The 72,089-nt window shown below is 39.7% G+C and overlaps 2 protein-coding genes across 2 annotated transcripts in view; both read left to right on the top strand.

The window, feature by feature from the left end:
• The first annotated feature begins 12,729 nt into the window (after nt 1-12,729).
• Nucleotides 12,730-63,582, top strand: TMEM131L (transmembrane 131 like). Its single transcript, XM_053460441.1, has 35 exons — nt 12,730-12,912; nt 13,500-13,570; nt 21,033-21,076; nt 28,185-28,247; nt 30,724-30,847; nt 36,218-36,334; nt 36,459-36,569; nt 38,217-38,294; nt 38,464-38,614; nt 38,747-38,805; nt 39,950-40,055; nt 40,286-40,391; nt 40,941-41,094; nt 45,089-45,259; nt 45,719-45,791; nt 46,411-46,531; nt 46,979-47,114; nt 47,680-47,789; nt 48,478-48,550; nt 49,007-49,134; nt 50,281-50,423; nt 51,405-51,591; nt 52,676-52,861; nt 52,985-53,137; nt 53,795-54,399; nt 55,152-55,303; nt 55,987-56,114; nt 57,217-57,374; nt 57,550-57,732; nt 59,425-59,503; nt 59,663-59,745; nt 59,959-60,079; nt 60,644-60,732; nt 62,488-62,657; nt 63,158-63,582. The coding sequence occupies exons 1-35, from the start codon at nt 12,795-12,797 to the stop codon at nt 63,434-63,436; spliced, it is 4,830 nt and encodes a 1,609-aa protein (XP_053316416.1). The 5' UTR covers nt 12,730-12,794; the 3' UTR covers nt 63,437-63,582.
• Nucleotides 63,583-71,904: 8,322 nt separating this feature from the next.
• TLR2 (toll like receptor 2) overlaps nt 71,905-72,089 on the top strand; it is a 4,996-nt gene continuing 4,811 nt past the window's right edge. The window contains exon 1 of the mRNA XM_053455377.1: nt 71,905-72,020. Coding sequence (XP_053311352.1) covers nt 71,986-72,020 — 35 coding nt within the window. The 5' untranslated portion in view covers nt 71,905-71,985. The remainder of the gene's footprint in view (nt 72,021-72,089) is intronic.

The raw sequence follows: 72,089 nt of genomic DNA, 5'->3' as shown, positions 1-72,089 counted from the left end.
GGCTCAGACTTTTTTTCTTTCTTTATGGAATTTGGTTTAAGATCACTTAACTTGCAATGTGACTTTACAGGCAGGCTTTTATACCTGGAATATGTTAGGATTGCAGGTACTCGGCCAATCTGTCCTACCGTTCTTGAAATGATATGTATATATGCTAACACTGTGCTAACACTAAGTGAAAGCTATTGTAGCATGGGTAAACCAAATATCCCTGGGGCTGATTTTATCTATAAATAGGTGAGACGACAAGGTAATAATTACCTAGAGCTTTATGTGCTTTCACCGGTAGTCTCGCAAACACACCTCTGTGTCTCAAGGTGTCTGGAGCTGAAGCGATGTGGGATTTAAACCGCAGTAGTGAGACTTTCTTTGGATAGCTTCTCCCATCCCTAGCGTACATGAGTGTTTGCCCATGATGATAACATTTACACTTGCATTTCCTCTCCTATTAAAATAACAAGGTCATGTTAATTGTCTTATACTTTTGGGATAGAGATAATAATCTTAGCACAATGTAATGCATGTTATTTATAAAAGAAAACATATATTAAAAACAAAATCTCACTATGGCCAAGAGGAAGTGCAGAGTATCAGACAGGAATCCTGTAATATAAGAATAGGTTCCAGTTGCATGGTCAATGCTGATTATATATGAATGGTTACATTTCCCCAAATCATGATAAAACAGGAACATTGCCTCCCATAATACCGCCCATAATAATGTATATGGCTTGCCATGTGTATAATGTTTTTAAGGTTGATATACAGTATTAAGACAAACAGTCTTAAAAAGTTGATTAAATATTACTATTTTATGAATTTGGCATGCTGAATTTATTTTTTCATTAATCTCATACAGATTTGACCGTAATGTGGCTCATTCCTTTCTTACCTTTCTTGTTTAACCTGTAAAAGAAATGTATTTTCTTCATCGACCCGTTGCATTTAAATCAATATGGTAAAAGGGCTTGCATATGACTCATTCCCAAACTGATGAGCATCATTTTTTTCTGATATTCATATTGTTCTCAGACTTTTCTTTATAGCATGTGAAGGTGTTTTTGTAAAATGGCTCACAATGCAGTTTAAAGAAATTTCCTCTGATTTGCACATACATGTGATTTATTGCATTATAGCCCATGTGTAGATTGAATGGAAGCTTTGGGTTAAATTTTATTCATTAAACTAGAAAATCTGTTCTTTTAAAGTGCAGCGTGAAGTCTCCGTGCCAGGAGCTGTTAAGGTTATATAACAAATAGCTCAAGGAACAATTATTGTGGAATTGTTGCCTTGAGCTTATTTGCTCTTTGAGATTAAATTAAGTTTAACTCAAATGCAAAATGCCCCCTTCGCTGAAGGCAGAAGCTTTCATATTTATTACAAATTTGATTTTCCTGTGACATCTGATAGTGTCACGATTTTTTAAAGAGAATTTGTTTTCAGAAATTGCCATTTATAAAGAAAGCAAATATTTACAAAGAATTGATGTATGGCAAACTCAAATTTAAGAGGCAAACAAATACTACAGGTTGATGGTGTCAGGGTAAATGATCTAGAGACCAGATGAACATTTTTTGACCCGATGCGCAACAATGGCATGTTCAGTAATACAAGTGCTTCTTGGGGGTATAAGCAGGCAGAGTGGCATATATGGGGTTAAAAGGCATATCATGGGGCAGAGTGGCATATAGGAGGGTATAAGGCATATCAGGGAGGCAGAGTGGCATAAGGGTTATAATGCATTTCTGAGGGCAGATGTGCATAACTGGGGTGGCAGGTTGGCAAATAAAAGTAAATAAAAACAAATTTTTTTTTCTCAATCATAGCTTTTATTAAATATGAAAAAATAGTTTACATGAATATTTACTAGTGAAACTTTTTTCCTATAGGGTCGTCTTATATTCAGGCTTTTCCTTTTTTTCCCCTAAATATTAATATTCAGATTTTGGGGGGTCGTCTTATAATCGAGCAAACACAGTAATTCATTCCATGCTGTCATTAAAATGATACATGTTTGAACAAGAGTGTTCTTAAATTATAGGTACAAACGTGGTTGTAAAATCAAGTTTACTAATTAAAAGGATGCGCAAGTGCAAACACTTTTAAGAATGGAACACTAGGTACCTGCACACCAGACTTAATGAGGATTACTATCAAGTTACCGCTTTTTGGGGGGGGGGAGAAAGGAAAATAGAGAAAATAGAACTTAGAACTGTGTAATTTTTATATTGAAATTAATATATATGACACATTTTGCTTTTTTAACACTCTATGCACTTGCCACTGTAGTCTTGTGATATATTCAGGTGACTACAGTCATAATTGATTCTTATTACTTTAGAAGGTTGAACAGGCCTACAATATCTGTTAAAACAGTTACCAAACATGTTTATAATGTTTCCTTAGCTGCAAAGAAGAAATATGACAGAGTATGATATGAAAGGATTACTATAGCATTAAAACAGACACAGCAGCTAGGGGTATAACTAGAGCCTACAGGGCCCTGTCTGAAAATTGCCCCGGGGACCCCCAGCTTCACCAAGCAACATGTCACACAGTGCCCCCTTTGCCCCCAGCTTATAAGTGCCATCTTTGTTCTCAAACGGCTTGTCTGTCATATTTGCCCGCAAACAGCTTGTCTGTGACATCTTTGCAATCAAATGCTTGCCAGTGCCCCTAAGAAGACCCAAACTGGTTGCCTGCGCCACCTTTATGCCCAGCTTGTTAGTGCCCCTAAACAGCTTGTCTGTGCTATATTTGCCCCAAAGAGCCTGTCTGTGCCCTTGCTTACTTCAATTATCTGCAGGTGTGGTGTGTCTCTCTTCCTCCGTGCTGTGTTCAGATTGATTCGGCAGGCAGGAAGTGGATGTGATGTCACTTCCTGCCCACTGGATCACGTGCAGCGTGCATCACACTGGATTATCTCTACACTCTCTGTGCCGCTAGCTGCTAGAGTGGCGTACCCACTCAAGGCCATGTTTGTTATGCCTCTGACAACAGCTGTTGTATGCAATTTAATGCATACGATAGGTAAGTAGTCCCTATAAATTCCTGCTAGGCCCCCCTAACAAATGGAGAAAACCTCATATGCATTTGGTCTGGAGCTGCAGCTTCTCCTAAAGGTAAGTCATTATTTGTTTAACATCAGTCAATGCCTGTTAAAGTACTTTAATAGGCATTACTTGGTGTCTGAGACACCCAAAATGTCAACAGCACATTTACAGACAGTTTTCAGGCACTTATGGTATGTGTAAATACTCTTTTGGAGGTTACAGCGCAATAAAAGGTATACCTTTATTGTGATGGGTCTTTAACCTAAATAGAGGCTTTTGTTTAACGCTTCAGAATGTCACACATTTAAAAAAAGACTCCTTCAAACTGTGAAGACACTTTTTTTTTTTTTTTAAATCAAGAATCTATCACACTGCAATATTTTTTTTCTCCTTTTGCTGTTATGAAAGTTCTTAGCTGCCTTCCTCATAAAAAGTCTGTTTGCTACATCTTTTCTGACAACCACAGATTAAATCACTGTTGGAATTATTGTCTAAGGGGGCTACAAAACAATAGTCACAAAAAACATTTATCATAAAAGGAAGAAATCATCTATAAAAAATATTTTATGAGCTGCTCGATGTTCTCTTAAATATAAGGGCATATAGTATTTTACTCTGTTAATTAATTTTATGTCAAGTGTTAAATCAACAGGTTTGTAGGGGAGGAATTTTTTTATGAATTGCCTCTTACAATCAATAAGGAGAATGGAAAGGGCCAGATATTAACTTGGATTCTTGAAGGGAATGTGGAAACACTGTACCATACCATGTCATATCTTACCTGGATAAATCAAGAATAATATTGTTGTAGTGAAATAAATTGATGTCAACAAAATAACAGTGGGAGAGAAGAAGCCAAGCAGACAGTAAATTGGCACTTGGTTTTTACGCCCATTATTAATGCATATACATAAACAATTGAGGTGCTAATGTGTTGCAGGGATACCTGTTTCCATATCTGTGCAATTTTAAGTTTAACCCCTTAGAAACACTGATCTGAAGTTGTGTTGGTGAGTCAACCGATTAAAGCGAGTGCTTACTATGGCGCAATCATATGTACGGTACGTGCAAAATGTTATGCCTTTATATATATATATATATATATATTGCATAGGGGCCACTTTACAGCTTCGAACCCATTTTAACTGTAACTCAGCTTGCTTTATAACACCTATCAGCTCAGCTTATTACAAGCTTCTGATGACTCAAGAGGCTTGTATATAAGAACATAGGCTACTTTTATGCGAAATTGCTAATATTAGAGGGTTGTGAGTACTGTTTTTTTAAGGTTAATTCTATGTAATCTTGTACACATGGGGGACACTAATTTGGAAACATGTATAGGGTCAGATGGAATCGATAGCTCGCTTCTTTGGGAATCTGTGCCTTATAGATATGATTATGTCAATAGCTTACCTGGAACACACAGTAAACACAACAAAAAGAGGATAAAGGGTCAGCTATTCTGGTTGGTGACATGTTAGTGAGTAGATCCAAAGAATGTGGCTTAGTGTTTAATTGCACAGTAAATAGAGCATAGGCAATCATTCTGTGTCAGAGTCCTCCGTCTGGGTGTATGACATTGTGTCTCCATGGTTACATGAAGGTAATTCTTCATAATTCTCAATTCATGGTTAACTTGTAGCCACCAATGTTTGCTTTAAAGTAAAGGGGTTTGTTTCTTTCCCTAACTGGTAAATTCTCTGGTTCCATTATTTTATTTGTATTACTCATTTGTCATCAGTCATTGTTCCTTTTTTTTTATCTAGTGTGCCCTGTTTCCAAGAAACTCATATCTCCACCGTCTAGTCATTATTGGCATTATGCAATGTTTTAAGGATCTGTACACTTGTGGTTACATTTCATATTACTGTTTGTAACCTTCTCACACCGACCTGTGAAAAACCCAGGTGTACTGCTACAAAAAAAAAAAGGTTTGGATGCAAGCATGATGAGTCATAGGAATATGACCCTGTAGTTTAATATGAGGGCTTTAAAATCCTCAATAAGGCATGCCATGGCTCGAATGAGAGTTATTATAGTGCTGTGCTGACCAGTGATAGCACTAAATCAAGCTAAAGCTTCTCCTGTGACGATAAGGCTAACAAAATATGCTTCAGGCAAAAAATCTAAGCCAACAGGCTTTACTGGCAAGCAGCCTTTATCACAAAATGTATCATCATCCAAGCTATTTAAACACATCTTTCTCACCATGGTCACGATCATAATATCTTCTGAGACTATGATCAGAAAGAAGGTCACATTACATCCTGTGATCCACTCTTATTCCTTCTGTCTCAAAGCAGAACATTATCAGCAACTAATGAGGCAATTGAGGTCCTCTTCATTGCATCGAACATTGAGATGGCCTACAAAATAGCTATGTCCTTAAAAAAAGGTAGTTTTACACAAGCTAACATTGATTGCCCTAAGTGTCAATCTCCACGTGTAGTGCCTATGGCAACTTGCTTCTGTTAACCACTGAATGATTACAATTATTTTTTTAATGTTTATTGGCAACTGGTGGCAAAAACCTCCAAAAGTCTCTCTCTGAACCAATCACATTCAAATCTAACTTGAGGGGCAGCAGATTGTTAAAATAATGGATATTCTGAGAACTGGAGGGTCACTTCAGTCATTGGTTGTTTCCCAATGCAGAAAAGCATTGAATTACAATCTGTAAATGCCAGTACATTGGTTCATTAAACATATATATAACTCTGGATACACTGCCGGCCTGACGCATTAAGTTATGCAGTTACAAAATGTAAGAACAGGAGTACAGTTTGCATTGGTTTCTGTGTATTAAAGCTTATGTTTGTTTGTCTGTCTTCAATAGAAGCTCAAGAGGAGGGAGAATAGCAGTTGATGTAACTGATTGGGTTAAAGAAGGTGTTAATATAGTGAAGCACACATGGTTCATCACCTTTCCACATCACACTCCCAAACCTTGGTTGACAATTTTTGCTAAGTATGGCCACATTTCATGAGATTAAATACCTGGTGATAATCATATGCCGCTTGCAGAGTAAACAATTCCCCGCAGGGAGCTATGCATCTTGAGATCTCAAATGGATCTGTTCCCAGTTCTGTAAGCTTAATAAATCTATGTAATGGTATTTACAATTTCTAAGAATTAAATATCCACTTATCACATACACCATGGGGAAGGTATCTTAACTCCATGTTCTCAGGTTGTTAATGGGTATTCCAACACATTGTGTGGTATCCTATTTACTGTTAACTTGCTAATTGTTGATTGATTCAGGCAGCCTTTGTATGGGTGAATGGGAAAGGGAAACAGAATAAGAAAGTGATAATAGGAAACTGAAATAATGCAGGTACAGGCTGCCACTGATCTCAGCTTCTATGCGGTGTATACTTAGAAGGGGAAGTTCCATAAAAAAATGTGGCAGTACTAATAATATCCTGTTTGAAAAAACCCTTTCCACTATAGCATAGCTTCTGAGTTTCCAATTTTCCATTGGACAGTCCTGATTTTCAGGCACTTTCCCGCTGAGCAGCCCCCACTGGTAGTGGTAATCACAGACTGCTTGGGTAGATTTTCTGATATTCCCAGACACCCATTGAGCTGTTAAATGCAGTAAAGCTGTGTGACGGGAAATGACAGCTGAACGTTGGACATAAGCTATCAGTTTTAACTAATGAATTAAGTGATTTTAAAAACTGTGAAAGTTCCCATTTAAGACTTGTGATGCTTTGTTTGCTGCCTTGTCAAAAAGACATCTTGTTCATGCTTTATTCTGTAGAAAGTCTCCTGACCCTGATGTGTGCTTTATATTGTTAACTAAATGAATGTCCTATGGAGTTTCAAGGAGTTACAAATTACTTTGCACTCTGATACACCCAAAGATCTTCTCTTATCAGCTGTCATAAACTAATGTCTTGGATATGTGTTCCTGGATCTCTTTTTTTCTTGTGTTAATGGCTCACTACTCAGTACATTCAATATTCATTCTTTGTGGGAAAAAAACAAAATGTATGTTCTTTCTACTCTGCAGCTTTAGGATAACACCCCTCCTGCAGGCAATCGTTGGGTAGGAAAGCACTCCCATTGAAATCCATGCCCCAAATGCACATGCGTGTGCAGGTGTCTTGTTATGTCATGTGAGCCAGTGCTGGAGCTGGTTGGGTATTTACCTCATAAGTGCATAGTCTCAGCATTTACTTTAAAGCACCTCCTGCAAAGGACACGGGATGAGTGACAAATCCCTCTATGCATCTGTATGCACTAAAACTGCTATTGCTAGGTAACTCTCTGCTTTCATATGCATTAAAGTACATTTTGACGACTAGCATGTACCTTTAAACAGTTTTGATTCTAATGTTTTAAATGTTTTCATCATTAATGAAACATGACCTATAGAGTTCCATTACTTATTTTCCAGTTTTGCCTGCCTAGAAGTCAGACAATATCCTGTATACGGTATATTTATGTGTGCAAAGGCGTCAAGGTGTGAGTGCGCATGATTAGCCGGTGCATAACTGGGAATATGAATAGGACTTAAAACTTTACAGTGAATGTCCCTAACCAAAATGCAGTCTTATTTCATTCTAAAGCCTGAACAGTACTTGCAGTTACCATCTCTATAGGTAGTGCATTCCAGAGCTTTATAGCCCTTACTGTTTAAGATAAAACCATGGTTTCCCATGCAAGGGGTATGTAACCTCTAATGTATTTGTACATTGTAATGAGCCACTCTGTGTAAATAAATCTAGTTTAGCCAAACAGTCTTCATAACTGAAATTCCCCATTCTCTTTATTCATTGTGTGGCTTTTCTTTATACTTTTTCCAATTCAGTGGCAGCTTTTTATGAATTAGTAGCCCAAATTGTTGCGCATATTTCAAATCAGGCCTAACTAATGCTTTGCACAGAGGCATAATTATGTTCTCCGATCCTACATTGATCCCCTTTTCATGTTTGCCTTAGCAGCTGCTATGTGACATATGGGTAGGAAGTTGCAAATAACTAATAACATCGAAAACATCCCAAGTGATGATTCCCCCAATTTGAACCATTGACATATCGTGTTTGCTTACTACCCCATGTATTTACATTATAATAATCAATACTGAATGTTGGTACAGAAACAGTATATGAACAATGTAAAATATAACAACACCAAATCATCTTTTAGTGGTGGTGTTTGCTTTTGCTTTATACGATTACCTATTCTCAGAACAGATTGATGATAGCAGAAAACAACGATTGATCTGGAAAATAAAATATCAATAAACAAAGCCATGCAAAATAAGAATGCAAACCACCTGCAAGAGCCGCCTCAAATAAGACCTCAATAAAATGGGGGACCCCCTAGTAGAGCAACAGCCTCCCAGCGTTAGAGGTTGACATAGTAAGTGAGATATTCATGTAGCTGTCCTGAATCTAAGATGAAACCAAGGTTTAAGTCTTTAAAGTTCATTTAAGTTTCTTACTTAGATGGGGGAAACGTAGTCATTCATAGTCCCGACCTATGCTGCTGCATTTATTGATCTGTTCCATCTAACATTGGTAATTCTTGTTTACACAGCTGCAGGAAGCAGGAAAGTACTAGAAGAGCTATTTTCCCACAATGACAACTAAAAAGAGTCTAAAATGTTATGTTGTGGGAATACTAGCATCGCTTTTAAACGAAGGGCCGAATCAAATCAACAATTGTACACTGTCGCTTTTCCTCAAGCAAATACAGATATAACCATGTGACATACTCAACTACCCAAAACCGGTCAAGTTACATTATCAGTGAGTTCCTGACATAGCACTAGTAGATCCCCTAATAGATGAAGCATAGAGAAAAACAACAAAATAAGAAAATAGAAATGGGAAATGCGGAAACCTGATATGGAAAATGCATCAGTAATTTAATAGGCAAGAAAGTTCCCAGTAAAACACAAGGAAATCTGTTGTCTGCTGGAGCATTTCCTGGCAACTGAGGTCCGGCGAGAGGGCACTCGTTCTGTATGAGTGGGTCTTTACCCAGTGACACATGGAGGAGAAACCAGGAAGGGCTGTTATGGGCAAAAGAAGAGTGTTCTGATGTATGCCTGTTCGTTAACTGACACGACATGAAATATATGAGCTCTAGTACAAAAGCTTGTCCTTATCCGTGTTTTTGTACCATTTGGAAATGATACAAAAGATCAGTTGGCCCACACAAGCCCCTTCCCCTCTGCTTAATATAGGATATAAATACTGAAACTCACAGAAAGCTGTCTGTTATTTTCATAAATCTATATGAAGACTTCATAAATCTAGGTTACAATGATCCTTAAAGATTGCAATACCTTCCAGGTATATTTAATGTGTATATATATATATAGATATATACACATACATACATATTGTGGGGTGTTCCCGGTCTGTAGTGGCCAGTACCTATCCAAAGTTGTCCAAGGACAAAGGACAAAAATAGCTCAAATTGCTGAAAAAGTTAAGACTGGTTCTGGTAGCCGCAGACCAGTCAGGGTGCCAATGCCGACCAGTAGCGTACTAAGTGGGGGGAGGGGGGCAGTTCGCCCCAGACTGCAGAAATGACTTTGTTTGCTGCAGAATTGGTCCTGTTAGTACTGAATTCCAGGGTTTCCGCATAGTGAGTGCTTGTGTGTGACAACATCAAATGGATTAGAAATACACTGTGTATATTGTAAATGTTGTGAAAGACTTTTGTAGCTGGAAATGGCCGATTTTAATGGAATATCTTCATAGGCTTAAAGAGGCCTTTATCAGCAACCATCGCTCCTGTGTCCCAATGGACACCATGAAATCATAGAGGACTGTCCAATTCCAAGAGAGACACCTGAGGGATCTCCAGTGGAAAAAAGTAAAAACAGAAAAAATTGGGGGAGTAAAACCCTGTGTAACGAAGGTGTTAAATAAATTGCAAACTTCAGGCCAAGCACATAAAGCACATATGCTTTGTCTGAGAAACATTTCATTTGTTTATATACTTGGGCGCCTGCTACACTACATTAAACGCAACTTATTGAAGATACATATAATTATAGAGCAATAATCTGCACTAGCGTCTACAAAATGTAATTATTACAGCACTTTGATCGTAAAGGGTTTGTGCTGTGTTTTGTTATTCTTGTGTTTACGCCTTTTATGAAGCATGTGCTAATGGCTGCGGATGGTAGAACCCCATTGTGTTACCTAGTCACAGCTCTTACAGGCTTCATTTACCTTGCAATGTGGCCATGATGACTGTGCTTATTACCATTATCTAAAGTGTTAGATTGTATGGAAATGAATGGATAGCAGGGTTCTGACTGATGAGTCTTAAAAGGGAACTCCGACCAAACGTTTTTATATCTTTTTGTTATTGTCCTATGGCTGTAAGGAATATGTAGGTAATACTTGTCTCAGAAAATAGTAACCTTATTCCTGTGTTTCACCTATCCATGAGCCTCTTTTAATTTCAGAAACTAGTTTTCATGCCCTGGAATATCCTGGAGACTGGAACACAGCAATGTGTAATTGTGTAAACCCCCCCACCCAAACTACTGAAGGCAGCCATCTTATCAGGCTGATACAGAACTTGGACGATTTTTCTTCTCTGTTGATGGAATCTAATGCTGGTCCTTGCACTCTTAGAAGGTGGACAATGGAGAAGGAAGGTAAGTTTAGTATATCCCAGCGTGCTATGTCTTAAAGGAGCGCAGTGCCTTTTAATGCATTGATGGTGGCGACCACGGAGGGGGTGGTGGTGACTGCTGCCCTAGGTAAATACACCACTGGATGTAACCACATATTATACAGGCTCAGCCTAACTCTTCCTGCTGCAGAAGCTCACTGGGGTTGGCTCTTCATAATGTAAGGTGAAGTGAAGAAGCTGAAGCGTCAGCATTCCCTTTAGTGAATAGACCCTGCAGTGTCTGGTGAATCCTTAAAATCAGTTCTTATAAGCAGTTGGGTATGAAATACATGCTATTAACCACTTGATGACAATTGACAGTCCGGGCACGTCACGCAGAAACATTCAGTTAGTGACAATTGACGTGACAGTACTATCATGGCTTTAAACGGGTGTTCTTCTAAAAAATGTATGATTTGATGGGGTAAATTGAATTGGCCGGGTCAACAATTTCCGAATTAAAACAGGGGAAAGGATGACCACATATAACCTAACAAACCCATCACTGTACTCAGGAGATGTTGCCCAACACATATTGGTGTTGTGTGACAGAGGCAAATCCCAGGAGCTGTAAATTCATACGTAAATTACGACGTGTGTGGGGTAAAATACACACAAAAAAATACTACTGCAAACTTTGACAAAGGCTGATGGTAAAATGTGTGCATGCAAAGAGTTAAAATACCAGCATTTCAAATACCCTGGGGTTTCTAGTTTTCAAAAAACATTTTGTCGGCCAGGCTCAAAGGTGAACTAAATAGGGCATGGGCACAGGATCACCAAATGTCAAAGTTCAACATTGAAAAACGTGCATGCCCCAAACAGGGGTATCACTCTAAACAGGAGATGTCGTTAAACACATATAGGGGTGTTGTGTGATGGCGCCATATACCAGGAGCTGTTAGCGCATACATGAAGTAAAATGTGTGTGAAAAAAACCCGCAATAAATGACTACCACAAAGTTTGAAAAAAGACTGGTGTTAGAATTAGTGCACGAAAGGGGTTAAAATACTTGCATTTGAAATACCCTGGCGTGTCTAGTCTTAAAAAATATATGGTGTGATAATGCTACTTGTACTTATTGCCCCATAACGTGCAGGAAAAAAAGCAAAAAAAACATTGGGGATTTCTAAACTCAGAAGTATTATTAAACACTCATCTACAGACACCAGACAAGCGAGAAGGCTAGTTTTTGCCTCAGAAATCTCATGGTGCTGCCACAACCACAAGGGATTCTGGGTAGGTGCATGGAAATAACCTTAACAATAATCACCTTTTGCCTCTATATCCACTTAATACATAAAACTCAGAAAAAATAGAATCTATTTAGCAGGTGTTTCATTAGTTTTTATAGATGAGTAAAATATTTTTCAAGTAAAATTAAGAAAAAAGCCCATAGTTTTATACTTTATTTATAGTAAATGATAGGATACAATCAAATAATAAGTCAAATAATGACATCTAAAGAAAGCCCTTCTTATCCTAAAAAAAACAAACAATACATAACTTGTGTGGGTTCAGTAAACGGGAAAGAAGAAAATGACAGTTAAACACGAGCACCGCAGAAATATTAAAACATCAGCCAATGTCACGAAGGGGTTAAAGTACAATACATCCTGCTTTTAAGGCCCAAATCAGTCCTAAAGACCTTGCACCTGTACTTTAGTGTACACACAATTCACTGGTCATCATCACAGACAACACTATTACACTGACAATATAACACCTACACGTATTGTGTCATATCCAACGAATTTTTAACGTCCTCCTGGAGCACACTGCGATGTTACCAAGGAAACGTAATCAAGTTTACCCTCCGCTCACTAGGGGTGGGGTTAAAGCAGCCTTAGCTTTGTCCCTGGGAGGACTAGCACCGCCCTGTGGTGTCTGCATACAGCGACCCAGCAGCTGCTAGCGCGCGGGGACTCTGCGCGTTCACAAGCACAAGTCCCGCGCGGCAGATGCTAGCGCGCGGTGACTCGGGTCGCGTTCACGTTCACAGACCCACGTGTGCACGCCCCGCGCGGCAGCTGCTGCTGCTGACACCCAGGCGAGAGCACAGAGCTCGAGCGAGAGCTGCAGCATGGCCGGGCTGCTTCACCCTTACAGGGGCAGCCCCCGCTGCACCGCCACGGCCGTCAATCTCATGCTGGGGGTCTTCCATGTCCTGTTGCCCTGCTTTCGTCAAGGAGGGGGGCAAGGTGAGGGAGAAATGGGCTTGGCAGTGAAATGTGGAAGAGCGGATACACAATAGAGGAGATGGCAGCACGCCTCTCTGCTGTCTAACTAACCTCTGCTGGAGGGGCCCAGCTGCAGCTGCTGCTCCACGGGTGGAAGAGAGGAAACCCGGGCCTGCTATGCGCTGCGTGGATCTGGTTTCTTTTTTGGCGATGTGTGGATTCCACGTCGGGGAGGCTTGTGTTTTGTGCATGTGATTGTGCTGCTTGAGGAGGTGGTGACAGGACACTTGGGCAAGTGGACACTCAGGGCATCCATGCAGTTACTAAGCGTGGAAAGCCAGGTCATGGCTTATGGCATGCAAACTTTTCACGTCATTTCATCCGTGCAGACAACTCAATATCTCTTAACCTGGTTCCTCCTCTGGGACATGCTGTGTACTAACAATAGATTGGGATATCTCGATCGGGTTGTTGTAAGATAGTAGAGTGTGTATGTATGTATGTATGTATGTATGTGTGATGTGTGTGTACACGTCAAGCCTGTGTCTCACTTTTGTCCAGGTGACTACAATAAAATGGGCTCTTTTGTCTTTTCTTGCTATCCCCAGTGATTGAGCCGGTCCCCAGCATGGTGGAGCTATGGCAAGCTGAAGATGCTGAGCTGATGCTTCCCCCACAGGTGAGATATGGTGATTGTAGAAAAGCTGTCCCGAAGAGCTTGCAATTAGGTTTTGCCACCTGCCAGAATGTAGTACATCTGCTAGCGATTGCCTTGGTCTGTGGCTGTTGTTTGAGATGCACTTATTGTTGGCCTTCTGACATCTCCGTCAGATCGTTAGCTCCATGGAGACAAAGGGACGATTCGCTCGATGAGTTCAGGGTTCATACTATGTGTTTTTATTCTTACCCCTTCACCGTGGTTCTTCCTAATCTAACAATAATGTTTCTGATACAACTGCTTTGTCTGGGGTCTGTGAAATGTTGGGTAGGTTTACTTATTAATTGGCATTCATTTGTGTTCTGTTGTCATATATCCACTTATACAGTCTTAATAACTGTAACATACTTTCATCTTTTATATAACGGGGCCATACAGCTACCCCCGATCCAAAGTTAGAGGCCTCGTCTAAAAAGGGATTCATGTTTTCGCTTTCTCCGACGCCCCGAAATCTGCTTGAATCATAAAACCTTTAATATCCCTCTGTAGTCTTTCACGTACCTGGATGCGTCTGCAGGTATACACACTGCTCGTTTAAGGAAGAACATTTATCTTCTTCCTCTTTTTTTTTTGTCTTCAAGTGAACCTCTGAAGTGTCATTCCGCGTGGTAACGGCTGGTTTGTTGGTGTAACGCATGGTTGTGAACTTGTATTTGATGTAGTGCAGGCCTCATGGTCAAGTGTTTTTATTGTTTCCCATCGGCCAGCTGTGAGATAAGTGCTAGTGCTCAGCCCCTATTGCAAGAGACGCTGGCTGGGATCGGCTTACCGAATACACTTAGAATCACACATAGAATTTCTGATCTGCCGGTGACCAAGAAAAGCTGGACATTGGGCAGAGCTGCCATGTTATTCTGGAATTAATGTTACCTTCGGGGGGTCTAGGTCAAAGTCGCTATATTTCCGCCCTTCTATTGTTACCGTGTAATGTTATGTGGTTATCGATTTGCACCGACCACCACGACTCGTTCTGCTTAGCTTCTATCCTCCAGGAATCGTGGTCCTCCACACAGTCTGCCTGTTTAAGTGAGTTCTCCATGGTAGCTCTTGGGACAGCACAATGCATCAACATTGTAAATGCAAGTTAAAAATAATCGTGAAAATGAAGCTGAAGTGAACGTTACAGAAGAACATCCTCTCTACACCAGGGATGTCATTGTGCCAGACGTCATGTATAACAAACAGACCTTCTTGCCAGAATTCTGCACCTAGCAGCCAAACTGGGAGGGGGGGGGCATGTGACTGCGGCCCAACCCAGTCAGCCTGCAGCACCCATACCGTGCCAGATAAGATTAAGGCAGGGTGGAGGAGACCTGTTCTAGTCAGACATCACTTTATGCCTGTTTTATGTCTTGTTTTTGCACGGCAGCCTTGTATTTTGCACAACACTTTGTAAAGTATAGTCGTGATCGCTCTGTCCCGGTGTCAGAATTCTAGACCGCAGTCTCCCTGGAGCAGATGTCCCTTTGTACGTCTGCTGACATTGTGTACAGCAGCGTTCGTACTGCGTGGTGATTTATAAAAGGAAAAAGAGAGTCTCTTCCTAGTTCTATTCTCAGCGCCTCGGTGGCGTGTGCTTGTGCAAGAAATATGTAGCATGTTAACTTTTCAAAACATTTCATACAGAGGCTTCCTGACCTTGCCTTGTAAACGTGCGTCAGATGGACACAACAGAACTTCTCGGTGCTCGAGTGTTGAGCAATTTCTACGTTGCAGCGTACGTTTGCCTAATTCCAGTAGCCGATTTGTTTCATATCTTTTAATCCTAGATTTGTTCTACACGATCCCAATTAGCTAACCTTTCGGTTAATAACGTTTTAATTGCCGCTGGCAGGGATAACTGTGCAGATCTTATTTTTGCTTAACTGAGTTTTCTGGTTGCATTGTTCCTATCTGCAGTTTTTGGCCCCGACTGTCTCCTAAGGGTCTGTCTAACCGAGCGAGGGGAGCACTAAGATGGCTTTTTTCGTAGCGTTGGCTCATTAGGATGATGATACCCTTTGTGTGAGCAGATTACCAGGGAGATGCTTGTATGAGAGTGTCTGCTACCGATAGGAAGCTGCCACCCCCGTTGCCATCTTCATGTAATTGTGAGCGAGCTGTCACACAAAGGGAGCAGCACGCTTATTGTACTATCCTTTCCTCAGCAGGAGGGCTGGGGGTGCCGCGCACAGGCTGAATCCTTAATGTACTCTCTAAATACCAGCACAAGGAGTGAAGCCTGGATTCCTGATCGCTCTACATAGCTACAGTGAAGGGGCGGAAAAGAATGAATGCATCCTAGGCGGTTTAATATCTCAGATAAAATCTTCCTACACCGTAGGAATAAGAGTATAATAGGGACGACTGTACTTTGCTATAACATTTTTTTTTGTTTTGCATTTGCATTTACCAGAACCAGAACTAGAACCAGTATTTAGTGTGAAAATAGGTGTTATTTAAACCTGTACCACATGCATCCCCTGGAAGTAGCATTGCTTCATTGTGGGTAATGGGGATTTTAACCCTTTTATATTTAAAAAAAAATAAGACAAGGATCAGGAACTGCCAAGGAAAACCATTAGCTACAGCTGCCTTGAGAAATTCTCTCACTATACATTTTAATTGAGTTGCAAGCAGACATCCTCGGTGGAGTACGTGCTTGCCGTGTATCCTGTCTTAGAGCCACGTTCAGTGTGCGCGCACGCTTACCTCATTGTGTGGTGAACAAAAGAATGCATGATTTACGTCTACTAATGTGAAGCCACTGCGCTGGCCAGACAATGGGGAGAGGTGTGTTATCTGTGTGTATGAAGAATGTTTCTTATGAGGACGCTGTGTTGTGGAGTTTATATTCAGATTTATAGATTGTCTACTCTGTTAATAGAAAATGACCGTAATCTTAAATAAAAAAAAATGCATTTTTCTACATCTGTGCAGGTTGTGTTTGGTTGTTTTTGCGCAGAATATATGAGTTCTTATGTGCATTTTTAATTCTCTTTTTTTCTTGCATCGTGATGAAAGATTATTGTAGTATGAGGTCATCAGTATTTATTATTGTCGTATCTGAGGGGTGTGTGCCTATTACCTGCAAAGTAGCTTTCAAGACCGTAATGCTTAGAAAGGAAAACATTTGGAGCTGGCCGTACCTGTGTTTAAAACGATTTGCATATTAGAGGGCTGCCGTTAGAAATACATGTGTGTGTAATATATATATATATATATATATACCCATACATACATACAAATATTATGGCAAACCTTGTAGCGTGAAATGTCACAGCTGAGGATCTTGAGCATAGGCCTCTAGGGCAATAAGGCTCAGGAACACAGACTTGTAGCAAACAGTGATTTATTGTCTGCCACTCAAACAAAACAAAACAACAAAAAAAACACCCCAGAACAAAATCGTAAAAGAAACAAACCTAGCTCCCAATTGGAGCCTCTCTATACTATGCTGACCCAGACTGACTACCCTAAACACCCACTAACTAGACCCAGAAAACCTCCCCCCAGACAGCACACACAGGTCCAGGCAGGTATTGCCTCAATTGGACTTCTTCAGGGCCTCTCCTTGCCCTGGGAGCTCAGGGAAACGTCCTCTTCCCCCAACAGTCTCCCTGATGATCAAGCTCCAGGGGTTTTGAATGCCCAGCACCTGTGCCTGATGCTGGCCCCATAGGAATCCTGGACCGGATCCTGCAAGTTCTCTAGCCTCTTGTAATAGCCGCCATGGATTTTCCACAGAATGGGGGAACGGAGCATTGGCCCACCCTACTCTCCAATTGCTCCACCCCAGTGACCCATATGTATGACTTGTGTAGCACCTGCGCCCAAATGCCAAACAAATCATCTCCCTGGGGTTTACAGCCTCGCAATATATATGTATAATATGTCTGTGAGCTTGTACACTTCTGGTTATAGAACCATAGTTTTGATTCTGTCTGTAGTTGGGTTCAGATATAAAGTAAAATGTGATAAGCCCCCTGCTTTTAAAAATTTCATTTTGCAGTAGTAAAGAAACTAATCAGCAATGGACTTACTTTAGCGTCTGTGACACCTCCACTGTAGAAGAATGTTTATTAAAGCACTCTGTAGGTACTTTAACCTGCATCCTCACAAAATGAGAACCTCTAGCTCGATGATCCAATGTTTCTTGCTGCATCCAATCAGTGGCAGGAAAGAGCTCTCAGCGAATTTAATAGGAGTGTGTGGAAAGGGCCAAATGCATACGGGGGCGGGGGGGTTCTGTACAATTCCTGCCCGCGCATTGCAAAACGGATAACATAAGATTTTGCATATGATGGCTGGAGAGTCCCTTTAAGTTTTACATGCATATTGCTTCTTCTGTTTCTGTACTTTGCGTATATATATATCTAGATATAGATAAAATGTGATGTCAAACTTTAAATGTAACTCAGATGCAGGCATCTTATGTGGTTACATTAATGTTAAACTTAAACTACATAGCAAAGAGGAAACATTTTTCTGTGTAGCGCCTTGCAGCGTTCAAACGTAGATATTGAATGTCTTGTATACTCTTCTTGCCGCACATAACTTCTTGCCGCACAAATGTGTCGTCATTGTAATGTAACAATAATTTTTTTGTGATGTTATAAAAATGTACAGTTTGACAGATTTGCCAAATCATAACAGTTGTTTTTATTTCATAATATGTGTATGTATATTGAAGGTCCACAAGCTCTTATGAATGTATCAATTACATCAAAATACAGCATTAGGAATATCATTCTTAGTACTGTTGAATGCCAAGACCTTACGCATACATTTTTTAATTCAGTCTAATTTCGTCCCATTCACAATTTTTCCTGGGAGCACTGAATTGTCACGTGGCACAAAAGCAGGCAATGATATATTGTTGCCATAGAAACCAAGACGACTTGAGTTTCAATTGTTTTTATGTATTTAAACCTTCAGAGGAAGGAATACGATGGCCGATCTACTAAGGCTCGTTTGCTTCACATAATAGAGATTATTTGGAACAGCACCTACTAAAATGTCATTATGTGTATATATTTAACATATACAATCACAAACAAGTGTTTGTGTGTGTAACTCTCGATGTATTCTTGCCTTTGCACAAGAAACTGCATTGTAATCCTTTCACTATTAGTATTCCAGTAATCAGTCTAACCCAATCTAATTTTAATATAGTAGCTATAAATTTCACCGTCCCAGACAACATGCTGCATTTATAGAGACAGAGGGAGTAAACTCGTACGGCTTGGCTGGAAAGTGTCTTATCTCTTCTTGCCTTAAACACGCTGTTAGGTTTCTTGGAGTGCTCAGTCTTCTTAAATCCAGAGTACATATAATAAATGTGAATGAATGTTTGGTCTAATGTGCAGGAATGTGTGAGAGATTGTGCTGTCGTTTGGTCTCTAGAGGTTGCTACTTTTTCTCGAGGTGTACTTGGCGTGGGACGACAGGGAACGGAGTATGAATTACTGTGTTACCAAAGTACTACTGTGTACTTTATTCCATAAACAACGTCTCCTGTAGGCCTGCACTTTTTATTGGTGGCATGGCATTTAAGGCAGTATTATATGAGAACCACCTGGAGTTGATAGCGCGGGTGTATTTCAGTTCACGTCTGGTTTTTATTTTACCTTTGCGTTTTTTTTTCATCATAGTAGCTCTTAAACTATTTTATGGTATCCAGACAGGCATTTCTTGGAACCTAAACATTTTCTTCATGTGTAATGCCTTCTAAGCTTCTATTAACAATATATATGTATACAATATATTCTGTGCACCTTTTTTTTGTTTTCTTTATATTTACTATTTGTGTTCTTTTAGATGCATTCTTATTTAAGTCATTTGTAGCCTAGAGTGTTTATACAAATTACTTATTTTTATAGTATTGCTTGGTTGCTAATCCTCATTACCACAAAATTTAATTTAATATATATATATATATATATATATATATATATATATATATACCTTATTAAAATATATATATATATATTTTACATGTTCTGTTCCTTGGGGCACGGTTTGCCTTGATGGCCCATTAGCTTCCTTAGCAGGCCGTTGGCACTGAACCCCTAGTGTGTATGCTTGGAAGCAGACAACAGCTGCCTGGGAAGTACAAGTTAAACATCACTTGGTAGGTGGAAAGGGCATATAAGTGAAGCTTTATTTTTATCATTGATCTCTTAAGAGAAACCTGCTTTGCTGCATGTTGAACAGTAAGCAGGAAACTGGGTCAATATCTCATGGCAAGGTCACAGTTTCTATTCGCTCTCAGAACTTGTGATAAAACCTATCTTAAGATGTATATTAAAAAGTGCATAGGATAAGATTAAGCGAAGATATCAAAGTAGCAAAAGAACAGCTGGGAATATTCAATCTTTTGAGCAGTAATACCAGTTTTGACCTGTTGCATACAAACAGTTCATTATATGAGCTCCAGGTCACCCTTCAGTTTCTGGTATGTGCAGTGATGTTTTTATTGAGGTCACTGGTCATGGCCTCACCTACTGTAGTGTTAGAGCTTACTCCTAGTTAATGTGGTGGCCCTTTTCTACCAGTGCCAGGATAAGACATCATATCACCAGAGCTCCTCCTTAAGTTGTAGGTAAAAGTTAATACGGTGTTCTCGCAGTCCTCCATAGTGTAAATGGTCTGGGTTCAAGGAAAATCTCTGCCTCTGCTCAACTGGCTAATTGAGCACCATAGACAGACCAATCTCCTAATAGGGTGGTCGGCTGCTCGTAAAGCTGTCCTTCCTAGGCCTTATGGACCCAGGCCAGGATACCTTACTGGAAACGTCGAGAAAAAACAAAAGAAAGCAAAAAGTCCATATGTTTGTTTGTGTGGAGGCTAAGCAATGTTTCAAGTTTTCTGAAGGCCAACCTGTTCATGTTTATTTCAACCAGTCTTTATTATGATCAGCCTAAGCAATTAGTCTGTCACCTGTACTGTTACCATCATAACTATTTAGGATAGTCGCAGTCTCGAGGTCCGATTTGGACGTTGGCTCGTTATTGTCCTTTTAAAAGCTCTGCTACTGCCTGTTTTAATGGAAGTCCCTGCGCACATAATGCAAATAATCCTTAGATTCTAATACCTTGCAAAAGCTATATTTGTAATTACATATTATCCCGTTTTACATTCTGGATCTGTATATGTCGGGTATTATGAACTTATGAAGAAAGTCACATCTGCTGTTGACGGTTTTTCAGTCCCAATGAATTGCAGTCATTTTTAAAGATGTCAATGGCAATGAAAGCAAACAATCACAATTAAACGTCTGGTTAGTTTTGTATACAAGTGAACCTTTTTGTCAACCCATGTATTATGTGATTTGTGGCTGCCGATTGAAACATCAGAATACATTTTCGAAAACCTTTTCTCTGAGCGCTGAGAATGCTCTACTAATGTTCTCTTAAACGTTTCTTTTATGTCTTATTTGTAGGCTGATTCTGATCAGACCACGGGGGAACATTCGCAGGAACAATCGTAAGTGCATATATTTGATGCTTGTGGTTGTGCCAACAAATCAAACGTATTGTATTTTCTCTTGGGAGGCAGGGGGTATAATTTTCTTTCACATTTTTTTGGTTTTATACTATTATCCTTTAGGTGAATGAAACACAAAGTGATCTCAACAGATCACTTTGAGTGTGGATATACCTATAAGAAACATTAAATAATGAAATTGTTAGTCGTACCCAAGAGAAGGGCTAATTCTAGTTTCAAATCTTCTTGAGTATAACATAAAAATGAATGGCCAGCTAAACATTTGATAACAAAGTTGTCTGTTTTATCATTGGTATAAAGGTACAGCTGGCAATGTGTTTGTGTTTGTTGTGTGAGAGGCAGTCTCCTCTCGTGTTTATTACATTAAAACACCAAAATGTTCTACTCTACATATAGAAAGTTATATCCTGTTATGACATAAGAGTACAGTTGAGGAACAGCATATTACTTATAGAAATTGAGGTTACAGGTTTCAATTGACACACTTTCACACATAAATTTAGATGAAAACTAATATAAGCACTCTGTGGTTGTGACTAACTATTAAGAATGCATGCATAGTGGCGGGCTGTGCTTATATTGCCAGTTTGTGCAACCAAATGTGGGGTTATGTTACGACACACACTAGACTATATAAAGCTGTCTCCGATACTCAGAAGGCAGTGTTTTCCTGTCTTCCTTCAGGTAGGCAGAACCTTCTTGTTTTCTTCTTTGTGATGATCCCTTGGCTTAGTGGCTATGGGGATGACAGCAGACAGACACAGTCCTAGGTTGGACTCTTAGACCAATGCCAGGGAGAGACATGTTGATACTCCCAGGTTGGACTCTTAGGTGCCTGGCCGGACCTGTCTGGGTTTCTCTTCCATCCTCTCTTTAATGCTCTGTTGTTTCATAATCGAAAGCCAGCATAGTAAAGTCTCCATCACAGGCCGACTGGTCTGCTGTTAATACTAGTTGTTAGATTGTAGCTGATAGCTCAACTCCTGTCCTCAAAACAGAATGTTAGTAACTCTTCTTCCACAAGAAAATATATTAACCCAATTGGTGTTGAGCTAGACCATAGAGTTTACCCTCTTATCAGTTGTGCCAAATCACGGCTCGTGCAGTTGTAGTTCTTTGGGAGTCTGATCAACTTCGCTAGGGAAAGGGCCGTTTTACCTGCTCAGAAGGAGGACTTTATGAAACAGATCTGTGATGAGAGACAAGAGACTATCTGTCGTAAGAAGCATTTAGTTATTGGGTGTAATGGGCATAATTCCAACTGTACGTTTGAGCCCTGGAAGCTCTAGTTTTCATTGTAAGCGGTCAACTAAACATTCTTCTTTCGGAGGATACGGAATTACAATTTGACGGTGAGTGTGTTCCAGAATATGGATTACAGTAGAAGGAACTGGGCACCTCACTTGAACACACTTTATTTTAGGGACTTTGTTCCAGGCTTTCTTTCGATGACAGCGATGGATACTTTGCTGTATGGAGAACACTGAGACCTTGGTCATTTCTTTTTGGACTTAGAGCTGTATGGATCCAAATGGACAACAGCACAATTGTTGCTTATATGAATTTTCAGGTGCACACAAAGTGCCACCAACAAGAAGCGATGGCTCAGGAGGTAGATATCTGAGTGGAAGAAAAATCAACTGGTGCAAGATTGGCAATTAGACAAACATTCAGGGTTACTAAAAATCTGGGCAGACGTTAAGGCTAGATTTTGAGCTAAGCAGACAGATGGTTTTCCCAAGAAGATCAGCAAGGCTGCTACGTGATCATTGTTTCATGTGTTTTGTAAACACCACCACATTGACACTTCAGCTTCCAGTAATGCATCTTTTGGGAGAAATGTGTTAGGTACCGCACCTTTTCTTCTTACCTCTGAATTCTTGTCCCTTACTGATCCCATGCCAGCACAACAATGTTCCTCCTTTAATATATTCTATTTGCATTACTCTGTCCTGCAAGTTTTATTTTTAATGGCACTTCCTTCTGGGTATTGGAGGAGGGATTTCTATTTAAGTATTGGTGTGTAGTTTTTGACCTAGCGGAGGCGGGAGATGTCTCATAGCGTGAAGAGAATTCCCAGGTAAGAATGAGTGTCTTCTATTGGAGCTGCAAATGCACGAATGGTTAGCATACATTCACAAAGACTAACTGACAGATTGTCTAATGGTTTCTAGGTCATATTCCTTGATATAAAGGGATGTCTAATTAAAAACACTTTCACGTGTGCCCCTGGATCATCTATCTACAACGTAAAGGGGCCAGGGCACATAAATGGGGAAAATAATCATTCAGACGGCAATTGTCAATATGTGACAGTTTTCATCATATGTTAGTCAACCCCAAAAAGGAGGTGGAAAGGAGTGTAATTATCGCATGAAACAGCCTGTATGTAAATATTTGTCATGTTTTGCACCAATAAATTGACACAATTAGTTACCACAGTAAATTGCATTTATGCATATTATACTGCAGTGCTTTATGCTTATGTCACACATGTTATATGTAACCCTGGCAGTATAACATTTGAACAATAAATCTCATTCCTCTTTTACTGTCTTAGTATGGATATGGTCATGCCATCGCCATGTTTATCAAATTGCCCTGAAATCTAAACACAAGGTCTATACCAAAGCAGCTATCCCCAGAATAGGACTTAGTCAGCTTTAGCACAGCGCTGACAGTCTAGCTTCCATCTGTACAAGATTTATTTTACTTTGGGTCAGATCAGGATAGAAATGTTTATATCCTTAAGGTGAGTGAAGTTATGTAACAAAATGCTATGCTTAAAACATAACATTGGAATTTCATGGTCCCTTTCGTTTACCTAGTTCAAATTACTTGGGCTCAGTAAGATTTATGGCTTTACAATCCAGAGCGGACTTAGACATGGCTCAGAATTCGCATTTGAATGTCTTTTATATTTCATTGACAGAAGTTATGGTGGGTAAAGGTGATGGGAAACCCTTCCACTTAAAATTAAGGGGTAGTAGAAGCATTATTAAACACTCATCTACAGACACCAGACAAGCCAGAAGGCTTGTTTTTCCCTCAGAAATCTCATGGTGCTTCCACAACCACAAGGGATTCTGGGTAGGCGCATGCAAACAAGGTCAACAATGATCCCCTTTTGCCTCTATATCCACTTTATACATGGATCCCTTGAAAGTAATTGCCCGCTGTACAAGACAGCCTTTAGACAAAACTTGGATAACAGGTGCAGTAGCCAGATCACCAGTCATGGACAGCTGTTTCATCCTTAATGGGACTCGTCAGCATGAGGTTGTGATACTGGCTTAATACTTGGGGAGCACAAGAAATACCAAAATAACAACAGTATTAAGTGGATATAGAGGCAAAAGGTGATCATCGTTGACCTTGTTTGCATGCGCCTACCCAGAATCCCATGTGGTTTAAACAGCACATTAGGAGCGTTTGTTGGCAGTATACATGGTGCTCAAAGGGAGTGACAGTTCCCATCATTCTCTTTATTACACTTGTGGCTGTGTTCCTCTGCATAAACGCTCAAGGTTTACATTTACTGCTTTACATTTACCAACTGAAGCTGTTCTACGTGTTTAAACAAGACTGACCCACCTCTTGAAATCTGCAGGTATCTGAATTCCTTGAAGAACAGAGATAGAATTAGCGCGTCTTACATGACACTTACTATGTGGAACTCGGAATGCACACCTTGGTTTAAAATATTGAGCCCAGAATGGATATAGCCATTTAATGCGACATAAAATAATGCAGAAAATGCTATACTGTCTGTTATGTTCTCAGGTCTCTAACTCTGGGTTCTAGTATTTTGTTCCGCCTTGCATTTAAGAAGTCATGCAGTCACCTTAAATAGGTTGTCACTGAATTAAAGAATCTGGAAGTTATGACGGGAAGGAATCTAATGTAATGGAGAATGCACGTTTTCTCACACACCCTGAGTAATCTTAATAATTCAACATTAATATCCACAGTTGTGCTGAAGTAGGTCGCATTACTTATTTAGTTGCTTGGCTTACCTGCCCTATACATTGTGGTTTAGTATCCTATGTTTCTGTAGGTTTAATGACATATATTTTGCTTTGAGGGACGTTTAGACGTCCCTGGTTACCTCCTTATTTTGGGGAGTAATCAATCCTATACTGCTGTGGCCTAAAATACTCTGTTGCACTTGAGAGAAGATGCCCCCCCCGTCACCAGCCCCGTCCCTTACTCACTTGGTTGATCATGCTGCTCATGTGCTTTGGGTTCCATTGGGAAAAGAAAATTTTACCCAGTCATCGACACACCAATTTGGCATGTTAGCAAAGTTTCATACTAAAATGATGTCTTCTGTTTGGTGCTTCGAAAGCATTTGATAATACACATTTTTTCCCCCACAATGTTTAAAAAGAAAATTACTTAATTCTGTGTATATTCTGTGCAGGTCATGGATAACCGGAAACTTAAAGGGAGACACAAGTGTAACAGACAGTACACTTATCACTTAAATGCATAGAGGAGTACTTTGTACATAGTGTAATATGCATTCATCAAGCATAGGGGAAAAAATAAGTAGAAGCTGCAGTAGAACGCCTACTCTTTGTCCAAACGTTTCACGCTCAACTAATTGGTTGCTTATCTGCTTGGAAGAGAAAAGAAAAGTTGCTTATCTACTTGGAAGAGAGTGATGCACAAAGTCCCAATATGCTGAACCAAGCCCAGGAGAATTTAGTATTTCCCAGGTTTTTTTTTGTTATGAACACTCCATGGGGTTCACCAGAGAGTGTTTGACAAGACAATTTTGTAGGACATGTATTTGTTGTTCAGAGCGCTGGTTCTTGTCCAGCATGAAACCATGCACATGAACCAACATTGATCACGTGCAGGTTTTACTCCATTGCCTGCACCACTTTTGCTTTTCTATTATAGAAATGTTGACCCTTGGTAGCTTTTCCTACTTTGTGAATACTCGAAAATAAATAGAGCATAGACTTTTGGTATCTACGTCCTCCTTGACCTGTTTCATAACCGCTTCGTTTCTAGTGGACCCTCCGCCTCTGCCCCATGTGTAATTAAGTTGTGAGCACTTAAGTGACACAAAAATAATACAATGTTGACGTAGGAACACAATAAGCTTAGCATTGCCTTCCGGTTGGTTAGTTTTCATGGCATACACAGATATTTGCTTAGACTGTTACTATGGCTGCTGTGAAGGAAACATTCAGAGTGTTACTTCACAGATTCATAGAAAGCTATTCATAGCTTCAGCACACAATACAGGGAATATTGATATTTATGATGATGAACACATAATGGAACCTTTTATGGTTTTAACGAGGCAAAGAAAACAGCGGAGGTCAAATAAGATGCTAAACTGTAACGGTTTCTATGTAAATAAAATATTCTAGAACATTGAGAGGAAATAGAATAAAGTTAAAAGACAGAGGACAAGATGGGGGAAGCTGTATAAAGTGTGCAAGTTCACAATAGTGTTGCTACAGATGACATTTACTATTATAGTAGCGACTGACCCCAGTGTCGAAAGGCATAGTCATATATGAGTGAATTTTAACCCCTTCCCAGCCGACATGTCCAGAAAAAATAAAGGAACATGATACTCCGATTTATGGAGGAAATGAGGATTCGCTTATGCAGGACTTTCAAATCTGAGCCAACTTGATAATAATTGAACTATAATAATAATATTTATAATACTATTTTGTTTTACGTATTAAAAAGAGTAGAAGCCTTTTGTGTGTGGTTTTGAGTGCTTTGGCTGGCACAAGGAAATCTTTTTGTGTAGTGGGAGGATGGCAAGCATTCCTTTTTGTTTGGTTGCCATTGTTGTATTGCTAGCAGAGCGGCCACGGCTTGGCAGCTGTATTTTTCCTTATTGCATATTGCGTGACAAATAATGGCTGCATCTCTTATTTAACGTTATGATTATTAACACGAACAACACGGTGAGAGACGCTAATGACTGTGCTGGCTGTAGAAGGAATAGTTTTTAATTGTGGTGTAAGAAAATATGCGGTTTCGTGGCAGGTGTATTTATGGGAGCTAATAAAAGCTGCAGAGCTTCTGCTTTTATAAGGACAAAGACAGATGAAGACCGCAGCGTCACATGACCCTACTGTGCTTTATTTCAGTGTTCTAGTGTGTGACTTTCTTCAGCTCCTTTAGTTGTAATATTTTCCTTTTTAATGAAATTGGGTGCATGGGATACCAGCGGTAAGGTGTGGAACTGCCACCCTCCAAAGAAAAATAGTGTTGGCTTAGGCTTTTTGAAATATACAGGACTGTACAAAGAGCTATAATGCAAGAGCAGCGCCCTATTCTTTTTCAGTACCAATATGTCTTAGAGTGTATTGATGTTTTGGCCATTTTGAAATTGTTAAATCATTTCACTATTACCTATTTGGGATGCTTAAATTATCTAAAGATACATTTCAGCCCTTATATACACTTTAATACATATGTAGCTGCATATTACATCATAATTGCCTTTTTCCTTTATCTGATGTATTGAGTGGATCCTCTTTATACGGTTGGCATGTTTCTTTTGCAGATGTGTTCGTCCAAATACATCACAGGGTAGAGGTTCTTGCCCTTATCCCTCTCTACCGCTCACTTGCACACAATTTCTAAGCCTGTGCGCATTTATATTTATATTCATATTTATATTTATATATATATATATATAATATGTATGTGTGTGTGATTTGTACTGTAGTGAGGATGAGGCAAACAGATGTGGGGAATATGCTAGGATAACGGTATAAGGGAATAACACTTTTTTTGGAACACTTTTCAGAGTATGCTGACTGTTGAGACTTTAACCCCTTAAGGGCAATGGGCGGTCGCTAAACCCATTGAAAACAATGCATTTTGAGCCCGTACACACTCTAGGCATCGCTGTTCTCATTATCTAGATAAAAATAGTCTGTTTAGTATTTTTGCATTCCTTCTGAGCTTAATCCACAGAGGTGAGCACTGTGCAGGCTTAGCCATCTGGCACCCAGGGAGTTAATTAGACAGACCACTTAAATGTTCTGTGTCAAAAAATATATATAAACAGGCCTTTTTTATTGTTTTCTTTTTCTTGTAGTTACCCAAGGCCTAGTGGGAGGGCCTTACACCTTCAACCGTCCGTTCTGGATTTTGGGTCTCAGTAAGTATGAGCTTCTTGTATTTCATGTGGAATTCAATGGATTTTGTTCTAGAAGTGTCCTAAAGACATCCTCTTTACAACTGCAGGTTGAATGATGACTCTGTGGTCCGTGAATAAAAACAAATTGTGGTGTAAAATGTAATAAGTTATATGCGGTTTGAAATGGCGCTATTTAGGCTCTTAATAGGCAGTGGTATAGTTCAGTATGGAAGATTCAAAACACGCAAGGCTATTTGAATCCCACCATTCTGAGGAACATTTTGAAACCGAAACTATGCAATACTGCTAAATGCCTTCAGTAAGTCAAACAGAAAATTCTTCTCCTTGCTAAATCTGAGCAAGCCTGGTGCATGGCAGGTCTTTGATGGACAACCGCTTAGACCACTGTTGGTCAGCATTTGTCCCTATCTCCCCATTATACTTTTCCCTCGTTATAGAAAGTACTTAGTTGATCAATGCGCTAGTCTGTATTTTGTATTGATTATATAATGTGCTTTTCCTGGTTCCTTTACTGGATAGATTAGTAGTTCTCACTCCATTACACATGGATAAGTCAGCAGCAGGCCTTTTGTACACATGAGGTTGAGCAGGTAATGATAAACCTAATGAGATGCATGGTTGTCCACCATTACAGTCAGCTGGAATGGTGTTGTAAAGAGGTAATAACAAGTGCTCATTCACATTCAGGTGGCAGCATGAAAACGGATTGAGACCTTATTATTATTTTTTTTTTCATTACTTATATATCGCCAACTGTTTACACAGCGCTTATATTGAGACTAGCTCTCCCACACAATTATGCTGTTGCAGGCATGTCATACGCACAACTCTCTATACTGATGTGCATTAAAAGAGTGATGATTTAACCTCAGCTCTTGTTTCCAACATTTCAAATAGCTAGTGAAGAACATTTTCAGGAGGTATGGTTAGAAGAATTGGCATATAGGTGTGGCCGTCCCTAGTGGGCCCCAAGGGCCAGGACAACTTGATGTTTGCTTGGTGACAACTTAATGCAACGCTGAGAACATCAGAGTGTGTGGTTTTCTCATGGTGCCTTCCCAACAATCAGGGGTATTGCCTCGGACTAAGGATATGGGATGAATTACAGATAAATTGGTAATAGATAATTTTATTATATTTGAATGAGAAAAAAAAAAACTGAACTTGGATACCTACCTATGAGAGCCACAAAAATGTAAAATAAGATTGGTATAACTACCAGAGCCTAATTTAGAGGCAAGGAAGTCACCTTTAGGTTGTAGAATGTGATGGCAGATCAGAGCTGTTTGGCCAATCTAGTCTTATGTTCAGGATATCCATATACCTACCCTATATAGATTTCCCTTACTTTAACACCCACCACTTCTTCTGTTTTAAACTCCATGAGACTTGGGACCAAGCGACTTCTGGAACAGTAGCACCTAGAAAATTATTTTCTTTTTCAGTTAAACAGGTTACATCCATCATGTTCTTCTCAGACTTAATTCTTGGATGGTTGTACAGAGTGCAGCATGTGCCACCATGTTACACAAGCATGACAAGTTATGTGCTCAGTTTGATCCCTAGATGAAGACATCTCAAGAAAAGGCTTGAGGCAAAAAATGTTGTACTGTATGGAGCTTTGCTAGAACAATATGCCAGGCTTTAGGATTTTATCCTACCCCCACTTCATAAGGTGAAAACATTTCCACACCCCACTTGATAACAAATGGAGTGCTGATCTTGACAAGCTTGGTATCTAATTATCAGCAGTTGTCTTTACCCGTTAATCCATGTTTTATACCATTTTCCTGTGCAAAGTCATTAAAGGCCATGTTAATTTGCCTGTTGGCTGATATGGGGTTTGCTACAGGACATGTGGCATCAATCTGGAAGAGGAACTTCACAAATAACCTTCTATGTCTGGAATTCTATTATATATGTGGAATTGTAATCTTATCTGATATATGTTGATATGATTAAATAAAGAAAATAGCACAGAACTCTATGAAAGCTCTAAACTGTTTAAATGTGTTTTGATTAAGAGGCTGCCAATCTTCATGTATACTTCTAAAAACTCACGGTCTAAAATGAGTGTTGATAGCATAATAATACTGTTCTGCAATTTAGAGCTCACTCAAACCATGCTATATACCTATTATATATGCTATATTAAACTCTGTGTATATAACTATTACTGTACACTGTACAATAATACACAGTGTATGTATACACAGCCACAATTTAAGTACCACTAGCAAATGTTTTAGGAGAGCCTTGGTTTCTTGCTATCCAACATTAATTAAATGACAATAACGTTAACATATTAAATACTGGTACTGAATAACAGACCTCGCCAGGAGCTCCTGGCGGCTTAAAAACTAAAGTGTACAATTTCATAGATATCCCTTAAACTTAACTGGTTTCATGTTAACTGGCAAAAAAAAAATGATTTATATTGGGGAAGAAAAAGTATTGTTTTATATTTCTATTTCAGGCCTGTGGGGCTCCCCAAAGCACAGTCCTTCTGCGCATTCAACCCTAGTTGGGACACAAATGTTGAAGTGAAGTCGGTGTTTACAAATGGTAGACATTTCCATGTGTCTCCCATACAGAGCAGGGTGAGTGTTGATATCCTTTTGGAAAGTATGTGCTGGGTTCATGCCAAAGTCCTTTGCTTTTCTTGGCACGGCTGTTCGTTGTAGCAGCTAACAGCAAGGCCCCTTTCCCAACATGCAGATACATATTTCCATTCTGAGCTTTTTAGGCTTCTATTAAGTTTCGAAAACATACAAGCGAAGTATATGAGGCTGTTTGGTAAATGGTGCAATAAATATGTTTATGGGAACTGATCGAACTATCTCTTCTCTGATTATTTTTTTAATTCTTATTTTTAGCCCTGCTCTACCATACGTATTTAAAGTACCGTATTTGCTCGATTATAAGACAAGGTTTTTTTCAGAGCAAATGCTCTGAAAAATACCCCTCGTCTTATAATCGGGGTCGTCTTCTAATCAGACCTCAAATAGAGGTCTGATTAGGAGACTAAGATCCAGATCCCCCGCACCGCTGCAGGGGACCTGGATCCTCCTGTCGTCGCCCCCCCCCACACACACACACACTTACCGGTGCTTCCGGAGGTGAAGTTGGCAGCGGGGGTTTGTATGCGTCCGTCGCAAATACCTTCCCCGACTGTCAGAGGTCAGAGTTCAAGAGTTCCTGATCTCTGACAGCCGGGGAAGGTATTTGCGACGGACGCATACAAACCCCCGCTGCCAACTCCACCTCCTTCCGGCTGCCGCGGAATGAGACGTTAACCCGCTGCCCCGGCAATACAGCAGGAAATTGGAAGCACCGGTAAGTAAGTGTGTGTGTGTGTGTGTGTGTGTGTGTGTAGGGCATTTCTGGAATGCCTTACACCCCTATATGCCACTCTGGCACTTAGGGGGTTAAAAGGCATATTATGGGGCAGAGTGGCATATAGGGAGGTATAAGGCATTTCAGGAGGCAGAGTGGCGTTAAGGGGGCATTTAATAGTGCACTCTGCCTCCTGAAATGCCTTATACCTCCCTATATGCCACTCTGCCCCATAATATGCCTTTTAACCCCCTAAATGCCAGAGTGGCATATAGGGGTATAAGGCATTTCTGGAGGCAGAGTGCTCTATATAATGCCTTTTAACTCCCTTAATGCCACTCTGCCTCCTGGAATGCCTTATACCTCCCTATATGCCACTCTGCCCCATAATATGCCTTTTAACCCCCTAAATGGCAGAGTGGCATATAGGGGTATAAGGCATTTCTGGAGGCAGAGTGCTCTATACAATGCCTTTTAACTCCCTTAATGCCACTCTGCCTCCTGAAATGCCTTATACCTCCCTATATGCCACTCTGCCCCATAATATGCATTTTAACCCCCTAAATGCCAGAATGGGATATAGGGGTATAAGGCATTTCTGGAGGCAGAGTGGCACATAGGGGGTCAAAAGGCATACCATGGGGCACAGTGGCATATAGAGGGTTAAAAGGCATATCATGGGCCACAGTGCCATATTGGTGTGGCAAGCCTGGGGGCAGATGTGCGTAACTGGGGGACAGGTTGGAAAATACAAGAAATAAAAACAAAAAAAATATATTTTTCTCAATCATAGCTTTTATTAAAAAAAATTGTTTACATGAATTAACATTTACTGCTAAAACTTTTTTCCTTTAGGGTCGTCTTATATTCAGGCTTTTTCTTTTTTTCCTAAGTTAATATTCAGATTTTGGGGGGTCGTCTTATAATCAGGGTCGTCTTATAATCGAGCAAATACGGTATAATGTATCCGTCTACTAGCCTGGTTATGCTTAAATGTCTACAAATAAATCCATTCACACCTACTAAAAGTAAAATTAAATCTACCTGTTCTAGAATACCTACCTTTATACTTTCTTCTTCATTACCCAGAGTAGCAAATTGTGTAAACAAGGTGGAGTTTCTAGATCTTGCGTGACCAACTTCTGACTCTTGGGAATTGGCCAGAAGTCAATGTCAGATGGGGTGCATGTTAAGTGTTCAAAGGCTTGCAAGCTTTGTGTGACCCTGCCTTCTGACTGTTGGCAGTCAGGGATCAGAAATCAGAGTCCGATGTCCAAATCAGGACCGGAATAACGGTGAAGCACACAGAGCAATTGTACCAGGACCCTGGCTTCTTCCAATCGGTCCATACCTTTCACCTGTGACGTGGAGCAATCATCCTCTGTAGCTGACACTGCACACCTGAAGTTAAGCCATCTGTCCCCCGCATGCAAACTCCTCCTTTAATGAATAGACCCAAAGTCTGCCCTGTACAACAGGATCGTTAGATAACTGTTAAGATTCGATAACATTTTTTTGAGCAATAAAAGGGCATTTACAGCTATTCTACTGCAGAGACATGTGCATGGGTATTTTAGGGCTTTTGCAGCAAAAGGACCATTTTGGGTATTTCATCACTTACTGATGAAATCTGTTTTATTGTGTAAACATAGAAACAAAACTTCTAGCCAAATGACACACCCTTCTTGGTCAGTAGGTTGTCTGCCATTATTTTGTATAATCTAGTTGTGCCAAATAGAAGCTTAATTGTGGCCAAACGGTCTAACTAGAGAGCTCCATATAGACATGTTTTCAACATCTATGTACTTCTTGGAGGAATGTTTTAGGAAAGATATTGAGAAACAGTGTTTATGGAAATGGCTGGCCTGTAATAATCAGAGCTAAGCAACTGTTTATAGATTTTGGCAAAGCATGACTTTGGAAATATTGAGGCCCCCGAGGAAAGTAGAATGTTATTCCTATTATATGATATAAAAAGTAACATATTGTTATTGTGTTTATGTATCTTTTTAAATATAGTACAAACCTTAGATACAAGTCCCTGATCTGGCCTTGTACACGAGTGAAAACCTTTACAAAACAACTTTTTCTGTGTTACTCTGAACGGCTGTGATATTATTCCTCAAACCCATCCCATGCTGCTTTCCTGGTATCTTCATGATTGGCCATTTGTTTTGCATCATTTTGTGACAATTTGTCAGGCCAGGTAGAAAAAGCAGGATATAATTTCTCAGGTGACTATTATTGGTTAAATAGATATGCAATTGTATGCCACCCATGTAGGTTGAAATTTAGAAGCCGTTTTAACAGTTTAATGTCTGTCCCGTGTTAATGAAGAATACTGAATTGTAAGCACTGTAGCCTGAGATGCCTCCATGGTAAAGCCAAACATGAAGAGCTGGAGAATCACATGTGGTGCCATTGAACTGACTGGCTAGGTTAAAGCTGCAGGCAATGGGGCAGGAAGGCAGCCCCAGTAATGGCACGAAAGTATTGCTTACGGGATATAAAGGTGAAAAACAAATGGCACACATTTAAACACCGAAGAAGGTTTGCTATACTGTGTTCATACAATGTTTCACCAAACAACTGTGACTGTTGGCCTACCATGGATAAGAAACTGGGGGTACGTTGGAGTCACTAAAGAAGGCATTTGCGGGGGAGTTGGGACATTTGAAGTCAATATAAACTAGTGAGCCAACACTACATGATGCATAACTAAATCAGTGAGGAGAGAATTACATTTCAATATAAGGGTGTGGAGTTATAATTTACTATTTAAATAGATCTAAATTAATTTTAGGAAATAACCTCAAACTAGCAGTTTTATCCCCAAATTATTTACAAGGGCAATTTTTATGTAACTGTGGAAACACCAAGTGTCTTCAGCCAGAACCCCGTAAAATGGAGTGTCCAGGGAAAATCTTGGGACAAGGGTTCCTGGGTCAGGTTTCTAAATTCAGCTTCCAAGATGAGCCTTGTAGAGTATGCATATTACACATTAATGGATCTATTCTGATTGCTCCATAATCGGTTTAGTTAGGGGCATGTATATTAGGAAACCATTGTAACACTATGCCACTTTCTAACTTAATGTTCATTGGAATACTAGAACCATTATTTCCCTTTTGTAGTTGATATGCTAGTTCTGCAATTAGTTGCCGCAACTTCCATAAAATGAAGTAATCCCTTACTTAATAAACTTCAAAACAGTTACACTGATTGACAAACAGATCACCCATAATTGTGTTATTAAATGACTTTAGTTTTGTTGAAAGCAATGAAGGTGATGGTTCCTCTTTAAACAGTTATAATCTCATAAATGATTAACCTTTCAAATGTATTTGTTTTTCCGACGTACACGTACCAAGTGCCCTGTAACGCTGAGGATTTTGCCATGTTTGCCGTCCACTTTTGATATATGTCTGCGTCAAGCATGGCAAATGAGGTCAGTAACCAGAACGCACTCGCAATGTGCTTATAATCCAGGGGTAGAACATTGCCTCACTTGTTTTGTAATCTGTAATTCACTGCAGATGTGCTTCTAAGGGGTATGAAGAATTGGAAGCTTAAAGTGAAACCTAAGCTGCGTGAATATTTTCTAGCTAAGTCATTGCATTGCTGTCATAATATGTAGATTTGTACATGGATGACAGGATCAGAGGGGAAAGTACATTTTATTTAAATAAGCAAAACCGATTTTGTTTTTCCATAATAGATTTAAAAAAAAAAAAAAGGTTCTGAAAGTAGACTTTGTGATCATGGTATCCAAGTGAAATACTTAATTCCCAACATATGACCTGTATTCGCCATAAAATCTGATAAAATGCACATTATATGCAACGCAGCCTCATGCTTTCCGGGGATCAGCCTCCAAAGAATGTAAGAAACTACACCTTGTGCTTTTTTGTAATCCACTGATTTCGAACTATTCTACTAAAACGTGGGTAGTATTTTACCTCTGTAGAGCTGAGAAAGGTTTCATTAATAACTGCTGAAACGTTGGCTTTTATCGAGGTGGTCACGCTTGCGGAGGATCAATTAATCTAAACCTGCTAAGGAACAGATTGTTATTAAATCCGAAATGTAAAACCATAGAATTCAAAGAGGGTGTACTTCTTTTTTCACGTGTGTGTGTGAAATATATATATATATATATATATATATATGTATATGTGTATATATATATATATGTGTGTGTGTGTGTGTTTTATTTAAAAAACATTAGTTTACATGATCTATAAATCATAAAACCATGTTCACTCCTGTTATGATTTTGTTGCATAGAACAACTTCCTGAGTAGAATCCCTTGGCATTCTTTCAAATAACGTCTTCCACTACAAATGTTAGGCTTAATGGTCCATAACTTCAGGACTCGGAAGGATTCTGCTGATCTTTTGTTCTTTTAATCAACATTATTTAACAATTATAAACGGCAAAGCTGTAACCGTTATCATTGGTGAAATCTAATTAATCATGGTGTATATTTGAAATCATACGTAGTATATAGTTATTTTTTTCCATGGAAGTGTGGTGGTAAATTGACTTAAGTGGCTAAACTAATATAAGGTGGAAAGGGGAAGCAAAATACACTCCGTATTTTGAGTTTATTTTCACTTTCTTATATGTTTAGGTCATTCCAGCCCGTGGCCGATCTTCTTTCACAGTGGTGTTCTTTCCAGAGCTGGAGGGAAGTTTTGAAGGAACTTTATTTCTAAATACTACTTCACATGGGATCCTGTCCTACCAGGTAAGGAGGTGGGGTGACTTCCATACCAGCGATATCCCAATCGCTTTAGTAATATGCGACGCTGTAATTATTGTTTGGTGTCTAGTTGCTCAGCCTTTATAAATCACAATACGTCTCATTTCAGGTGTTTGGACTGGGAACCTCTATGTTTGTCTCTAATGATTCCAGGAATCCACTTCAGAATATAGATGTCATATTCCCACACCTTGAAAATATTCACCTTTCACAGTCACAGGTAAGTAATTTTGTAAAACAATAACAAAAGGTTGTATATAATGACAGGAACTACCTCAATACGTGTTCTGTTTTATGTCCATTAAGTGCTTATCGGTTGAAATCCCGTGCACCCTGGTCTGTTTGCTAAGGTGCAAAGTGCTCCGGTGTAGAATACTTTTGCTTGTCAGAAAACCTGGCAGTATTTTGACAGCTCTTCTACTCTTTTAAGGTTAAACTCTAAAGGTGATAAATCTGCTGTTTGAAACTGAAATTGTTAGAAATTTTAATCAAGTGTTCCAAAGATTACCTTCAGATTACAATGTCTGTCGGAGTGATATTTTTCATAAATCTAGCTCCCTGCTAGGGTCATGATCTCCACTTGCCACAGACATCGACCTAGAATGGCCAGGCCTTGTGATCGTCTGACAACTTCAACGAAAGTCTCCTTGGTGGACTGGGGCGGGGGGGGATGCTTCACCAAGGTTGTCTGTTGTATAATTGCATTCTGACAAAGTTTAAACATTTTTTTATTAAACTTCTAAATAGGCTTAATTACTGAAGATAGTTGTGATTTCAACTCTGTTTGCTATTATGAAAACAATATTCAGAACAATGAATACTAATAATGAAAGGCTTAGCTGGCCCTGTATAATGCATAGCTCAGTAGACGAGACTTGATAAAACTATACATCGTGCATGGCCAGCCAAGATCTTACTGCAGCAGAAGCTCACTGGGGTTGGCCCTTCATAATGTATGGTGAAGTCAAGGAGCTGAAAGCACAACCCTCCAGCAGGCTCTCCTGCCGACTCTTCTTTAATGAATAGACCCCAATGCCGGCCCTGCATTCACTGTTGTGTTGGATATGACGGAGAGGTCGTTGGCATACAAAATCTACAGCCTTTTCCATTAGACAATTAGAAAATGAAACTGCTTATAGAGTATCTCTGAAGAGGAAACCATAGAATTGTGCGTATTGCAAAAAGTACAAACACATTTCCTCTGTTCCTCTGTTACATATACGTTATGTAAATGTCGTAGCATTTTGAGATATTTCTGTGCTTCATATGCAAGTACCTGGTATGTCCTTTTTAACCATTTGATTGTCATTTTTAATGTCAGAGGATCCCTCAATTATTGAAAGCATATCTTTTCCCAAATCCTGCATTTTACAGACCTGAATGCTTAGTCAGGCTATGTAATATTGTTTACATGATAAAATCAGCAATAGATATGTATTTGATTCCTGCCTTATATGAATGCTATAGAGCCAAGCATCTTATGTTCCTCAGGATTTGCGTCATTGTTCCTCCTCATTAAGTTAGGTCTCCTCTATTAAGTTGCTGATTGATGCTGATCGGGTCAAGAGAAGTGAGTCAGAAAATTGATAGGATTATGATGGCTCTTCCTGATCAATGGCTTACTGTAAGCTAAAGATTTCCAAAAGTATTATATTTATTGGCAAACAAAAGCACAAGCTTTAGTTGTTTTTCCAATAAATTATTTTATTTCTGCTGGAAGCTGTGATGGTGAATATCAATCGTAGCGGGTACCTTACAGACGTTGTGCCGTAAGCGGTCCTGCCGTGAAATAGACGTGATAGATCATTCGTGCTGTTCCTTATGGATAGAGGTTTTAATGCCATTTCATCTCTGTTTTTGTATACAGACAGAAGCCATTAATTCCAGTGTGTGGCAAGTCCGCCTGAAGTGCAGCGTACCTTTTAAAAAGCAGCAGCAGTGTAGGGTATGTGACAACCGCTTTGGGGACTGAGTGAGAGAAAGGTGGGACAGGGTGGTGGTGGTAGGGGGGCAGGGTGGTGGTGGTAGGTGGTTTGGGTGCATGACAACATAAAGATGATGTAAAGGCCTGGCTGGGATTTCTGTCCTAACGTTCAGCTGTCTCTCGGGTACAGAGCTGCTTTTTGTCAGGACACTCACTTCTGCTGCAGATCTACTTTGCCGTCCGGCTGGATGGCGGCCAGCAGGACTTGGAGACTCTCCGGAAGTACATACTGGAGAATATTTTTATGATCTTTGTTACAGCTGACCCACAAGAAAACCTCGGTAAGCAAGAAAGAGGGGAATGAAGGGGGTTAATCGTTCTTGTCACAGTGCAAACCACTGCAACTGACTGTTTACACATTTGTGATCTTCTTTTTTTCTTTTTTTTTTTGTACTTTACATTATCTCGGACAGATGACCCGACAATGCACGTGTATGTATTAAATTCCGGGAACGGTCTTGTCCACATGCAGGTAATTGATGGCTAAGCTTTAACGCATGTAAAATCTTTCAACTGTTACCACTGTTATGTGGTATGTTATATCCTTGTGGTGTTTTTCATATATATCCATTTTCAGGAGCTTTTTTTCCTGTGTGATTTGTATATGACTTTTCCCAGGTCTTGTTCTCCAAGTGATATACCAAGAGATTGTAATCTGTAATGTACAGGAAATGCTCACATTTGCTTTATATCTGTTTTATAACGCTGGAGCAGTGGTTAGTTATATCGGCTGACCTCCAGAATGTTCACATAGAAGCTTTGATCTTTACATTGTGTTTTTTCTGATGGGACTGATTTAAATGCTGATGACCATCAGGAACCCATAGGCAGCCTATCACATAGCGTTAGCATACAGATCGTTAGTACGAAGACATATTCCTGAAAAGCTGAACCGCCCGTATCCTGAAAACAGTACATTGTTCAAGCAAAGTAGGAAATGGGATATTCAGCTGTCTAAAACAGCTCGGTGCTGTAATTAAGTGGAGGCCACGCCGTCATTTCACAGGCTTCCCTTGGAAACCGCTGACTGGTGACTAACGTGCCTAGGGCCTTGAAGCCGGCCCGCGTAGCTTATAATGTTAGGTGATGGGTGGGAATTGCATCGGCTATTATGAGAATTCGTATTAAGCAGTCCACGGAGGAAAGCTGGCTGTTTTTCGGTACTTGTGCCTCTGAAAGCGGCTCTACAGCATGTTTTGTCTCAGTACGGCTCAGGTTTCACAGAACGCAGAAAAATTCTCTTATGGCACAGAGTAGGAAATTCTCTGCCAAAGAGAAGGACAAAGCAGATCCATGCTCCCTCCCCTTACACAATATCTGAAAGAAAAATGTAGTATATATTCTGTTTGTCGTTGTAAGGCTTACCTTGTTTTATAGCTGCAACATATACATAATATGTATAACATATTACATAACATATACATATATAAAACACTAGCACTGGCTATTGGCTGATTAGTAAATGCCAAAAATGGAGAATCGTTTGTGTTTAGAATCCGTTGCATACGTTCACGCTATCATTTTACAATCCGGATGTGTATGACGTTCAGCTCTGAGATTGTCCAGTCCCCTCGTTTTCTTCTTCTCATTTCTTCTTGTTTTGTGTACGTTTTCAGGATATTCATCATTTTCTGGGAGATAGTTTATCTGTCCAGTTCGAGCCTGTGATGCTTCTGAGTTCTTCCATAAACTTCACGAAAGCTGCCAGCGTTTCTTGCACAGGTCGGTCTGTATGTGAGCGCCGTATACGTTCTATTTGTATAGCTGGGAACCCGAAACCCGTTGCTGCATAATCTCAACATCAGTGCTGGCATTTTAGCCTACGATAAACAATATAATCAAAAAGTACAAAAGAAGTGTGCGTGAGTGATAACAGGAAGAGTATCATGACTTTTAAATAGTTTTAACAGATTTTTAAATGATTCTTCCCCCCCCCTTTTTTCATGTTCCAGTTGCCGCCAGTGATCCAGAGTTTGATTGCAGCGGGAAAAAAAAGCTGACCGTCTTAGAAGCTGCTTCACCTCCTTACTTGTGTTTTTCTCGCAACGTGACAGAGGGGTATGACACTAGCTTTTTCATTCAATTACTGTATATAGATATAGGGGCAAGTGGCCACTCGTTAAGACTCGGATGGAAAAGTGGGTCTGTTTACTGTGTTGTGTAGTATAGGCAGATGATCTCTGGAGAAGGCTAGCCACAGTTCCTAAACTTAAAAAAAACCAAACAAACAAAAAAAACATTTAAGTTAGTGGCCCGCCCATTGTCTAGATTGTAATGCAACGTTAGGATGAAAATAGTTTGGACTACTTATTTTCAGCACATCTCTCCGATTAATGAAGATTGAAGCTGGTGATTTTCTTTTGAGGATATGTGCCAGGGAACCCTGCCCAGTTTGCTTGCCCAACCTGGGGCACAGGGACTTGAATCCCGGCTCGGGCCAACACGTTGCAGGGATTGTTTGTTACGATATGATCTTTTCCTTTAGTCTGTATTTGATAGGTATTGTTAATGGCATTCACAGTGTAGTTTGCTTGTTGATACTCTGCCTGAATCTGTCATCGTTCCACGGTTACATTTTATCTAAGAGTGTGTTATTTCTCTTTGCAGGTATATAAAATTTGACACTTCAAAAATATCATTCTACATGCAACCATTTCAGGACCCTGTTGGTTTATGGTCAGTTTGGTTGGAAAATAACCTAAACTTTCGTATTTCCCTTTTTGAAGTGGTGCTAGCAGACGAAGCCAAGAGTATATTTAAGGTAGGCTGCTGTTTGATAAAACACTAAAGTGGAAAAGGGAGTGAAGGGGGGATTTTCTTTGCTTCGTTTAACCCCTTAATGACAATTGCCGGTCCTGGCACGGCACGGAAAAGCATGTGCTTTACGACAATTGACGTGCCAGGACCGGCACGTCTTTAAACGGGTGCAGAAAGCGATCTACTATCGCTTTCTGCACCCAAAAGGCGTTGCTGAATGCCTCGACCTCGAGGCATTCAGCAACGCCGCGATCGGCACGAAGGGGCCATCTCTGGCCCCTCCACGGGGCGTCAACATCCGCCATACTTTGTATGGCGGCGGACGCCCGTTTTAAAAGCGTTTAGGAGGCGATCGACGATCGCCTCCTAAACTTAAATGGTGTCGCTGGAATGCCTCGATCAGGAGGCATCCAGCGACACCAAACACTAACCTTTTGATAGGCTGTGACCGCTCCGGAGAGCGGTCACAGCCGCAGCTGCCGGCAATCTTCGCCATCAAGGAAGATGGCTGCCGTCCTGTAACAGGAACCACAAATTTTAAAAGTTCGCTAGATGGTCCAGACCATCTAGAGAACTTTGGCTCCACTTGCAGGTTGAATACAGGTACTGCATTCACCATGCAAGTCAATGGAGCCCAGCTTTCTAATCACAGTGTGATTAGTAAAAATAAAATAAAATTAATAATAATTAGAAAAAAATAGTAAAAAAACAGTAAAATGTAAAAATCATTTCCCACTGATGTCACTATCAGGGGAACCTCCAAGTTGAAAAAAAATGTTAAAATTTAAAAAAAAAAAAAAAAAAAAATATATATATATATATATATATATATAAAAAATATATTTTTGTGAGCAAGTCCTAAAATTAGCATATTAGCTTAAAACAATTCTCGCATGGAAAGAGTTAAAATTACCATTTGATGGGGTAAATTGAATGGGCCAGGTTCAACAACGTCCCAATTAACACGGGGGGAAGGATGGCCACACATCTAATTTCCAATTAGAAAAATGCACACGTACCAAATGTGGCCTTTTAGTTCCCCCCAAAAATGACACACCCATGCATGTGGGGTATCACTGCACTCAGGAGATGTTGCTGAACACATTATGGGGTGTCGTGTGACAGCGGCATATACCAGGAGCTGTAAATTCATACATAAAGTAGGTGTGTGTGGGAAAAATACACACACAAAAATATTACTGCAAACTTTGAAAAAATGCTGGTGGTAAAATGTGTGCATGCAAAGAGTTAAAATACCAGCATTTAAAATACCCTGTGGTGTCTAGTTTTGAAAAATATATGGTTTTGTTGGGCACACTGAAATGGCCTGGCTCAAAGATGTACCAAATAGGGCATGGGCAGTGGATCCCAAATGCCAAAGTTCAACATTGAAAAAAGCGCATGCCCCAAATGTGGCCCTTTTGCCCCCAAACAGCCAGGCAAAATCATTCATGTGAGGTATCGCTGTACTCAGGAGATGTTGCTGAACACATATTGGGGTGTTTTGTAATAGTGACATATACGAGAACATTTTAATTCATACCTGAATTAAAATGTGTGTGGAAAACCAAATGCAAAATAATGACTACCACAAAGTTTGACAAAGACTGGTGGTAGATATGGTGCATGGAAAGAGTTAAAATACTAGCATTTGAAATACCCTGGGGTGTCTAGTTTTCAAAAATATATGGGTTTATTGGGCACACTGAAATGGCCCGGCTCAAAGATGTACCAAATAGGGCATGGGCAGTGGATCCCCAAATGCCAAAGTTCAACATTGAAAAATGCGCATGCCCCAAATGTGGCCCTTTTGCCCCCAAACAGCCAGGCAAAATCATTCATGTGGGGTATCGCTGCGCTCAGGAGATGTTGCTGAACACATATTGGGGTGTTTTGTGATAGTGACATATACGAGAACATTTTAATTCATACCTGAAGTAAAATGTGTATGACAAAACAAATGCAAAAAAATGACTACCATAAAGTTTGACAAAGACTGGTGGTAGATATGGTGCATGGAAAGAGTTAAAATACTAGCATTTGGAATACCCTGGGCTGTCTAGTTTTCAAAAATATATGACTTGATGGGGTAAATTGCATTGGCCGGGTTCAAAGATACCCGAAATGGCACAAGGGGGGAAGAATTACCAGATTTGGAAAAAATGGCTTTGAAATAGCAAAACGCTACCTGTACTTATTGCCCCATAATGGGTAGAAAAAAGCAAAAAAACATAAAAACATTGGGTATTTCTAAACTCAGGACAAATAGTACAATCTATTTAGCAGGTTTTTTCATTACCTTTTATAGATGAGTAAAAGATTTTTCAACTAAAAGTTAGAAACAGTCATTTTTTTCTAAATTTTTCACCATATTTTATAATTTTTTTAATAGTAAATAATATGATACAATCAAAACAATGTCATCTAAAGAAAGCCCTTCTTGTCCTGAAAAAAACAATATCTAATGTGTGTGGGTTCAGTAAACGGGAAAGAAGAAAATTACAGCTAAACACGAGCAGCGCAGAAATGTTAAAAAGGCCATTGTCACGACGGGTACAAAAAGTAAAATCAGCCTTTGTCTCGAAGGGGTTAAAGAAAACATTTGAAATGTTTTAAAGCATAGCATATTACTAAAATCTAAGCCTGTATAAGCCCTGGATAATTCTTTTAATGGGAAAACTTTACTATTTGTACGTTTTTGCGGTATAACATAAAAGCAGGCACTGATAGTTGCCATGGACGTAGGAGGTGCTTCTTAAGTGCCTTTTTGTGTCACTGAACCTTCAGATGAAATAATATAACTTTGAACATTTCACTCCAGTTTATTTGCTCTCACTGCTGGTTAAGTGTAAGGGGGACCCTGGCCGGGGGGTGATTAACCCCTTCAAGATCAGGGCATACCTGGTACTTCCTGGTCATGTGTCATCAGCAGACCGGGACGTACCAGGTACGTCATTGATGATGCGCGATCTAGCGTCGCTCTGAACGCTGGGATCGCGAGGGGATGGCTGCTACTGACCACTGGGTCACCCCAGCGATCCGTGGCAGCCAATCCCCCTCAGTTCCGTGCACATGATCGTTTCTGAAGCTAATCACGTGTACGGAACTAGAAAATTTAAATGGGTACGCGGTCTTTATTATTATTTATTGTTTTGTATAGCGCCATCAATTTCCGTAGCGCTGTACAACGGGTAGACGGGACATAACAAGTAGCATGTAATATAACAAATTGACTAACAGAGACAACAGGGGAGGAGGGTGAAGACGCAGTACCCAAATGTCAGTCTTGAAGGGGTTACATGTTCCATTACATGCTCGTTAACAATTTTGTTCCGAACATGTTCCAGAAGATGGCTGCACTTGGTTTAATAGACTATCAAACCGAGTGTGACATATCTGGCCATGAAGTTAAGTTTCCATAGCAAATACAAATCATGCGCATGTGCAGTGTTTGTTTATCTTCACTGAAGTCAGCTGACATAAGGGGGCTCTATTTTTTGGCTATTTTTTTGAGTTCACAGTAGTGCAATGGTGACATCTGCTGGTGAATCGGGATATTGCAGCTTAGACATTACTTGTGATGTCAGTGCATGTAATGATCAATTTATTTGTGAATGTGCAATGTGTCCTGGGGAGTAGTGCGCATGCTCATCTATAGTACCCATGTTCTTTAGAACCAAAGTTTGTTCATTCAAAGTTCTTTGTATTTCGTGCTTGGGTATATTGCTCCCCTCTTTATAAGTTTCCCTAAAAAAGGGGGGGGGGCAAGTATTATATATGCGATAATAGCTTTTCAGTTTAGACCATCTTGTAAATGGGAAATAGTGTAAATTACTGACTATGGTGATATCACGTCTGGATTCCCTTGAGCTAGAACTCACTACACTGGATATGTTACCATGCATTAAAGCCATGCTAGTTTGTGGTTTGGAACAGCTATGTTTTAGTGTGGAAATGAATGTCGTAGTAAATGTAACAAAATATTCTCGTTTATCTAGATCCGTAACTTCACCCACATGTCAGCATTGCCTCCAGGCTGCTGGGATGTGTTTACGTTGAAGATCCAAGCCAAAGACACGCAGTTAGATCACCTGACAAAAATGCGGATCACTACTTCCACAGGAGTCGCGTATGAAGTCCCAATTCACATTCACTCTGTGTTTTCTAAGGTACCGTTGGAAATCTGCATTACTAACAAGCTACTGTAAACTATTTTAGCAGTTATTCCGAGACATTTCACTTGGCAGCCTTTGTACTATAGTTGGGTGTTCTGTGCTTATGAGATGTTTAAACTTATTCTATGCTGGCTAAGCGTCGGAAGAGTTCTCATCCAACTGCAGCGGTTGTCTAATTCTTTGTAATATTCCAAAGCCTCAGACCTAATTTAAATTTCACCCATACGTTGACTGGCGGAGTACACATTGATCCTTTGATCGTCAAGCAGGTGTCTGAGGATAGATTATTTGCAGGGCTGCAGTTGGACAGACTAGGTTTAGGATGCTAGACTGGTGTAATTCTTGACGTTTTGAGCAGTAGTGTAACTCAGATTAATCAAATCGCATACCGCTAGTAACTGGTTTGCCATGTGATGCTTAATGTTCTGCTTTTTTGTGTTTCCTTTCTTTCAGCCAGGGAACCCACAGTTTAAGAAGCTTCATGCGCAGTGTGGATTGCACCCGATTATCAGAAGCCTTGATCATGGTAAATGTGCTTGTATTTTGCTTTTCTTCCAATTCCACGAACATATCAGTGATGTTTATAAATGAGGCATATATATATTGGAGCTTCCGGTTGTATATTTATGCAAGCAATAATTTTCTTAACAAAATGTATACAAAATAAGACTAGTGTCAAATTATAACTATTTTCAAATAAAATATTTCTGAATTTGTAATAAAGGTGTGTGTGTAATATATATACACACCTTTATTACAAATTCAGAAATATTTTATTTGAAAATAATTAGTTATAATAGTTATAATTTGACACTAGCGTTATTTTGTATACATTTTTAATGTGTGTGTGTGAATGTACACATACACACACACAATGGGAAGATTTCATTTAGAATTGATATGGTTATGAAATGTTAATGTGCTGTCTCTCAACCCTGACTTATTTTTTTTGTATTCGTAATATGTGTCATTATGATTATTATGACATCATTAGGTGTTTTACATACTGAATGTGCTTTCATTTAAGAATATTTTTTATAGACTGGTTTGATGTACTATTCTCGATATTAGGAAGCATACATGAATCGGTAAACTATTAAAAATGCAGAGTTAATGATTTGTGAATGTAACTTTGCGTTCTCCAGAACAAATGCATCGATGGCAGAAGACTTTTTCCTTGGGGTTGTCTGCTTGGAGTGTAGATTATGAGCTGGGAACAGAGTTGTATGAAAAATATCAGAAGTTGCAAGATGGGGCAGCCTGCAGGTAAGTGCTTGTTTTCTCAACATTCTTGTGTAACACCTTGTTAATAAAACTTTCTTTTGAAGACGCAGTAACGTCATAATTTTTTAGCTTTAGGACCATTTCTGTTGCCTTAACACTCGGCTATACAATCCGGGCCTGTACTAGCTAATTCATATATGCCAACTGTCCTTCTTTAGAAAGGCCTGTCAGTTTTCCTCCCCCTGATGTCCCCCTTTTTAAGCTGCTTTAAATGTAGCTAATGATGTCATGGGGAAATGTGTTTTAAGGTGCTGTCATAACCTAAGCAGAATTCAGTCTCTAATGCTATTCGAAATTCTGCTTGATTTCTTCCATCATTCTTGATTAATTAAGGAGAAAACAGATAATGTCTTATATACTTTGATTGCAATCAATTTGTTTCTCAGCATGGTATAAGTATGTGAAATATTTTATATCTTTATGTTAAAGAAAGAAAACATCGGAAGCTACCGGTTCCGTACAGCAGAACAGAGATGCCGAGAAACCCATTTCCCGACTGCTGCAATTGATCGCTGAGCCGGGGCTCGTTGTAAACTTTGCCGCGACTGCGCTGAGTAACAGTTCGGTAATAGCAGATACCTTTATCATCTACAAGTGGATATTTCTAATGTGGTTAGGCTGCGCGGCTACTTCGCTTTAAAAACCCAGAAAAAAAAAAAAGATTCAGTCAAAAGTATATGTGCAGAAAATATATTTTTCATGACTTTCTATTGCAGCTGTGAATATCGTCATCATCCTCTAGTATTCTGTTTTCCCTATATAACGAGGCGTGTGCACTCTCTGCTCCACTCCAGCTTTGACCTTGTAAATGATGTCACATCTGTTATGTAATGTTATAGTATGGCCAATACCCCAGAGGTCTGTGCTTCCTGAAGGGCTGTTCGTATTTAAGAAAGGTGTTCTCTAATCACTGAGCTTTATACGAATAATTGCATTTGAGTCCGTGTATTAAAACAGCAGTTATGTCAGGTAAGCAAAAATCCTGACATGCCTGCTGTGTGACCTTGCTGTTATTTAGGCCTTTTATACTGTGTACGAGTAGCGTGTCCGATCACATGTTATGTAGGGCCAGCCTTGCCGCTCATGTACAGAACATGTAAATATCTGATATTTTCTCTTTTGTTTTGCAGGTGAATTATGTCACCCTAAAGAACCCTTCCCCCTTCCCTGTGACGCTTCAGCTTCTACCTCTGTCCCTTTATCCTAATCCACAGGCTCTTCTGGCTCTGCTCAGCAAATGGTATGGATGTTACGTTATGCTTTAATACTCTGCTAGTTTAATTGACGTTTTAAAAACCATTCTGCTTTGCAAGCATGTTCAAATTAACAAAGTTTAAGAACGTTTTGCTTTCCTCTGACATTCCTAATCAAACTCTCTGTGGAACTGATTGGATATAGCTGCCGATTGATGCTCAGCCACATCATTTCATTTTGTAAATATGGGGCCGGATACAGCATCTCCAAAAATCAGAGCTCAGCATCAGTGTCTTCTCTCATGGAATGATATCGCGGCTTCATTGTGCGACCTTAGGCCATAATAAAAGATGAGCTCACCATGCGTCATACTGTTCACTTGTGTGTATACACGAGATGTTTGCTGGGTTTTATTTGAAAAGTCTAGACGTGACTACACAAACAGTCTATCCCCTTTTAATGTGAGGTTGCAGTGATTACGAAATGTCCTCGCATTGTTTTCATGGCTTGTCTTTACTGGAAGATGATATAAATGACAGAAGAAGACGCAGTAGGTAGTACCAGTTGCTGTTTTCTTCAGTGGTAACAAATATGGAAAAGAAAGGAAATAAAAAATGGTCAGATTTAGTGTAGAACTTTCCTGGCCGAACTTGTTGATCTAAGTTTATTTAGTGGTAAATTAAGAGGTTTTGCTGTGTTTGATTCTATTAGATGAAACTTCTTTAATGCTGTAGGTACGGAGTCAGCGAAGAGGGAATTGACTTCACAACAGCTGAATTCAGACTTCAGAAGGAACGCAGACATCCGGTAAGATTCACTTGCTTGTGTGTTTCTCACCAGTTTGATAACATATTTTGTTCTCATCCTTTAAAGCAGTTCATAGTATTTGCAAAAGATTTCAGTGGCAGTGGTGATCACATTTTCTCTAGTGACTATTATTGCTTTTTAATGCTAGCACACATCAACAGCCTCGACGGTACATCGATGAAGGCAGCAGGTCCACCCCATGTAACAGGGAACATCTCTATCTGTTATTACGCACCTTTATGCTAATCTCTAGGCGGTGTTATAAAAACTCCAATTGTAAAGGAAAAGAGTGGCACAAAAAGGTTTGGATGTTGATGTAGTGTGCAGGACCAACCGATCCACACATCTTAGAACTTTGTAATGAAGTCCAACCAGCATCAGTTTAGCGTGAATGACCGGTGCTGTGTGTTCTGACTGCATGGTGCAAACTATATGTTACATCATTTGCCTTTCCAGCTCGAGGAACAGGATGATCGCAGCCTTGAAATACTTGAATTAACGTTGCTGCCTTGGGAAAGTCGCCAGGTTGGGGTAGTCTTTACACCGACGGACTATAGGAAAGTCACTTCGCTCATCGTAATCAGGTAAGTCCACTTTGCGGCTGGCAACCTTTTATATTTAAAGGGAATAGTAAAGCCTTGTCATATATACTCGCCCTAACATGCGGTGTCTGTAATATAGCTCACCTTTTTTGATTTAACAGCTTTACAAGGTTACCCGTTACTTGTCAACTGGTTTTTGCTATGCGGTTAAAAAAATAGCAACACACAAGAGCCCTTGGTATAATATATCTTTATTGTGTTGCTTTTAGTTTTTGTAATAGCAAAAGTAAAAATAGTCAGCAATACATCCTGCCATTTACATCCTGTAAAGATTGATGAAGAGTGAGAGAAAAGAGACATATAGAATGAGGGCACATATGTATCAACTTTATCAATGTTAATACAGCGACACAAAATTCCAATAACTGGTTCTGATATAGAGTCTTAACACAAAATTCCAATTCTTTTTCTAACGCAAATTTTCACTACGAGGTTCCATCACTCTCAATGTCACAGTTGTCATATATTGGGAATTGCTATTTTAAACACTAATGTTATATTTACAATTTCAAATGCTGACTTGAGCGATACGGTTACAGGGGGCGATACACTCCTGTTCCCTGGAAGGCACTGAACCAACTGAGAACGTAGCGATGTGTATCTGCATGCTTCTCTTAATCTATTCCCATTCTAAAGCATTTATTAAATAAACCCAACCGCACTGTATGCCCATAGGTTTGCTGTTTGTTCAATAGCAGAGGAACTAGCAGTGGAACTCACTTGAATAGAATAACACGACACAGTTTTATTATCATTATTACTACTAATAATAAAATATTTGTTGTTGTTATTATTATTATCTTTATTCCAACAGTTTTTAGAAATCTTTAAAGATGTGGGTATTACAAGGGGTGGATTTGGTACGATTGGCATCCGATCCATATAACTTATTATCCATCACTTTCTATAGTAATACTGTGTTGCTTTATAGCATATTTAATTTTATTGAAGCGTGGTTTGTTCTGAACAAGTTGAAGCTCGCACAGAGCTAAATTCAAATTATTTGTAGATGTTGTAGAGGTCTTGTTATGTAACAAGTCTTGATTTATGAGTTTCATGTGTCAGGATTAAACAATGTTTTGGTTGTTGATGTTCTTAATTCACTTTTTTTTTATTCTTCCTTCATAGGAATAATTTGACTATATTAGACATGATCACCGTGGAAGGTGTTGGCGCTAGAGAAATGTTGCGTGTTGGTGGGAGGCTGCCCGGAATAGGGGGATCCCTAAGATTCAAGGTACCGGAGTCCACGCTAATGGACTGCAGGCAACGTGAGTACTATACCCTGCCAACCTGCATTTAAATAAGTGGCAAAACATACGTGTATATTATATCCGTAAGCATAAGATGAACAGCTCCTTCCAAAAGCCCCTTCAGGACCTTATTGGCATCTTGATCACAGAGAAAATCAGCAAGGAAAGGACTTACGGAGAACCGTGTTTTTTGTATTTGATTACAGAAAACGTTTGCGCCATTAGAGCACCCTATATTCTAACTAATATTTCTGTGATCATTTTAGAAGTTATTTTAACAATGCTTAATTACCAAAAAGGAATCATTATCTGTAGAAGTGCAGTGTGGGGGCCGCTTTAATACAGCCCTGACTTGGCAATTGAGCACCATCCAGTCCTCTGCATAGTCCCGCAGACACATTCTCAATGGGGCAGCAAAAAGGATCTAGTCAGGGAGTGGGGATGATTTCCTTTTAAAAAGTGGGTTCTAAAAGTTTTGATGTAAACCTGTCAGTTAAAATTGTCATCTAACATTTTCCCACAGGGCAATTTTGAAGGAACATTAAAGATTTTGCTCAAAAAAATCAAAGAATATTGTGTTTACAGTATTATTTTACAGCTTTATTGCCAAGCATAGAAAATACAAAATTAGAAAATGTTCAAATTAATGCATGCAAGATATGCTGGTGAAGAAGAAGGCCGCCTTGATCTTGTGACCTTACAGTCTATTAGATGGATTAGAGAGGGAATGTAGTAGCCCACATTGTATTATCCGCTTCACAGTAGAATGAATCTTTGGGGCAAGCACATTTTGTTTAACCCCTTAATGACAAAGCCCGTAGATGTACGGGCTCAAAATGCATTGTTTTCAATGGGTTTAGGGACCGCCCATTGTCCTTAAGGGGTTAACATGTATTTTCAGTTAAGTAACGTGGAGATCATACTGTATACTAGAATGCTGTTGTAACGATGGTACTAGAATGCGGTTGTAACGATGGTGCCCTCTCTGTTTTGCTACAGAACTGAAAGAAAGCAAACAAGTGTTGTCAATAACAAAAGTCTTCAAAGTGGAAAATATTGGCTCTCTGCCTATAACCGTTCTATCCATGAAGATAAATGGATACAACTGCCAAGGGTTTGGCTTCGAGGTTTTAGATTGCAACACATTCTCTCTCGGCCAAAATAGTTCCCGTGAATTGAGTATTGTGTAAGTAGCCTGGCTTGTTGACCTATACCGCGTAAATCTGATACAGAGCTTAATGTTAATGTTTACCTCTGAATGTTGATTTGTGTGATATTTAATCCTTTCGACACTCTGAAAGTCTTTCAATATTTACACTTAATATTCTTACCTGGATAAAGCATCAAACGCTATGCGGTGCAGAACGTTGGGGTAATATCAGCACAGATCTCTGTTCCCTCACACCTTGTGGGAGTCCTTCTTGCCCCCTTCATGGTTCCCAAATAGATCTAAACAGTTGCGTCATGGAAATGTTCAGTAATTGAATATCTGAGCATCATGTGGGGTTTCCTTCACCACATTCTATACAGATTGAATTGCATCCAAGCCTTTCCGGTCAGCGCCCTCGTTCAATGGTAGGCATATCTGTTATTGAACACGGCTCCTTCTGTCATGGATAGCATCATCCTTTTATCCCAGAAATCTCTAGTCTCACATACTGTATGCTGGTACAACGGATGACACTTTTTGTCACTTATCGCAGCACCTTACTAACTTTGTGTTCTGTCACTAAACATATTTGTAGGTAACTGATTCACATTTTTATAGGTGTAAACTGACCCCATAATCAGCTATTTTGATGTAATGGATTTTCACTCCACTGTACAAATTACAGATATCTCCTACAGAGGGCGCTCTTTCACTTTTCCAGTATGGTTTGCATAGGGAAAGCACAACTTGTGCGCTGCAGTGTTAAAAGCTATTTTTAGGTCTTAACTTTCTTTTTATTGTTATTTTACAGAAGTTGTTTTAATTAGTTAAGTATAGGATTGAAGAGAGATTTGGCTATGTACAGAATGTTTCACTTAATTAAAATAACTGTAAAACTAAAAAGTGTGCAGTTAAAAGCAAACCATTTGCCATAAAATATTGGGTGTACTTGACAGACTTGATTTAGACCAAAAGCTGTAGACAAAAGGGCATAAATCACATGTGTATAATATGTATCAATACTTTGAGTTCCCTAAAATAGGGGGAAATGTATAATATGTAATATTTTAAGCTTTTTCTATGAGGTATCATGCTAGCGTATGTTTCCTCGGCTGCATAGGTTCATTCCGGACTTCACGTCGTCGTGGGTAATCCGTGAGTTGACCCTCGTGACTGCATCCAGTCTGGAGTTCCGCTTTACTCTCAATGTTACCCTTCCCCATCACCTGTTACCCCTGTGCGCGGATGGCGTGCCGGGACCAAGCTGGGAAGAGTCATTTTGGAGACTAACTGTGGTTTTTGTAAGGTAAGGGTTAAAGTCAGAGTGGCTGTTTGTGCTTTTTTTTGATTATAATATGTTTATAATATTTTAAAGTTAACACTAGTATGTAAATGTAATTAATTTTAATCGATTGTTTTCTGTCGCCAGTTTTTCTCTCCTTAGTGTAGTTTTAATAGCCTTCCAGCAAGCACAGTATATTTTGACTGAATTTCTAAAGCTGAGACATCGAAGCGGCGGCGTCAGTTCTAACTGTCAGCAAAATCCCAGCACGGTGGATACAATCTCATCGGAATCCTACAGGTATATTATTTATTTGATAGTCCGTCGCCATATATTATTTTCTCCTCACGCTGCGGATCGTTATTAAGAGGATTTGTTTCTTCTATCGGAGCTCTGAAAGTTTCCCTGCAAAGGGATTTCTTTAATAGCAAATAAGATTAACGTAAAGCCTCAAGATAAATGAGTTTCACCTTAAAAGTGGGGCCGTAAACTTTGCAGATGGTTCAGTGTTGCAGTGGTGAGCGCTGTATCCATAGTGTCTTCCGTATTATATTTGTCAATTTGCACATTTGAGATAAATTATAACTAAATTCATTGCTCAAAAACAATATTTTCAGCTCTCTGCCATAGACCAAGTTCATAACCAGGGGGGCTTTTCCATCTTTCCTCATAGTTTTTCAGTAGAAACGGTAGAAAGATATCAATGCTTTGTTAATGAATTTTAATACAGAAAGATTGCTGTGATCCAAAAACTGAAGAAGCAGTGGTTTTGTACCGCTACACATTATTTCTTACGTTCTTGCCTTTTAAATTCCATCGATTTACTTGTGCTATGTACTTATGGGTGCGAAACTCCTACAGCATTTCACTTTACAGCACAACCATCTTGATTTGTGAAGCTCCCAATTTGATGATGTTAGGTGCATTTTGAATGATTTGTGGTTTTCTGTGATACAGGAGCAGTTGTAAGAGCTTTTCTGACTCGTGCAGCCCTCCGGATAAAGGGAAAGGAAAAGGCTTCCTTGCTGTTACTGCTCCGCCGAGCAGGAGCCAAAATGCTTCCAAAAGAGGACCCGCTTCCTACAGCCACTCTCAGAAGAAGCACAAGTGTTCTGTGTATTACAGCATTAAGCAGAAATCCAACAGTTCGACGGGCAGCGCGGCCGCGGCATGCGATGCAGGTCAGCAGCATACCTCAGACACGCGGCCACCCTCGCCGAGGGACTCGCCGTGCAGCGAGGCTCCGCGCGAAAATTGGCCAGACTGTAAACCTAGCGATGCTTCAGATACGGGTAACCAAAAGCACTTAACCAGCCCAGCAGCCGCTCTGGGCAAAGAGGAACCTTCACCGCAAAACACACTTCTCCCGCAAAGAACTGCTGGCGAAAGCACTTCCAAGGAGGAGCCCATTAAATGTATGTTTCCAATGGAAACGAGCCTAAAAATCTCAGAGAGCGTATCTGAGCCCAAACAGCAGGACTCCTGCGTGACCGTGTCTAGCAAAGTGCCGGAAAATCACTCGTCAAGGAGTCTGCAGCAGACCGCCTCCAAGAAGATGGAGGGTAAATTACACCAGCTCTTATAGTTACATTTGAGCTACAAATGTACAAAAATGTTTTCAGGGGTACAATGTGACTATACTCTTGGGGACTGTCTGAGGTTTAGTATGTATGTGAAATGAATACACAGAATTTGACAGAACGGATTGGGCCCATCTTATTCATCCATTTTCCTCCCTGTATAGACTCAAAGCTTAGTTAGTCCTTGGCCTTGTCTTAGATCCAGGATAGCCATATACCTATCCCATGCATGCTTATATGCACTATAGCTAGCAACGTGTGTGATTTCTGCCTTTTTATGGGTAAATATGAGGCTGCTGGGCTTTTTGGATGGACCGTTGTGTTCCAGCTTTTCAGAGGATTTAGCAACCGGCAGATTTACTTAAGCTTTGGTCATATTGGATTAATACTTTCCAGCAAAGATCCTTTAATATCCGTGAAGTAATTTCCCTGCAGAGACCAGATATTGGGAACGGTCCCTGGTTGGTATCTATCTTGAGATAGTTATACTGCTTGTGTAATAAAAGATCTGCTGGACACGACATAAATGCGAAAAGGATAGACACAACATCTGTAATAAATTGTATTTCTGAGAGCAGCCATGCTTTATTCCCCACGACAATTTGGGTTAAGGGCCATCTCTGTCCAGGGGAACAGAACAGTGATTATTGGTTGCTACGAGAAAACCATAGTATAGTTTGTGAGATGCTGAGACTGCTTCAAGTTTTAATTATTGCAAATTTTGCTACCTTTAGGAAATGGACGCAGGGTGTCCCTTGGCTTAAACCGTGAAGGCTCTGATACTGCAAAAAAGCATATTGTCAGAGAAGGAACCTCAGAAAGGAGCGTTCAGAGTGTACCCAGAGAAGAGAGAACTTGTGGCAGATCAAATATTTCCCCAGTAAAGGTATTGAAAATAGAACTTTTTTTTTCTTTCCCCCAACTTGGAGTATCTTCAGTTCCTTGAGGAGCAGCGCTAGTCTCTATCAGATTAACCAAGGCATATTATCACTTAAGTGAACCCTTGGTGTCGGTAATGTGCATTTATGTTCAGCTCACCAAGGAAGAGCAAATACAATAACAATCTACACACAGTTATTCTCATGTCGATGAAAAGGACTTGTACTTGAGTGAGCATCGCTAGACTGGAGTTGAGTTAATTTCCATGTGTTATCTGTGTTCTCTGAGGCCAGCAATATAAGTGCTGTGAGCCTGCAAATCCTGGTGCTAGCATACTCAGCACATACAAAATCAATATAGGCTATTCCTGAACACAAGGTTATAACAAAGGTTACGCAAACAAATTTATTGAATATGTTCATACACAACCACACTAAGTTGCTTCTTCATGTGTGAGCATGTTGGGTCCAAGACACACACAGTAGAAGCAGCATGCTGAAATAAACTTTGTCGCACTTGCCAGAGAGCAAAATTGTTTCAAGGGTGCTTTGAGGTTTCTACGCAGGAGGGCATTGGGGGTATTGCTTTGATATTACAGGGAAATAAACGCACATTGTTGCTCCAATTTTCATTAAAAAGTGAAATGCTTTCATAATATTTTTGTTCAATTATTATTTTTTCTTAATTTAGCAAGAAGATTCACTTAGAAAAAAAAGCCCTGTGGAGAAAAGAGATGGAATATTTCCAAATTTAAATTGGAATAAAAATAGAACGCAAGCCAGAAAAAGCAAAAAGAAGAACAGTGTCTTTACCGCAAGGTGGGTCTGTCGCCACTCCCTTTGAAACTATCCAAGTCGGTTTTCAGTTCCTAGTTTATGGGGCGTATCGGATTAAGCCACGGTCAGCCATTTAATCGCTTTAATAGTTTTGGGCATCAGAGTAGTTTTGAGTTTTGCCAATGGAAACATTTTATACTGTCTGTAATTAAATTAATAAGTACTGTGCAGGGCAAGCCTTGTGAACCTAATGTGGAGTTTCCAGTATTCCATAAATACAAATGGATTGGTATAATTCACATTTAAGAAATAGTGTAGTGCACATGTTTTTAGGAAGAAAGCATCTTACTGGCTTACTTCCAACCAAGAGACAGTCTTGCAGAAGTAAGCTAGCTGTGAGAGCTCATGAGCTATGATGGAACAAAGTTTTCAAGCTGAGCAAAACCCTCCCTTGGTGGATATCAGGACCCCCAAGAAATAAGGGGAGACATCATTTTCTCCCCGCTGATAATGATGAATTTTGCTGGTTGTTGGCCTCAAGCCCAGAAAGACTGACTTTTGGGACTGAATCATTCTCAGAGCGACGGGGAGCTTGAGGGAATTGTTCCTTTTTAAATATGCTTAAGATGTTTTCTTTGAATATTTTACTTACATAGAGGAAGTTGGTCTCTCTCCAACTCTCATACAGGAAAACGGAGAAATTTAGCAAATTTATGTTTCTAAGAAGCATCACACAATTAACACCAGGCAAACATTGTGGGATGAGTTGCTGGAGACTGCCAGTCTGATCACACTCGGCCATTCTGTTCGGTTTATTACTTTGAAACAAACACTGTCACTTTTCTACGTGTCTCACATTTATGTTCACGCGATCACAAAGAGGGATATGCTATTTGTTACAGCATTAAGAACTGCACTTACTTTGCCATCCAGCTGGTATTTTTCTTGGTTATTCCAAATCAAGAAATTATGTAAACAGAAATTAAGAGATTACTTATTTTCGATGCTTATATATTTTTAATTTCAGAAAGAAGGTATCCCAGAATATGTTGGTGGTCTACTAAATTTACTGTTGGTTGATATGTGGCTTAGACAAAGTGGCCTGAGTAGCAGCACGCTGTATGTAATGTGTTTGCTTTTTCAGGGGTACGGATCAGTATGAAATGAAAATTAAGTCTCAAGAGCCGGAAAGGCCAGAAGTAAGAATCCAAAACAGGGTGAAAAATTGGAGTTCATTTGCAAATGGAGATGTGTGTAAAGTGGAGCAAAAAAGTGCAAGATTACCAGCCCGTGGGGAAACAGGTACCCGAACACCGTTCTTCTTACAATGATCAATGTTTTAATGTATTAAGCTAGTGTGGAAGTTATACAGTTGTATTTTTCCAGAAGTGGTTAGTTCAGGAATCCAATGGTGGATTCTCATGGTGGAACCCATTTATTTGCAGAATATTTACACACTCTGCTCTTTGTATCCTAGAATGCTACCAGATTCTCAAAAGGAAATGCATGGATAAGTTTTCTTCGGACTCTAGCTCTGACTGTGGTAGCTCCCGTGGTAGCGTGAGAGCCAGCCGTGGCAGCTGGGGAAGCTGGAGTAGCACTAGCAGTTCTGATGGCGATAAGAAGAATGCTCTTCCTAAACAGCACTATTTCCCAACAAGTACGTACAAATTATTGGTACAAAATAAAAAGTATTTAATGAGAAATATATAAATGACTTTGCTGATCAGATGAACCCTAATATTGCCACATTTGCTAGCGAGGGGCGTGCTCAGAAGCTTACACTCTAGGAATGGGGTAAGGAGAAGCATAAGATATGTAGAGAGGTAGTGAGGGGATTGTGTTAGTAGCAGGTATGTTCTAGCTACAAACATGGTAGGCTTCTTTGAAGTAGGTTTTGATATTTTACTTGAATCTTGGAAAGAGTTCCAGAGGTATGGTGAACACTCGCAAGTGGAAAGAGGTGATAAGATAGAAGGAAATCCTTAGCTCATGGGAAGAACGTAAAGATCGAGCAGAGAGTATTTTGTTACCAGGGCAGAAATGTTGCAATAGTCAAGGCGGGAAATCATAAGCGAAAGAAACCAGGTTTTTGTGGCTTCTTGAGTGAGGAGTGGGCACATGCGAAATGTTTTTGAGGTGCAAGCGGCAGGGTCTGTCAAAGGACTGAGTGTGAGGGATGACGGAGATGTTTCAGTTGAAGATATGCTCAAGGCAACTGGTTTTGGTTAGTGGTAGAGATAGTTGTGGTGTTAATGGAGAGAATTCAAGTACTGGGGTGGAGACTGAAGTAGGGATGATAATGTATTCAGTTTTAGATTGATTAAGTTTCAGGTTGTGACATCCATGAACAGAGTAGCACTCAAGCAGTTGGTGATATGGGGCATGAGAGAAGAAGAGAGGTCAGGAGAAGACAAGTAGGTTATCTGCATATAGATGATACTGGAAGCCAAATGGGTTGATGAGTCTTCCAAGAGTTTGAGAGAACAGGTTGATCCTTGGGGGATGCCAACAGAAAGTGGAAGAGGTGAAGGTATCTTGCCAGAGAAGCTGACATACATGAGGAGCACCAGGAGAGAGAGCGAGAGAGAGAGCTGTATCTCGTATACCTATAAAAGAAAGCAAGTCAAGGAATAGGGTGTGATTGACAGTATCAAAAGCAGCGGAGAGATCCAGTGACCTTTTTTTTTTTTTTTTTTGTAAAAGCTGTTTGGGTAAAGTGAAAGGATCTGAAAGCAGCGTGCAAAGCTTCAAAGAGGGAATTAGAGAATTACACAAACATAAAAGTAAAGTAAAATTAAGGGATATGCAAATGTTTTTTATGACAAAGACTTAATTGTCATATTACAAAGTTCAAAAAGATAGAAACCTGTGCAAATTACTGCTCATGTGACACAAGCTTGCAAACATTTCATAATGCTTTGTTTAAACAAACGGTTGTACAAATAGTTTGATGCTAGATTGCTTTCAAGAGGCAATTAGAACTGAACAACTCAATAGGACTCCATAAAAATGAAGCTTGTCCGCATCTATTGACCATATACAAACATATGAGAGGTTTTCATTCTTTATTCTTACTTGCCCCCAATATATTTAATAAATAAAGTAGTGTCATTTTTGAGTGTTTACACTTTCACCTATACTTTATGGGCAAAAATTTGTTAGCCGTGTGGTCCATTTCAATACCATATGTTTACATTACTGCGCATTGTACAAGGTTCAAAAATGTAATTTAGCAACATTGTTCTTAACATGAAGAGCTGGTGACGGTTTATGTGTCATACTTCAAGATCCTCATTTTGTGATCCCACTATGTTTTGCTGAACATGCTTTATATTTTACTTTGCTTTAGGGGACACTATTTCACAGAGTGGCTTTCCTTCCGAGGCCCCAATTGCCCTTAACCTTTCTCACAACATTTGCAATACGAGGTAAGGTCCAGGCACAGAAATGGAAAGCTAAAATGAAACAATCCAATGCAAATTGCATGCAGGTTATGTGAAGTCCATTGCTGGTAATAAATTACAGATCGTACATTTGTTTATTTGGCCCTTCGTTGCTCCTTCTGACCTTTTTCTTTATCGTGACAGCTCTGAAGCAAACCCCATCTCCCGTTACCCAGAGGTCTTATCTCCTTCATTTACGAATGCTTCAGATGCTGAAAAACGCAAAGGTAGGTGTACAGTTTGGGAATCACTTAAGTTATCTAAACACATCTTTATTCATTGCCACTATGTCAGTGTAGCCACGTGTATTGCATCGTCTTCGTGGCTCAGCCACGTGTTTATTTCATGGTTGTGGGATGCAGTCCAATAATAGGAAATAGTGAAAATGTTTTTTGTGCTAGTTAATTTTAATTAACCAACCAACAACTCTGTACTTGCAGGTCTTTACCCTCAAGATGATCTGTGGTCCAGTCAGCCTGTGTGTTTGACAAATGATTTGAACTATAATCTTGAGAGCACCATGACATGTGTTATGCAGGATCCACCTCCTGTCCAGAACAGGTAAGAGTTAAGCTGTAGTGATTTAGAAATGTTGGCAAACCATTTTACTTATAAGTATTCCTTCCTACCGTCTTACTTTGGAGTGATATGTTTGTACATAGGGGTTTTGCTCCCTATTCATGGTTTATTTGCAATGTTGTAAATCTCAAGGAGAAGACATGAAGTCTTCACTCTCACAATCTAACAGTCAGCTTCTGAGGCAAGAAGAGACAGAACCACATGCTTTAGTAATTAATTAACCTCTTTAATAAAATACGGTTGCCAACAGGAAGGATATGCTTTAAACAACCTGAAGCTATTTTAAAATTAAAAAATGTGCGGTCTACGTTATGATGGCTTTGCTTTGGTCTTTGAGATTTTGGAGGGAATATGCTGGTTCCTTTATGGTTTGTTCTTGTGTGATTCATACATTTAGCACAGGAGCTCAAAAGCTACACTGTCAAAGGAAACCTCCAAATAGTTATATTTGTTTACATTAAAGCCTCTATCGGCCATGGTTATAAAAGTGTGTTAACTTAAATGAATAATCTTCTGCTGTGTAAAACATTTTCCCTTCTCCTCCAGTTATGTTAATTGGAACGGCTCGTGTGATGGACAGTTTTCCAGAATGTATGGTTCCCTTGAGTTAAATGACTTCAGCTCTTATCCAGAAGGTAAAATTATTCACGGGATTGGTATAAAATAACTTGAAATAACTAGAGCTGAAAAAGTAACTTTTGACCGGGTTGAAATCAGATTTTTTTTGGTGCTCCCTTGTGCTAACATATGATTGCCGACTAGATGTGGAACTATGCTTCGGCAAACAACGATCTCACAGATTTATGCATATTTTTATAAGGTCTCATAACAGAGAAGTGCAGTTTAGAGAAGCAAAACTATGTTCTTCCTCAAATTGGGAAGCAAGCAGAAGTGTTGCCACACACAGACCTTTTATTAAGATATTTTCAGCTCGACTGAGTAATAAAGATTTCTTTGTTAATTTTCCTGGTGATCAACTATTTTGTAGAGTGAAATTCACTGCATCGCTACCCTACTAGCTTGCTGGACAGTTGACCATTTCATCTTCATATCACTATTCATAACCCCAATGAATTTCACCTCCAAGGAGGGCTAAACTATCCGTGCATATTACAGAACTGAGGCGGTCTCTGTAACATGAGTTGTTTAGTTTAAAAATAATACTTAAAGCGGAAGTCTCGCTGAAAAGAAGAGGAGTCTTAAATACAGCGCAGTATACGGTAATGTGGATTATCATTGAAGGAAAGTAGGGATTTATTTAATTAATAATAATTACAGCGCTGTAGGATATGATCTCTAAATTAGAAGTAAGAAGTAAATAAAGTAAGAAGTCCAGTAGTTTTCCATGGCCAGCTCAGTCCTTCTTTGGGCAAGAACCTCTCTGTTGAAGCCAGGCAGTTATAATGTTCCACTCCCCATAAACTCTCCAGGTAGTGATTATACTATAGCATTTTGTAAATACTTTGATTAGGAAGAGATTACTGAAATCTGAATTAATGGCCAAGTAGATGTCTGTGGCGCTGTTTTAAACCATTTTGCTGCAGACTTAGATAGGTTTGTGCTCTAGCTAGATTTAGCATCATTAGAACCAACCCTAATAGACATTAAATCAGAAAATAGTAGAAGAAAACATGTGCAGAAATTGTAGAATAGTAAAATTCACTTTGTGAGGACGTTATGAAATGCAATACACTAGATGGTCCACTTAAACCATATTCCTACCTTAAGATCGCTTGGTAATCTCACCCCGCTTGTATGTGGACGGCTGCCGGCAGCCTTTACCGGGATGGTCAGTGGGACTGAATCATATGCTGACAAATGTGTGGAAGCCCAGAGCAAAAAAGTAAAAGGGGGAATTCCAGTAAAAGTAAAATAAACAGGCTTGTGACTCAGTGTGTGAACGTGTCTAAAAAAATAAATAAAATAAAGGAAAATTATTTTCCTCAGTTATCTTGGATACAGAACTAAGAAACATTCTGTCATGTCATGTTCTAAATAGCTTTCTGCATCCATGTGCTGCTATTTGAAGCGTAACGTTTATATGCTTTAAAGTTTTTGTGGACTCTTCAACAATTCTGACCTCTTAGTAACTATGCTCTGGCTTTAAAGTTAATGAGCCCTGGGCAACCCTGTATTTGTGGACTCCCCACAGTTTCCAGGAGCATCGCCGATTTTATAGGCATTGCTCCCCCCCCCCGTCCCTACCTCTGCCATAGTTGGGAACAAATATTAGTAGCTGTGTGCCCCTGTAAAATACTGGGTCTCTGGGCAACTACCTGTGTGGCCTTGCCTTAAAAACAGCCCTGAATGAACTGTTTGCTGTTTGTTCATCCTCCAAAGTTTCACATGGTTGCCGTTTAAGTAAACATGTTAATATTATCTTTTTACAGAAAATATGAACTACCACAATGGCTTCCCATGTCCTGAAGCTCAGAATCCAGCTTTCATTGACCACCAGTGTCAATCAACTTGGAGTATGAATGGTCCCTCAGCTCCACCCACTCCCCAGACACCTACAGTGCCTAGCACATGGGAGCCAGCGAGTTATGTCAGCACTTCTGTAAGTCATCGAACATCCTTACAAGCTTATTGTCTGTTTGCAAATCTTTTCTGCATCTTTAATAGTATTTGTTTTCCTTTAAATGCTTGTCTTTTATATTGGCATCACTCATGTATGCTAGAAATAAGAAATGTACAAACTATATTTGCATGGGCAGCTAGGAAAGACATTACTGTTAAACAGAAAATCCGAATGTCAAAGATGATTCAGGAGACCCTATATGTATAAAAATTTCCCTTCTCACCCCTATGGGTGGTATGTGTCTTGCTAAACCTTGGGTCTTCCGGTCTTTATATTCCATACAATTAGGAGCTTACATGTGAGTGCATTTGATGGTTGGTGATTCCAAATATATCCTACTGTCACAAGCTTCCAATTGTAACGAATATACATTTTGTGTGTTAGTTTTTGTGTGGGTTTGTAGGTTGGGCCAATTGCTTTGCATGTGAAGCCATCTATGGTACATTGCATGTGCTAATAATTGTTTTATTTTCCACCAGCCGTACCTCTCCAGCACCAGGAGTTTGTCTCCCATGTCAGGATTGTTTGGATCCATCTGGGCTCCGCAGAATGATGTATTTGATGGGTACTGCCCAGCCAGTGGCTCTCCTCCTCATTCCCAACATGTTGGCAATCACTCTGTGATATGCAAGCAGGAGTACTCTTCCAGATTTAACCCTTTTCATGCTTATATGAACCTGGACATTTGGACAGCGACTGCAAACAGGAGTGCAAGTTTCCCCATTTCCAGGGATTCGGGGTACTGTGGGAACATGTGAACTGAGTTAAATCCAAGACAATGTGAATAATGATGTTGCAGTTTATGATCACTAGAGTGAGCAAGTTGTTGGAGTAGAGTACATGTTGGTGAATATTTTGGCACTTTTTATATGGATAATAAATTTTTCTTTTTTTTATTATTGAATTTAGTTTCTTGGTTTTTATTTACTCTTATATTTACTGTGTGTGTGTGTGTACATGTAGCTAAATATGTCAAAGCCCCTTTAAAACAAAGGGGAGGGTCATATATTTTGGAGACTACTTTTATAGCTCTTAGAACCTTAATGGTTTTTTGGTAATCCGTCATTTTATTTGCTCTGGAAGTTGTGGTAAACTCATTGCAACCATATGGTGAGTTTGAAAAACAAGAGAGTACCTAGTGATCTCTATGAAGTCAGTGTTTTAAGAGACTGTTACTCCAAAACTGTGTGTGAGGAGGTATGCTATGGACCCAACATGTACCTGTTTAAAATCACCTCTAGTTACACTTCCTATTCTTCTTTAGTTAACCATGGCTCATTGCTTTGCAGTGTCCTTTATATTTTTTTAACTCATGTACACTCTAATGATAAGAATAATATCTCCATGCATGTGTGTGACATGATTTATTGCATTTTTAATGACAGGCCATCTAGGCGTGACATTGAACTGATGGGTCATGGCTAGGAGAGCTTGTGAACGTATGCCCCCCGGTATTTGTGCGCTAATTGTTACACATGCTCAATAGGACTACCTGATGGTGACCAGCAACCACTGGTAAAGTACACTTCTAATAGAAGCAAGGTAAAAGGGCACTGTTTGCTCACATTGGCATCTGCCCATTTAAACAATGTTCTAATCTAATGACAATTTGCTCTTTTAGATTTGTTTTCCATTACTACAACTACCTCCTTTTGTTAATTGTACAGAATTCGCTTGCTGGGAGTTGTGTTTGGAGTTCAAGCTTTTGAGCTTGTCTATGACTTGCTGAATATCTCGGCACCGCAGCAGCCGAAGAGCTTCCATTGGCTATGGCTGATCTTCAAAATACCCTTTGTATACGACTTTATTTACTTTAAAAACCCATCATAACTCCTCCTTACGTATATTTTTGTAAAAAAACTAAATCCAAGGCTGTATTCCATGTTCTCTCCATCGATATAAGTGTCCCCAAAAACATATTCTTATAACCAGCTTAAGTATAATAAGATCCACCCTTACCAATTCTGATTTCATGTAATAGCTTACATTTTTGAGTGTGAAAAGATCATGAGAACAACCACTGTGACACTTGTTGGCGGAAAGTAAGAATTGTTTTCATATTACATGAAAGAATGATTCACTGTTTCAGAGAAGTATCCCGAATGAATTCACAATGCGGTGCATAGAAGTACTTACGCTTGTTAATTCTAGCAAACAGATTGGGCTGCAGCAGTTTCTGGCACCAGAACAAGTTGTGCTGGCAAATGATTCTGCAGCTCCGTTCAGAATGCTGGTAAAATTGGTGACCTCCAGAGCTTTGAATGACCCACAGGCTGCCTGAAGAGCTCATGGCTTCTAGTATACCATGTAACTATTTGGGCCTGGCTGATTCCCAATACTGTGAGGCTCTCCGCATAGTGGCAACTGGACTTGGCAAACCGATGAACTGAATCCTAATTAGCAAAGGGCTATTGGGAAAATATTTTGTGGACTAATGAAACTAAGGTTGAACACGCAGCACTGTGTATGGCGTGCAAAGGGGCGCCGCATACCAACATGAAAACATAATACAACCGGTAAGGTATGGCGGAGGGAGCATCGTGATTTGGGGCTTTTTTTTTTTTTTTTGCTGACTCGGGCCTGGACAGCTTGTCATCATCGAGGGGACAATGAATTTCCAACTTTATTAAGGTATCATACAGGATAATGTCAGGGTGGATGTCCACCAACTGAAGCTGAAACATCAAGGTAAATCTACATAATCATCAGGAAATATTACTTTACTGAAAGGGCAGTGGATGCATGAAATTGCCTTCCAGCAGAAGTGGATGCTAATACAGTGAAGCTGTTTAAGCAAGCATTGGATATGCATAAGGCTAATCTAGATATAACATAAGGCTAGGGGCTGAGGAAAGTATTCAAAGGTTGAGTAGACCAGATGGGCCAAATGGTTATTTGCCATAACTTTCTATGTTTCTGTAACAGCTTAAAGAAAGAAAATCCACCTTTTGCATTTCTAACTCATTAGAAATGCTGTTGAATGACCTCAAGAGATCCGTTCACACCAGACGTCCCACGAACATGGCTGACATTAAGCAGTTCTGTAAGGAAGAATGGAAATTCCTCCTGAACAGGTCTGATCTGGAGCTATCCGAGGCACTTGTTTGAGGTTATTGAAAGTTAAGAAGGTTTAACCAGCTATTAAATCCAATGGCTTGCTTACATTTTCCTCCAGCACTGTGAATGTTTAATGGGTGTGTCCAATAAAGACATGAAAGATTGTGATCTTTTTTTGGTCTGTATTTTGTGTTTGTCTATACTTGTGACTTAAATGTAGATCAGATCACATTTTATGAAGAATTAATGCAGAAAATCAGGTAATTCGAAAAGGTTAATTTACTTTTTATATGTATAGAGCAGGCTGCTTGACACACAAATTAGGCCTTATATTAATATCAAACTTTGCTGTTTAAACAGCACTTTCCATTGTGTTCCAAGCATCTCATTAGGTTTTCAGTTTTTCATTTGAAATGTAATATGTTGCTATGGTATTTAACCTTTTGTTGGTTAGGAAAATATTGGAGTTGGTATTTTAAGGCTAAGGGTACACAATAATATTAAATTTAATATTTAAAATATTTCATAAGCCTCTAAAAAGAAATGCAGGAGATATTTCACCAATAGGTGACCAAATGAATTGTTTTTATTAACTATATGAACATTGTCTAGTTAATAACAAATCATGTGGGAGTAAAATGTTATCAAACCTGTTTGAAGAGGAAGTACTACCTTTTTTTGTTTCGAATGGCTCTGATTCATAACTGCATTTGGAGTCTTTAATTCACTGCTTATTTCTTCACGAGGTGGTTCAACCATGGTGCATTTTATAGGAGCTACATAGTTAGGCTTAAAAAGACATGTGTCCATCCAGCGTTTCTTGCTGATCCAAAAGAAGGCAAAAAAACCCAGTTGTGGCTCTTTCCAAATTTGCACAAACTAGGGGAAAAAAATCCTTCTTGACCACAGAATGGCAGTCAGATCTCTCCTTGGATCAAGAAGCTGTTTCCCCATAATTTAAAAATGATATTCCTGAATATTACCGTATTTGCCCGATTATAAGACGAGGTTTTTTTCAGAAAAAAACTTCTGAAAAACCGACCTCGTCTTATAATCGAGGTCGTCTTGTAATCAGACCTCAGATCATCCCCCACGATACCTCACAATTACATCGGCAGCCGCCGCCGCCGTATCTGCCGCAGCCACCGCCGCCTCCGTATTCGCGGCAGCCGCCGCCGCTTCCGTATTCGCGGCCGCCGCTTCCGTATTCGCGGCAGCCGCCGCCGCTTCCGTATTCGCGGCAGCCGCCGCCGCTTCCGTATTCGCGGCAGCCGCCGCCGTATTCGTAGCAGCCGCCGCATCCACGGCAGCTGCCGGCTCCGCCTCCGTAATCCGCGGCTTCAGCATCCTCCGATGCGGCCGAATCACAACATTCGCCGGAAGCTGTGACCATAACTGATGCGCGGGTCACGTGGGTCGCGCTGTTCTCACCTGACCCAGCTTCGTTTTTTATGTTTTGTACCTATGATTCTATGCAAATCAGTCCTACCTGACAGTCTGTGCTCCTCTTCACAATTTGTGAAGAGGAGCATAGACTGTCAGGTAGGAATGATTTGCATAGCTGGTTCAATTAGGGACACAACCTAGAGAACTACATTTCCCATGATTCCCAGACCCCTTTAAGCGTGACTGAGGAGCATTAGGAGCATGTTGATGGGACAAGTTGATGGGACATCTATAGATCTGCTATTCCCACTGACAGGTGAGCACGTTTTTTTGCACGTTTGCTATTTTACAGATAATCTGGTTGTTATATGTTAATGATTAAACTATTTTTATGACAAAAACAGTGGTTTTGATTTTTTTCCCATTAGGGTCGTCTTATATTCAGGCCTTTTCTTTTTTTCCCCAATAAGATCCAAAATTTGAGGGGTCGTCTTATAATCGGGGTCGTCTTATAATCGAGCAAATACGGTATGTTTTTCCAGGTATCCATCCAATTGTTGTTTAGATGCCTGTGCAGGCAGAGAATTCCACATCCTTATTGTCCTAACTGTAAAAAAAATCCTCTGCCTTAGACTAAATCTCCTTTCTTCCAGTCTAAATGCATGACCACGTGTCCTATGCATAGTTTACGAATAAGTTTCCAGACGATGGTTTGTATTGGCCCTGAATACAATTTATATAATGCTATCATATCAAGTGATCCGTTCCTTTTATTCGTTTTTAGCCCGCCTCTGCACTTTTTCCAGTGCATTTCATGACCAGAAGTATGTGGACAACAGTCCTAATTATTGAGTTTCAGCCACAGCTGTTGATAACAGGTAAATAGGCAGCCTTCTGCATAGACAAGCATTGGCAGTAGAATAGGTCACGCTGAAGAGCTCAGTCACTTTAAACGTGGTACTGTCATAGGATGCCCCCTTTGCTAGTCATTGGTGCCATTTCTGCCCTGCTAGTTTTTCCCTGGTCAATTTAAGGTGCTGTTATTGTGAAGTGGAAGTGTCCAGGAATAACAATTTCTCAGTCACAAAGCGGTAGACCAAGAACACTCACTCAGCTGAGTGCTGAAGTGAGTAGCTTGTGAAAATCACCTGTCCTCTGTAGTATTTCTCACTAGAGAGTCCCAAACTATTTCTTGGAGGTTCATGAAATGAGTTTCCATGCCAAAGCAGTTGCTCAAAAGCTGAAGCTCACGATGAGCCTTGCACAAAGCAAGGACCATAAAGAACTGATTTGATGAGTCCGGTATAGAGAACTCAAGTGACCCACATAGAGCCCTGACCTTAACTCCATTGAACACCTTTGGGATAAATTGTAACCGATTGCAAGCCAGGCCTTCTCATCCAACATCAGTGCCTGGCCTCATAAATGCTCCTTTGGCTAAATGGGTGCAAATTAAAATTTTGTGGACAACCTTTCCAGAAGAGTGAAGGCTGGTTTGCCTGCAAGGTTTGGCAGGATTGCAGCCATGCAGAATATGTTGGTGCTTTACAAACAATAAGAATAATTATTAAGAATAATTCTGTTCTGTTTTTTTTTTAAATAGATAGCCTTTACTCTTTTGAACTACTGATATAATCAGGTTAAATGGATTTGTCCATAGGTGGATTTGTCGGTAAAACGTTTTTCAATAAATAAACCTACCAGTATTTAGAGTAGATGTGTGATGTGTAGTGCAGCAATACAATAAACTATAATTAGTTACCCTTTAACTAGGTTTCTCCGCAGTCTGACACCAACAGTTTAACGTACGACGTAAACTTCAGCGTCGCTATGCAGCTTTTATTATAGAAGACAGCAATCATAATTTATCATTTACAGCGCAATGCTCTAAAAATATACTCAGCACAAGATACAGTCGTGGCCAAAGGTTTTGAGAATTACACAAATATTCATTTTCACAAAGTCTGCTGCCTCAGTTTAGATGTTGCCAATTTGCATATACTCCAGAACTGCACATATACATGTATTGTATATATTGTTTTCAACTGCCAAACATTTTCTTTGGCTTTTCTTATAGTGAGTTTTGTTTGTCATAAAAAAATGTTAATATATGATTCCTTCTCAGAAACAAAGCTAGAAATTGAATAGTTTTCCACCCAGCTAGTCTTCCCATTTTTCTTGTTATAAAGACCGTTATTTAGTCTTTGGTCTCGTCTTAAATTCAGCATATATCTATCCCATGCTTGTTTAAATCTGTTCACTGTATTAGCCTCTACCGTTCCTGATGAGAGAACATTTTAGCATTAGAAGCTTGTACTGTGTTACAAATGTTAACTGGATGTATATAGAAGGCATTCTGAGATAATGATAGCTGAGGTTACAGTTATTTCCTAGATCCAGATCTGAAATCATGTATTAATAAACTTTTCTCTACAAATATGACCATGCATAGGCCATATACACTATATATTGCAGCTGTTATATGTAGCTGTGACCTGTTTCTGTAGCAGCCTTCGGGGATATATAATGAGGCCGAGGAGTGGCCAAACTCAAACTCGATCATTTGTAAAGCTGCGGTGGTTGAAATCATGCTACACATGACTTCATTCAAACAATATTCCTATTATTTGGAGTCTACTGCATTAAAGACCAGGCTGGCGTCTGAGATTGAGATCTCAGTAATATTGCTCTTTAGAATTTCCGAGACATCGCTATGAGCAGTTCTTCTATGAATTTTGTAATGAATGGTGAAAATCCCTGAGCACTGAATTCCATAATTGGTATTTCATGGGCCCATGAAAGTCATCCGTCAAAATTCCAAGTGTGAAAACTGAAACACACATGCTCCAATTTCATGCCCACTTGAGAAACATGACTTACCGATACACGTGGGCTATTGCTGTACTCGCTGCTGATGAACAGAAGTCATCAGTTTCTGTATCTACACATACCCTGGGAAAGAAATCTACTGAAATACTGCAAAGTATTTGTGAAAAACGGGAAAATCTAAAATGTTTGGCACAGATTGGTGGTAAAAATGAAAGAGTGTTAAGATGTTCCTAGTAAAATACTTTCGGTTTTCAGTTTTCCAAAAAAAAAAAAATATATATATACTTTTGTTCAGCACTTTTTCTAGCCGCTATTGGGCCAAACTAAGTTAAAACACTTTAAAATTTGGAAACAGTGATGCAAATCTTTTATATTTCAGCCTTTGAACAAACAAAATAAACCAAAATGTAATTAGGTACTTTTCATCTAAGTTTATTTTTCAATTTGCACTAGCTATGTATAGTTTTTAGATGTAAAAACTGGATCAGAAGGGCCCTTTCTAAACTATTTTGCACCAGCACAGGGAGACAGGAACGTATCGGGGTCATGTGACCCTTGTGGTGAGACAGAGGCAAGCAGCCAAAGTGAAAGCTGCAGGAGCGGTGAGAGGTAAGCAGGGAACGGGTGCGGGTGGGACGTGTTTTGTATGTATATATATGTGTTTGTATATTTGTATGTGTGTGCGCACTCATGGATGTGTACGTGTGAGCATGGATGTGTAATTGTGTGTATGCGTGAGCATATATGTGCAGATGTTTGTAAGCATGGATATGTAAGCGGGGTGAGATGGAGTCTGTCTTAAACTATCATTTTACTACACCACACTGCCAACACTAAATTTTTTGTCTTCAATCTATCTGGACTTCATTTGCTTATATCATTGGATTCAAGGGGATATAAGGTATTGTTCAAGTCTGGTCTGAGCACCTGCTGATGGTGTTTTAGAGGTACATTTGGATTACCTATGGACTGAGTCTGTATATATGTTTGTATTGTTTCAATTAAATTAATATATTATAATATATAATAATGCAAAAATATTGCCATGATTACACAACAAACTAAAAGAAGTATATAAATGTATATACTTGAAAAAAGGCTCAAATCACTGCCCAATATCAATGGATCAGAGAGGAGACCTAGGATACCAATGTTTGGGCTGTAAGCTTATATTTATACTTCTTTTTTTTTTTTATCAAATGATGTGTCTGTGTTTCAAAGATATGCAACATTTTCTCAAAATGAAATCATCTTATTTGCAGGGAATATGTTTGTTTTCTCCTGTGTTAAATGTCATGCTTCAGTTTTATTGCATTGTGCTGCATTTTCTAAAGCTCTGAACAGGAAAGGTGGCGTTGCAGCAGGACTCTAGGGAACGTTCTTTCTTTTGGTTTCAGAGTCTCTGAATGTAAAGTTGTTAATATTAATTCTGGAGTCGAATTGTCTCTACAGCTGCTGCGAAACGCCTTGATATGTTTTCTTTCAGTTTAGGAGCACGTGATCTGCTGAGAATGATAACGAGTCACATTCCAAAGCAACTTAACGTTACTTTCCAGCCGCAGTATGTACTTTAATGCATGTGATAGCTGAGAGTTCATGTTAAACATTTTGGGTGTACCCCTTGCAAATGCATAGGGCGCGTTTGCAGAATGCATATGCTTTTACCCCCCGAGCTGTTTGCCGTGCAGGAGATGTGTTCAACTTTTCATTAAGGTAAGGTGCTTTCTTTTTCTTATTTTAAGGTTTTAAATGCATGAATACTTTTCATAACATTCTTTGGGACACTGGCGTGTCCCTTTAAGTAACAACCATTCTTAACAGCACTGGATACACTGGTTGTGACGCCAGACACACACGTTACACAGCATTGCTGGGTTTTCCCCGTCCAAAGACACAGAGCCAAAGCCCGCCTCCACCAGCCTGCGGCAGAAGCCCTGCCACCGACTCCTACAGCTGGACAGAGTGACAGTCCCTGTACAAGGAGCTCACACCTACGCACCAAAATACACCAAATTCACACCAAATAACCCATCTGATGACATCTGCGTTGAGCACAGGAACTCCTTGCAGGTCGGTGTTTGTTGAAATCGGAGAGATAAACAGAACTTGTTTTGGTGGAGGAGCTGCTGAAAGTTACTT

This window comes from Spea bombifrons, chromosome 1 (genome assembly GCF_027358695.1).
Source record: "Spea bombifrons isolate aSpeBom1 chromosome 1, aSpeBom1.2.pri, whole genome shotgun sequence".
NCBI lineage: Eukaryota > Metazoa > Chordata > Amphibia > Anura > Pelobatidae > Spea > Spea bombifrons.
This window is presented reverse-complemented; position numbering and strand designations above follow the sequence as displayed.

What these genes read in the sequence shown, in the direction of transcription:
- TMEM131L (XM_053460441.1), top strand. Translation starts at nt 12,795, where the DNA reads ATGGCCGGGCTGCTTCACCCTTACAGGGGCAGCCCCCGCTGCACCGCC. An exon ending in ACGGTCTTGTCCACATGCAG is followed by an intron (nt 38,806 to 39,949) that starts GTAATTGATGGC and finishes GTACGTTTTCAG; the next exon opens with GATATTCATCATTTTCTGGG. An exon ending in CAAATATTTCCCCAGTAAAG is followed by an intron (nt 55,304 to 55,986) that starts GTATTGAAAATA and finishes TTCTTAATTTAG; the next exon opens with CAAGAAGATTCACTTAGAAA.